Source organism: Silene latifolia, chromosome 9 (assembly GCF_048544455.1).
Source record: "Silene latifolia isolate original U9 population chromosome 9, ASM4854445v1, whole genome shotgun sequence".
In the NCBI taxonomy this organism is placed as follows: domain Eukaryota; kingdom Viridiplantae; phylum Streptophyta; class Magnoliopsida; order Caryophyllales; family Caryophyllaceae; genus Silene; species Silene latifolia.
The window spans coordinates 219612403-219684491 of record NC_133534.1 but is presented as its reverse complement, the minus strand read 5'-3'; the positions used below and the strand labels follow the sequence as shown (position 1 = coordinate 219684491).

General features: G+C 40.0%; 2 protein-coding genes and 1 long non-coding RNA gene across 3 annotated transcripts; all 3 read right to left on the bottom strand.

The window, feature by feature from the left end:
* Window positions 1–15479: 15479 nt before the first annotated feature.
* Window positions 15480–15927, bottom strand: LOC141598511 (uncharacterized). Its single transcript, XR_012523570.1, has 2 exons — window positions 15840–15927; window positions 15480–15695 (listed from the first exon to the last, which is right to left on the bottom strand). It is a non-coding gene; the product is annotated as an uncharacterized LOC141598511 (long non-coding RNA).
* A 24808-nt stretch (window positions 15928–40735) lies between these two features.
* On the bottom strand, window positions 40736–41557 carry LOC141602243 (uncharacterized). The gene has a single exon (XM_074422547.1). The coding sequence runs from the start codon at window positions 41555–41557 to the stop codon at window positions 40736–40738; it is 822 nt and encodes a 273-aa protein (XP_074278648.1).
* Window positions 41558–45480: 3923 nt separating this feature from the next.
* On the bottom strand, window positions 45481–46044 carry LOC141602242 (uncharacterized). The gene has a single exon (XM_074422546.1). It carries the CDS (start codon window positions 46042–46044, stop codon window positions 45481–45483), a length of 564 nt encoding a protein of 187 aa, XP_074278647.1.
* Window positions 46045–72089: the final 26045 nt, after the last annotated feature.

Below are 72089 nucleotides of genomic sequence, written 5' to 3'. Positions count from 1 at the left end.
TCATATCACTCTTGTTTAGCTTTTTCACATTTCCAAGTCCCACTTGGAGTAACAAGCCCAGCTTTGATATCTTCCAAATACTTGGGGCAATTTCGCCTCCAATGGTCCATGACATTACAAAAATGACATTCCTCATAGGATTTGGCACCCTTCTTGGTCTTTGTCTTGGTCTTGGTAGTCCCACTATTCATTTCCAATTTATAATCAGGTTTGGGTTTCTCGCCCATTATTGCCTTCCCTTTATTGATGCGTATACGGAGTGGAAGACTTAGTTGTTTTGTTTTTGGGTTTATGTTGTGCAAAAGATAAAGGATATTTGTTTCGATTTCTTGTGGAGATCGAAAACAATGGGATATTTGGTATCACTAGACCTATAGTGATAACAATGGGGAATTACTCGAAACGCGTCAAGCAATTCCACTTAAACTGCGGAGCACGTCCTTAGTTCAAGGCAAGATTCGAAAGCATCGACTCTTTGGAAAAGATTGAAACTCAAGTTTCTCTCTCTAAAAGGGTTTTCTTAATTCTTTGATGGATAACAAATGAGGAGGCTAGGTCTTTATATAGGATAAAAAACCTTGGCCCCCAAGCAAGCATTTAATGCTAGTTTGTAAGTTTTAGGATGAATGAACACATAAAACTTACAACCTAGACCCTTTTGTCAACTTTTATTCAAACTAGGTAGAAAATGCAAAAAACATGAAATGGAATTCTTCCCCCTTGGTGCCGCCACATTTCGGCCTTCTCCGTTGTTCCCATTCGGTATTCCCCTTGTTCCCACACGGCATTAAGATTTTTGCGGGTCTTGAGCTTTGATCGCACATATTTTCTTTCTTTTACGCGAGCCCATCCAATCTTCGTGCATAAAAAATGTATTACTCGGGCTTGGCTTTGCTTGGTGTTCTAAGTCGATCACAACTTCTTCTATTGGGTCCATATCCGCGTCAACGAGTCACACGGACTAATGAAAAAGGACAAATGGTTCACACAACGAGTCACATGCACTAATGAACAAGTACAATTGTTTAACACAACGAGCCACAAGGACTAATGAACAAGGACAAATGGTTCACACAACAAGTCACATAGACTAAGAGACAAGTAAAATTATTTAACACAACGAGTCACAAGGGCTAATGCAAAGACTTGGGAGACGTCCTAAAGTCGCGAACTTGCCCTACAATTTTGAACCGGTCACCTTGGGATACGAGTCGGGATCGCTATGTGTTTACCTTGTGTATTGTGTATCTATATAGTAATGTGTGGTATGAACCAGTGGATGTATGATTGTGGAGAATGGGGAATGTGTAGACAAAGATGGTGACGATGTGATTTTGTATATGGTTTGTTGAAAGCATGTTGCATGATAGTTGGTTTACATGTTGGTTGGAATCGTTGGAAAAGTATATGAGAATGATGAATGATATGGTAGAAAAAGAAAGTAGTTCGTATATGATGATGCGTGATGAATAATGATGTTGCAGGACGAATGGTTTATAGTGAGGCAATCCTAATAACATGTGGTTAGGGGGTGTGATAAGATTTGTTTTCGTAGTTTTGTTTGCGTAAAGCTATATATTAAGTTCGTATAATTGTCTACTATCGTATCATATGCACTTGTTAGATGAAGTATATGATTGAACTAGATGAATTGATTGGAAAGGATGAAGTGGCAATTTCGTAAGGATATGAATTTCTTGATTATGGAAGTGTTTATGTGATGAAGTGGATTTGTAATGTTGTTGTGTTATAAAAAGTTATGAAAGTTTAAAACATGCGGGTAATACATGATTGAAAGTTGAATGTTATATGAGCATGATAGATGGTAATGTTTGGATTTTGGTAAGTAGTAACATGAAGAATAGAGGTTCAATGATATGTGTTTTGTATAACGAATTGGATGAAAAGCATGATGGTTGTTTATAACGTGGCACTTGATAACACGAAGTAGTATCATTATTTTGTTGATTGTATGAGGAGTCGCGCAGATTTGAATGCGTAGTTGTAATCATAATGTTGAAATAATAATGAATGCATAGTACGTTGGGGTATGTGAGATAACATGCGGGTAGTATTCACGAAGTGCATGACTCGATCGAGTGGGTTTGATTCGATCAGTGGGTATTTGTCGTTATTTTGACCAGAATCGTGTTTTTGGGCACTCGATCGAGTACCTCGGGCACTCGATCGAGTAGGGGTCACTCGATCGAGTAGCCTGGCTACTCGGTCGAGTAAGTCGAAGATCAAAAGGTCTGTTTGGGTTTGGAGTCGGGGCACTCGATCGAGCATGATTGGGCACTCGATCGAGTAGCCTCAACTCGATCGAGTAGGTTGCAGTACTCGATCGAGTGGGGTCCGTATCGGAGTCATATCGTGTTTGGTCATATGTTTATCTTTTGACATTCGTTGCATATTATGTTTAATTCAAAGGTGTTGTATTACTTCTTTATGCATTGTTTTACGTATGTGTTGGTCTGGCGTAAGTTACCCAATCTTATGATGTAAAGAGTGACACTTATGATGAGTATGAGTTCGGTGGGGAGGACATGAGTTATATGTGATTATGATAGAGGGTGGAAAAAGAAAAGGAAGATTGGTATAGTTTATTGAGGCATGGCGCACGTTTTGCGAGACGGGATGAGTGATATGATTGTGTGTTGAGTAATGTAAAAGTAAGTGAATATGGGCAAGGGATGATGTGAGCATAATGAACGTGAGAATAAAAGATTGAAAGTAAGGATGTGGATAGTGGCAGCTTGAGATGTGTAAAGAATTATGGAGGGAAATGGTTAGGAGTCGTGTGGGTTATGGATATATGTAGTGAAAGTTCGTTTAAAGGGGTTGAGAAGAGTAATATATAGTGAACTTTGTGGAGACATGTCACGAGGTGTATTTGTAGACAGTGAGTGAGTTTGGGAGGTTTGGTTTATTAAAAGATGAAAACTATTTGTGTGATTTCCTTGGGTAATTAACGGTATTAAATGAATTCCGATTTCTAGAGATGTAAAAAGGAGATGCAATTGTTTGAACATTAAACGTTGATTCTATGGATAGATTAGTGGCAAGTGTTAGTGATAGCATAATAAGAGAAGATCCATGGTAAGAAAGAGTGAGATGATGTCGGTAGAAAATAATGGAATTTGAGTTTTGGAGCAACGAAGGGGTAACTGGATTTCTAAAGAGTTAGCTAGAAGGAATAAGGAGTTGGACTATTAATTGGTATTATTGAGTGTAAAGAGGAAAGAAGGATAAAAAGTAAGGTGAGGAAAATGTTCACGGAGTTATGTGATATAAAGGTAAGGAATCATCGAAATGTGTGATAGTATCACGAGGATGTTAGCTAAAGGTTATATAGGAGTTTCAGGACAACATGATTGATAATGAGTTTCGAGGAATTAAAGGAGTAAGAAGTTGGTGGAGTATTGGCACGATACGAGATATTTGGTGGAGAGTTGGATGACAATACAAATAAGATGGTATTGGGAATAATGTTGAGATAATTTTGTGGATGGGTTTGATGTTCGTTATTTGGAATGTTAACCAAAAATAGGAGAAAAACCATGTTATGTTGATATGAGTGTAAGAGGTTGATATCTGAGCGGTGGTGGCATTGTGGTGTTGTCACTAGTGGTTAAGAGTGATGGTATATTAGAAAGGTAGCAATTCTAAAGAGGTTGATTTGGTAGGGACCTGATTGTTGTGTATGATTGGGAGAGGGTATAAGATGTGGTTAGATGAGGCGGATGCTAATAGTTGAATAGTAAAGGTATGGTTATATTTGGCAGGAAGTGATGGTTGTGCGAATGGGGAATATGTTATGAGGGGCATATGAGTTAAACTCGGGCGACAGGTAACCTTTATCGAGTGGTAACTTACGTGGTCAGGATTGACTAGTTGGTTGTGATTACGAGTCTATGTTATGTGTAAATGTTAGTGTGAGGTTCTGACCTCACAAGAAGTGGTATGGTGTGATAATTATAAAGTTGTTTTATGAATGTTCGGTAATATATATGTTGGACACGGTAATTTAATTGAATGATATCCAAAAAGGTAATAATTTGATTGATTTGACATGGCTAGTTATAATTTTATGTGTATTGATAACACATGTGTATTCCGTGAAATGGTAGAAATGATGTTCATGAGATGCTTATCTGTTTATCCATATAATATGTTGCGTGGTGATTTAATAAAGTCGATTTGAGTAAGTTTTTCTTGTCCGAGAAGTTATCTTTGAGTCGTATTTATGGGAATTGTATGCGGTTGTGATGTCTATCGGTGTGGTTGTGGTGCCTCGGGTGGTAATCCGGGCACGGTACATAGTCTTTGTGATGCGGGTATTTTCGCACTACGGTGTGGCTGTTGGTGGCGGTGTTGTGATGCCGTCACCGGTTGTGGTGGAGTAGGCGGGATGATTATGATTCGAGTTTCGAAAGTACATACCAGTTACACATAAATTGTTGTTTTGTTTAATGTTGCTTCCTGTGAGTTTCAGTATGTACGGATAGACAGTTGTTTTGTTTATTGATGTTTCTTACCAGTTAAGTTTTGGAATGAGGGTAGAGTATGATATGAAAGAGAGTTGTACATGTTTTCGTTGTGGTCATGGTATAGTGACATTCTGTTGATGGGACACGGTTGTGAGAGGTTGTTACAGTAATTTTGATCTTGTTTTCAGATGAGACATCGGTAGACATGGTAATGGAAAATGATTCGTGGAACATGTGTTGTAATGATCTGAAAGCGGCAGGTAGTTCATAATCTTTCGTTGAGACAGTGAGTGTAGGGTGTTTGGGGAATTAGTGTCATGTTAAATTGTGTATGAGTTTTACGGTAATGAAAGAAAGAACTTGAGGATCTAGTGTGCGTGTACGTAACGAGTACGGATCGTGAGTTATGCTTCTGGGAGATAAGTGCCTTACATAGAGAGGTATGTTGTTTGGCAGTAATAATGAAGAGTGGGTATGGTGATTTGCTACGAGTTTATGGTATAGGTTAGGTGCTATGCCGAATGAGTTGAGGAATGAGAAATGTTTATGTATGGGAGCCTTGGATACAAGAATGGTGAGTGTTTGGTTTATAGACGGTTATCTTTGACATGTGGTGGTACAGAGGGTAATGAGATATAGATATGGTTTGGGTATTAGTGAGTTACGAGGACGTAACATTTGTCTTAAGAGGAGTAGGATGCGATAAAACAGATTTTGATGGTTGTACATATGATAATATATTCGGAAGTTGAGTCTTGATGTAGAATATAAGATCGATTCGTGTTGTGGGTGATTTTATTAAAGGTCATGTGAGTGCTTGTAGTAGCGTGATGTTTAGGAGTGTGAGAATATTTCACTAGTGTTAGTTGGATGATGAGGTTACGAGTGTGAGTAAACTTCGAGGACGAAGTTCCTTTTAAGGGTGGTAGAATGTAACATTCCGTTTGATGTCTATGAGTGTCTTGGTATTGGATTTGATAGTTGATGATATTATGGAGCTAGCGGCATTAGAGGATGGTAGTTGGTTATGCATGGAGTTGGTGTCGTGAGAGATATATATGTGGTAGATACGATATAGTGAGTCATGTTGTGGAAGTAAACATATTTGGTGGAGTGGGTGTCAAGAGTTCATGTTCTATGTTCGGTCGAGTTCTTGAGTCCTTAGCTAAGTTGTTGTGTCTTGGTCGAGTCGGTATGGTTGTTTTTATGTATGGGTTGAACTTCGGGGACGAAGTTCTTTTTAGGAGGGAAGACCGCAATACTCCGTATTTATAAGTCTTTGGGTACTCTATCGAGTAGGCCTTACTCTGTCGAGTAAGGGTGAGTTGCGTTTTAAAATAGTTTCGACTGTTGGGTACTCGATCGAGTAACGTGGGTACTCGATCGAGTAAGGGGCACTCGATCGAGTACCTTAGCTACTCGATCGAGTAGCCGGTTTCCGGGGAGTTATTTCTCGGGTTTTGTTAATTATGCGATTAAGGTATATAAGCTTTGTCGTCATTGTTCTAAATCACTTTTGCAAAACCTAAATTACTGTTTAAGAGAGAAAGCAAGCAAGTTCTTCATTCTAATCGCATAATTAGCAATCCCCGGAGTTTGGAAGGTCAGTTCGCGTCGTTGGTTATACCGTTGAGTTCCTTGCGTCGAGGGTAAGATCTATGTACCCTTTTTATTGTCTTTCCTTTGATTTGGTTAAACCCTAATTTAGAGATTTGGGGGTTTATGTGTAGTATGTGATTTGGTAGCCTCTATATGTTGTATGATAGGAGGAGGGTTCATAGAGGAAGCTTTTTGACTCAAAGAGAGAGACCGTCGATTGTGTGCTTACGGGTAGGATTTCCTACTCGTATTAGTCCCATAATGGGATGATTGTTGATGTGTTGAGATTGATTGTTTGTTATAGTAATTGTATTGTGACTTTTTGTGATTGTGATTGTACATTGTTGATAGATTCAGGCGGTTGTTGATATTGTGATTGTGACTGGTTGCCTATGGTTCTCGAGATGCGTTCTCGGCTGAGTGGAGTCACTTGCGGGAGTGGCTTCACGCCCTGGTTTCGCCCTTCGTGGAACCCGCCACGGAAGGGGATGTGCACATTAATGAACATGGGTTTATCGCTCGGTATGAAGAGCGGGGATTTGGTGGGTACGGCTGCGGTCCCCCACTGGCAGGGCTGGTCCAGTGGACAGTCGGTGATTGAGATTGTTGGGATTGGTGTGATTGTATGTGTGACGGTGTGAGCTGTCTGTTTATCGGATTGTTGATATGTATATAAATTGTGTGATTAGTACTGACCCCGTTTAAATGTTTTAAAAACTGTGGTGATCCATTCGGGGGTGGTGAGCAGTTGCTTGGCAGGTATATCTTGGATACGCGTGGGATCTAGCTGGGGATGGAGTCATCACATATCAGAGTCTTTAGTCTTCCGTTGTGTTTGTTAGGACAGTTCCTTTCTGTTGGTTTATAGTTTGAGAGCGATTTGTATTTTGCTTCTGAGTTGGTTTTGTTATGTAATCACTTAACTTGTTTAATAAAGTATGTTTCTTCATTGTCTTATGATTATCATGCCTCGGGTAACCGAGATGGTAGCATCTTTATACCTGAGTGGTCCTGGTAACGCACTTGGAGTATGGGGGTGTTACAATAAAAACACATAAAAATTACTAAGTTCTCGTTCTGAATCAGACAGTTCAATAAACCGTTCAAATCGTATGAAATCGACAATCGGCAGCCAAAGCCTTTGTCGGTTTTATTAATTCACGCAACTCTAACGAATTTTATTCTTTGAGTAATTTTCGTATCAGCAAATGGTTCACACAACGAGTCACATGGACTAATGAATAAGTACAATTGTTTAACACAACGACTCACAAGGACTAATGAACAAGGATAAATTGTTTACACAATGAGTCACAAGGGCTAATGAACAAGGACAAATGGTTCACACAACGAGTCACATGGACTAATGAACAAGTACAATGGTTTTAACACAAGGATTAATGAAGAAGGACAAATGGTTTACACAACGTGTCACAAGGACTAACGAACAAGGGCAAATGGTTCACACAACGAGTGACATGGACTAATGAACAAGTACAATTGTTTTACACAATGAGTCACAAGGACTAATGAACAAGGACAAATGGTTCACACAACAAGTCACATAGACTAAGGAACAAGTACAAATATTTAACACAACGAGTCACAAGGGCTAATGAACAAGAACAAAAGGTTCACACAACGAGTCACATGCACTAATGAACAAGTACAATTGTTTAACACAACGAGCCACAAGGACTAATGAACAAGGACAAATGGTTCACACAACAAGTCACATAGACTAAGGAACAAGTACAATTATTTAACACAACAAGTCACAAGGGCTAATGAACAAGAACAAATGGTTCACACAACGAGTCACATGGACTAATGAACAAGTACAATTGTTTAATAGAACGACTCACAAGGAATAATGAACAAGGATAAATGGTTTACACAACGAGTCACAAGGTCTAATGAATAAGGACAAATGTTTCACACAACGAGTCACATTTATTAATAAACAAGAACAAATGGTTCACACAACGAGTCACATTGACTAATGAACAAGTACAATTGTTTAAAAGAACGACTCACAAGGAATAATGAATAAGGATAAATGGTTTACACAACGAGTCACAACGACTAATGAACAAGGACAAATGTTTCACACAACGAGTCATATGGACTAAGGAACAAGTACAATTGTTTAACACAACGAGTCACAAGGGCTAATGACCAAGAACAAATGGTTCACACAACGCCTCACATGGACTATTGAACAAGTACAATTGTTTTAACACAACGACTAACAAGGACTAATAAACAAGGACAAATGGTTCACACAATGAGTCACATTTATTAATAAACAAGGACAAATGGTTCACACAATGAGTCACATTTATTGATAAACAAGGACAAATGGTTCACACAATGAGTCACAAGGGCTAATGAACAAGGACAAATGGTTCATACAACGAGTCACATGGACTAATGAACAAGTACAATTGTTTTAACACAAGGATTAATGAACAAGGACAAATGGTTTACACGTGTCAGAAGGACTAACGAACAAGGGCAAATGGTTCACACAACGAGTCACATGGACTAATGAACAAGTACAATTGTTTTAACACAACGATTAATGAAGAAGGACAAATGGTTTACACAACGTGTCACAAGGACTAACAAACTAGGGCAAATGGTTCACACAACGAGTCACATGGACTAATGAACAAGTACAATTGTTTTACACAATGAGTCACAAGGACTAATGAACAAAGGACAAATGGTTCACACAACGAGTCACATGGACAAATGAACAAGTACAATTGTTTTAACACAACAAGTCACAAGGACTAATGAACAAGGACAAATGGTTTACACAACGAGTCACAAGGACTAATGAAAAAGGACAAATGGTTCACACCACGAGTCACATGCACTAATGAACAAGTACAATTGTTTAACACAACGAGCCACAAGGACTAATGAACAAGGACAAATGGTTCACACAACGAGTCACATAGACTGAGGAACAAGTACAATTGTTTAACACAACGAGTCACAAGGGCTAATGAACAAGAACAAATGGTTCACACAACGAGTCACATGGACTAATGAACAAGTACAATTGTTTTAACACAACGACTCACAAGGACTAATAAACAAGGACAAATGGTTCACACAACGAGTCACGTGGACTAATAAATAAGTACAATTGTTTAACACAATGAGTTACAAGGAATAATGAACAAGGAGAAATGGTTCACACAACGAGTCACATTTATTAATAAACAAGGACAAATTGTTCACACAACGAGTCACATGGACTAATGAACAAGTACAATTGTTTGACACAACGAGTCACAAGGACTAATGAACAAGGACAAATGGTTCACACAATGAGTCACATGCACTAATGAACAAGGACAATTGTTTTAACACAACGAGTCACATGCACTAATGAACAAGGATAAAGCGTTCACACAACGAGTCACATGGAATAAGGAACAAGTACAATTGTTTAACACAACGAGTCACAAGGGCTAATGACCAAGAACAAATGGTTCACACAACGCCTCACATGGACTAATGAACAAGTACAATTGTTTTAACACAACGACTCACAAGGACTAATAAACAAGGACAAATGGTTCACACAATGAGTCATATTTATTAATAAACAAGGATAAATGGTTCACACAATGAGTCACAAGGGCTAATGTACAAGGACAAATGGTTCACACAACGAGTCACATGGACTAATGAACAAGTACAATTGTTTTAATACAAGGATTAATGAACAAGGACAAATGATCTACACGTGTCAGAAGGACTAACGAACAAGGGCAAATGGTTCACACAACGAGTCACATGGACTAATGAACAAGTACAATTGTTTTAACACAACGATTATTGAAGAAGGACAAATGGTTTACACAACGTGTCACAAGGACTAACAAACTAAGGCAAATGGTTCACACAACGAGTCACATGGACTAATGAACAAGTACAATTGTTTTACACAATGAGCCACAAGGACTAATGAACAAAGACAAATGGTTCACACAACGAGTCACATGGACAAATGAACAAGTACAATTGTTTTAACACAACAAGTCACAAGGACTAATGAACAAGGATAAATGGTTTACACAACGAGTCACAAGGACTAATGAAAAAGGACAAATGGTTCACACCACGAGTCACATGCACTAATGAACAAGTACAATTGTTTAACACAACGAGCCACAAGGACTAATGAACAAGGACAAATGGTTCACACAACGAGTCACATAGACTAAGGAACAAGTACAATTGTTTAACACAACGAGTCACAAGGGCTAATGAACAAGAACAAATGGTTCACACAACGAATCACATGGACTAATGAACAAGTACAATTGTTTTATCACAACGACTCACAAGGACTAATAAACAAGGACAAATGGTTCACACAACGAGTCACGTGGACTAATAAATAAGTACAATTGTTTAACACAATGAGTTACAAGGAATAATGAACAAGGAGAAATGGTTCACACAACGAGTCACATTTATTAATAAACAAGGACAAATTGTTCACACAACGAGTCACATGGACTAATGAACAAGTACAATTGTTTAACACAACGAGTCACAAGGACTAATGAACAAGGACAAATGGTTCACACAACGAGTCACATGCACTAATGAACAAGGACAATTGTTTTAACACAACGAGTCACATGCACTAATGAACAAGGATAAAGCGTTCACACAACGAGTCACATGGAATAAGGAACAAGTACAATTGTTTAACACAACGAGTCACAAGGGCTAATGAAGAAGAATAAATGGTTCACACAACGAGTCACATGGACTAATGAACAAGTACAATTGTTTAACACAACGACTCACAAGGAATAATGAACAAGGATAAATGGTTTACACAACGAGTCACAAGGACTAATGAACAAGGACAAATGTTTCACACAACGTGTCACATTTATTAATAAACAAGGACAAATGGTTCACACAACGAGTCACAAGGGCTAATGATCAAGGACAGATGGTTCACACAACGAGTCACATGGACTAATGAACAAGTACAATTGTTTTAACACAAGGATTAATGAGCAAGGATAAATGGTTTACACAACGTGTCAGAAGGACTAACGAACAAGGGCAAATGGTTCACACAACGAGTCACATGGACTAATGAACAAGTACAATTGTTTTAACACAAGGATTAATGAAGAAGGACAAATGGTTAACACAACGTGTCACAAGGACTAACGAACAAGGGAAAATGGTTCACACAACGAGTCATATGGACTAATGAACAAGTACAATTGTTTTACACAATGAGTCACAAGGACTAATGAACAAGGACAAATGGTTCACACAACGAGCCACATGGACAAATGAACAAGTACAATTGCTTTAACACAACAAGTCACAAGGACTAATGAACAAGGACAAATGGTTTACACAACGAGTCACAAGGACTAATGAAAAAGGACAAATGGTTCAGACAACGAGTCACATGCACTAATGAACAAGTACCATTGTTTAACACAACGAGCCACAAGGACTATAGAACAAGGACAAATGGTTCACACAACAAGTCACATAGACTAAGGAACAGGTACAATTATTTAACACAACGAGTCACAAGGGCTAATGAACAAGAACAAATGGTTCACACAACGAGTCACACGGATTAATGAACAAGTACAATTGTTTAACACAACGACTCACAAGGAATAATGAACAAGGATAAATAGTTTACACAACGAGTCACAAGGACTAATGAACAAGGACAAATGTTTCAGACAACGTGTCACATTTATTAATAAACAAGGACAAATGGTTCACAAAACGAGTCACAAGGGCTAATGAACAAGGACAGATGGTTCACACAACGAGTCACATGGACTAATGAACAAGTACAATTGTTTTAACACCTTAATGAACAAGGATAAATGGTTTACACAACGTGTCAGAAGGACTAACGAACAAGGGCAAATGGTTCACACAACGAGTCACATGGACTAATTAACAAGTACAATTGTTTTAACACAACGACTCACAAGGACTAATAAACAAGGACAAATGGTTCACACAACGAGTCACGTGGACTAATAAATAAGTACAATTGTTTAACACAATGAGTTACAAGGAATAATGAACAAGGAGAAATGGTTCACACAACGAGTCACATTTATTAATAAACAAGGACAAATTGTTCACACAACGAGTCACATGGACTAATGAACAAGTACAATTGTTTAACACAACGAGTCACAAGGACTAATGAACAAGGACAAATGGTTCACACAATGAGTCACATGCACTAATGAACAAGGACAATTGTTTTAACACAACGAGTCACATGCACTAATGAACAAGGATAAAGCGTTCACACAACGAGTCACATGGAATAAGGAACAAGTACAATTGTTTAACACAACGAGTCACAAGGGCTAATGACCAAGAACAAATGGTTCACACAACGCCTCACATGGACTAATGAACAAGTACAATTGTTTTAACACAACGACTCACAAGGACTAATAAACAAGGACAAATGGTTCACACAATGAGTCATATTTATTAATAAACAAGGACAAATGGTTCACACAATGAGTCACAAGGGCTAATGTACAAGGACAAATGGTTCACACAACGAGTCACATGGACTAATGAACAAGTACAATTGTTTTAATACAAGGATTAATGAACAAGGACAAATGGTTTACACGTGTCAGAAGGACTAACGAACAAGGGCAAATGGTTCACACAACGAGTCACATGGACTAATGAACAAGTACAATTGTTTTAACACAACGATTATTGAAGAAGGACAAATGGTTTACACAACGTGTCACAAGGACTAACAAACTAAGGCAAATGGTTCACACAACGAGTCACTTGGACTAATGAACAAGTACAATTGTTTTACACAATGAGTCACAAGGACTAATGAACAAAGACAAATGGTTCACACAACGAGTCACATGGACAAATGAACAAGTACAATTGTTTTAACACAACAAGTCACAAGGACTAATGAACAAGGACAAATGGTTTACACAACGAGTCACAAGGACTAATGAAAAAGGACAAATGGTTCACACCACGAGTCACATGCAGTAATGAACAAGTACAATTGTTTAACACAACGAGCCACAAGGACTAATGAACAAGGACAAATGGTTCACACAACGAGTCATATAGACTAAGGAACAAGTACAATTGTTTAACATAGCGAGTCACAAGGGCTAATGAACAAGAACAAATGGTTCACACAACGAATCACATGGACTAATGAACAAGTACAATTGTTTTAACACAACGACTCACAAGGACTAATAAACAAGGACAAATGGTTCACACAACGAGTCACGTGGACTAATAAATAAGTACAATTGTTTAACACAATGAGTTACAAGGAATAATGAACAAGGAGAAATGGTTCACACAACGAGTCACATTTATTAATAAACAAGGACAAATTGTTCACACAACGAGTCACATGGACTAATGAACAAGTACAATTGTTTAACACAACGAGTCACAAGGACTAATGAACAAGGACAAATGGTTCACACAACGAGTCACATGCACTAATGAACAAGGACAATTGTTTTAACACAACGAGTCACATGCACTAATGAACAAGGATAAAGCGTTCACACAATGAGTCACATGGAATAAGGAACAAGTACAATTGTTTAACACAACGAGTCACAAGGGCTAATGAAGAAGAATAAATGGTTCACACAACGAGTCACATGGACTAATGAACAAGTACAATTGTTTAACACAACGACTCACAAGGAATAATGAACAAGGATAAATGGTTTACACAACGAGTCACAAGGACTAATGAACAAGGACAAATGTTTCACACAACGTGTCACATTTATTAATAAACAAGGACAAATGGTTCACACAACGAGTCACAAGGGCTAATGATCAAGGACAGATGGTTCACACAACGAGTCACATGGACTAATGAACAAGTACAATTGTTTTAACACAAGGATTAATGAGCAAGGATAAATGGTTTACACAACGTGTCAGAAGGACTAACGAACAAGGGCAAATGGTTCACACAACGAGTCACATGGACTAATGAACAAGTACAATTGTTTTAACACAAGGATTAATGAAGAAGGACAAATGGTTAACACAACGTGTCACAAGGACTAACGAACAAGGGCAAATGGTTCACACAACGAGTCATATGGACTAATGAACAAGTACAATTGTTTTACCCAATGAGTCACAAGGACTAATGAACAAGGACAAATGGTTCACACAACGAGCCACATGGACAAATGAACAAGTACAATTGCTTTAACACAACAAGTCACAAGGACTAATGAACAAGGACAAATGGTTTACACAACGAGTCACAAGGACTAATGAAAAAGGACAAATGGTTCACACAATGAGTCACATGCACTAATGAACAAGTACCATTGTTTAACACAACGAGCCACAAGGACTATAGAACAAGGACAAATGGTTCACACAACAAGTCACATAGACTAAGGAACAGGTACAATTATTTAACACAACGAGTCACAAGGGCTAATGAACAAGAACAAATGGTTCACACAACGAGTCACACGGATTAATGAACAAGTACAATTGTTTAACACAACGACTCACAAGGAATAATGAACAAGGATAAATGGTTTACACAACGAGTCACAAGGACTAATGAACAAGGACAAATGTTTCAGACAACGTGTCACATTTATTAATAAACAAGGACAAATGGTTCACAAAACGAGTCACAAGGGCTAATGAACAAGGACAGATGGTTCGCACAACGAGTCACATGGACTAATGAACAAGTACAATTGTTTTAACACCTTAATGAACAAGGATAAATCGTTTACACAACGTGTCAGAAGGACTAACGAACAAGGGCAAATGGCTCACACAACGAGTCACATGGACTAATGAACAAGTACAATTGTTTAACACAACGACTCACAAGGACTAATGAACAAGTATAAATTGTTTACACAATGAGTCACAAGGGCTAATGAACAAGGTGTCACAAGGACTAACGAACAAGGGGAAATGGTTCACACAACGAGTCACATGGACTAATGAACAAGTACAATTGTTTTACACAATGAGTCACAAGGACTAATGAACAAGGACAAATGGTTCACACAACTAGGGTTGAGCAAAACCGGGTACCCGGCCCGGTTTTGCAAACCGGTTCGGTCCCCGTTTTAAAAAACCTTAAATTTCTTAAACCTCACCCGCACCTCATTTAATCCGGGTAACCGGTTTTTCTGGATTTTACAAACCGCATCCTAAAACCGGTTAACCGCACCTGTTTTCTAACCCGGTTTTAATTGCATCCTTTAACTTTGCTGCTATTTTGGAGTTTTGATTTTTGAAGACACTGGTTAAACAAAACCAGAATCTGGGAAATGTTAATAAAATCCAAAGAGTCACATACATCTAAATAATGTTCAAAAACTACAATTCAAGAGCCCAAAAGTTCACAAATTACAATTCAAGTGCTTAAATTATATGTCCATAATAAAATCTCAAGCAAAATAAAAACTTGTATCCTTCAAGCACGATCTCATCCATCCGTCTCATCAATAACCATGAGGGGTTGTTGCAACACCAAATCTTTCATGTCTAAAATATTCAAAGGAAAACAAACAAAAAAGTTAGAATTGATGTCATATAAACACAAGCAAATTACTAAGTTAGCAGTAGTTAGCACAAGACATTTTTATAAACAAAACAAATAACCTTAATAAGTATTATAAAGAAAATCACCTTCTTCTAATTTCTCCATTTCAAGCAAGCTCTCTTCAATAATCATAGGGGAAGAAGAAGTCCGAAGCCAATCTTGAGAACATGCAAGAGTTTCTACCATTCTAGGTGTCAAACAAGTGCGAAATGAATCAAGAACCCGCCCCCCGTGCTAAAAGCGGACTCCGAAGCAACAGTAGAAACCGGAATGGCTAGCACATCTTTGGCCATTTTAGCAAGTATGGTGCAGTGTAATGTCCAAGGGTTTAGACAAATACAACAGTCAAACCAGCAAACCAAAAAACAGTTTCTCAGGAATGCAATAAACTTGTGCTAATTAATAAAATTATGAATTGACCTCCTAAAATCATGAAACTTGGCAGTAATTTACTTTGATATGAGAACTAATTCTGAGCAAAACTCCAGGATTTTTAGAGGACTCAAAGTAATTTTAAGACTCAACTGAACTGACTGACAGACACAAAAGACTGTAATTGAGACAGTTTTGGGATAGTGATTGAAAGGAGGGAACTTTGGATATAATTATCAACTGAAAAACCCACAGAATACTCACAGGGAATTAAGCTAATAATTTAGGGAACTTGAGTTAAGAAATTCCACAGATTGACACAGGAAAACTCAACTGAAGCAACAGCAAAGCTAAACTAACCACAGTCTCAGCACAGGAAAGTTTAGACTCTACTAACAGGTACTTAATCAATAACCACAGTCTAAGCACAGGTTATTATCAAGCCTGACTCTAATCTACAGACTAAGCACAAGATTAAGAGGTTTAATTTTGAGAGAAATCTCAGGTTTCATTCATAAATCAGCTGTGTTACAACAGTCTGAGCTAAGGTCCTTATATAGGCCTTTTTAGGTTACAAACTTGAAAAGAAAACTACATCCAAGGGTCAGGATCCCTCCTCACATGCTGGTAAGAGTCCAAGTACAATATTACAACGGTTTAAAAGCTCTTAATTGTAAACTGGAATGAAAACAAAAGAGAAATGCGGTGTGAGTGACAGGTTGTGGTCCTTTCTTTGCATTCTTTGGCTTTTCCGTTGAATGTAGGCACTTGAGGACGAAATGATTGAGTCCTTGGTATTAAAATTGGCTCTAGGTTGTATCTGGTATATGGGAAGACAAGCCAAAAGTTCTTTGAGTGCTTTTTCCTCATGGTTTAGCCAGAAATGGAAAGTTTGCTTTTGTTGTTTGTCATTTCTTTGCGATTCTGTCCGACTTAGATTTCTAGGACTTGCATTGTGATTCTTCCTTGGACCCCTAGGACTTTTCTGAGCCTAATTCTGTGGCCAACCAGCTGGCCATGGTGGCGGTGGTGGTTGGGCTTGTACTTATACTTATTGGCCACTAAACTTAGCTCGGCTTGATTTGGTTTCGAGATGGGTGTGGTGTTGCTTTGGCTTGTCTGCTGAAGTGAGGTGCCCTGGTCGGTGGCTCTGCTGCAACCTCCCTGGTTGGAGAGGGCTTGTCCTCAAGCCTGGTGACTCCTCCCCCTCAGCATCATCATAATATGGACTTAGGTCACCTACATTAAAAGTGCCATGCACCTCATACTCTCCTGGTAGGTCCACTTTGTAGGCATTTGGACCAATCCTCTCAACAATTTCAAAGGGGCCATCAGCTCTTGGCATTAATTTGTTCTTTCTTCTTCTTTGAAACCTCTCTTTTCTTAAATGAACCCGGACCAAATCCCCTGGAACAAATTCCTTTCTTTCCGAGGCACCTTGGACTGTTTCATGTACTTCTCATTGGTCTTCTCAATTTCCCTTTTCACAGTTTCATGGAGTTTCAGTAGTTGTTCTGCCTGGCCTTAGCATCATGATTTATCTCATTTCTTGGTACAGATGACAAGTCTACAGGCATTAGGGGATTAATCCCATAGACAACCTCAAAAGGACTATGACCGATGCAGATTGATGGTGATCTGTTGAAGGCAAATTCTCTGCTTTGCTAACTTGGTGTCCCAATCTTTTAGACTCTTTCTTACAAGACATCTCAGAATCCTACCCAAAGTCTTGTTGGTGACCTCAGTTTGGCCATCTGTTTGGGGGTGGTGAGAAATCTTGAACAATGATTTTGTCTTGAGCAGCTTCCATAGAGTTTTCCAAAAGTAACTCATGAACTTTGTATCTCTGTCTGAAACAATTGTCTTTGGAACTCCATGAAGCCTCACAATTTCCTTTAGGTATAGCTCAACAACACTGGCAGCATCTTTGTTTTTTCTTGCAAGCTATAAAATGGGCCATCTTCTGAACACTGTCAACAACAACCATGATTGAATCCTTTCCTCTCTGTGTCCTTGGCAATGCAACAATAAAATCCATGCTCACATCCTCCATGGTTTTGCTTGGCACTGGTAATGGGATATATGGACCAGTTTGGAAGGAACTCTTAGCCATTTGACATCTTTGAACATCTCTTGAGAACATTTTGGACATCCCCCATCATTTTTGGCCAATGGAACTGTTCTGTAGTATGTCCGGTGTTTTACGAACACCAAAATGCCCTCCTAAGCCTCCTGAATGGACTTCCCTGATTAGGAGGTCCCTGTAGGAACCCCTTGGAACACAGAGCTTGTTCCCTTGGAATAGAAACCCATCTTGCAGCAAGTATTTGTTCCCTGGAACCCTATGCCCTTCAAACTGTGTGATCCACTCCTCAGAGAAGTCAGGGTCTTCCTTGTACATCTCTTTCATGAACTCAAACCCAAGGACCCTGGTTCCCATAGCTGATAGTAAGGAGTGCCTCCTTGATAGTGCATCTGCCACCACATTTTGTTTCCCTTCCTTATACTTGCTGGAAAAAGTGAATGACTGCAAGTACTCCACCCACTTAGCATGTCTGTGACTCAATTTGTGTTGACCATTTATATACTTCAAAGCTTCATGATCAGAGTGTAACACAAATGGCTTTGGCTTCAAATAGTGACTCCAATGCATGACTGCCCTGATAATTGCATAAAATTCCTTGTCATAGGTAGAATACTTTAATTTAGCTCCATTCAATTTCTCTTTGAAGTAAGCTACGGGTTTCGAGCTTGGATCGGGACTGCACCAATGCCTACTCCACTTTGGCATCACACTCTACTTCAAAGAGTTGATCAAAGTCTGGCAATTTCAGAATAGGAGTCTCACACATTAATTTCTTAATCCTCTCAAAGGACTGCTGAGCACTCTCAGTCCAGTGGAATTCCCCTTTCTTCATACACTCAGTAATTGGAGCAACAACTGAACTGAAGTTCTTGATGAATCTCCTATAAAAGGAGGCCAATCCATGGAACCCCCTCACCTCAGTGATTGTTTTAGGAGTTGGCCATGATTGAATGGCTGCAACTTTGTCCTGATCAACTGTAATCCCCCTCCCAGAGACAATGTACCCTAGGAATGCCACTTCTTCAACCATAAAAGTACATTTTTCCAGCTTGCCAAATAGTTTTTGTTCCTTGAGGATCCCGAATACGAGCTTCAAGATGTTTTGGTGTTCTCTTTACTGCTGCTATAAACCAAGATATCATCAAAGTAGACCACTGCAAATTTGCCTAAACATGGCCTTAGCACCTCAGTCATCAGTCTCATAAAGGTGCTTGGTGCATTAGAAAGACCAAATGGCATCACAAGCCACTCATACTGATCCATGTTTAGTTTTGAAGGCGTCTTCCACTCATCTCCTTCCCTTATCGACTTGATGGTACCCTTGCCTCGAGATCAATTTTAGAAAATATCATGGCACCACTGAGCTCATCTAACATGTCATCCAACCTTTGTATTGGGAACCTGTACTTGACAGTGATGTTGTTAATGGCCCTGCTGTCAGTACACATCCTCCATGTTCCATCTTTCTTTGGAACAAGTAGAGCAGGGACTGCACAAGGACTGAGAGATTCTCTGACAAATCCCTTGCCCATAAGTTCCTCAATTTGGCTTTGTAATTCCTTGGTAGCAGCTGGATCACTTCTATAAGTGGCTTTGTTGGGAAGCATCGAGCCGGAACAAGGTCTATGTGGTGCTCAATGCCTCTCAATGGTGGCAACCCACTAGGCAGCTCTCTTGGAAACACTTCCTTGTACCTCTGAATTAATGGTCTAACTTCAGCAGGCATCTCAGGACTCCCTTCCTTGCTTACTTCTTTGGATAGTAATACCCAGACAGGTTTTTCTTGCTTCATTTCCTTGATCATGGTGCTTGAGAAAGAAATAGCACACCATTGCCCTCCTCTGGCATACTTGGACCTCCATAGTTTCTCTGGTTGGGTGGTAATGGGGTCAGAGTGACCTTCTTACCCTCATGCTTGAAACTATAGATGTTATCCTTTCCATGGTGAGTGGTATTCCTGTCATACTCCCATGGTCTCCCCAGGGAGTAGGCTGAGGCATCCATTGGGACAATATCACACAGGACTTCATCTTTATACACCTTCCCAATAGAAAATGGAACCAAGCATTGTTTGTCCACCCTTACTTCTGCTCCCTTGTTCAACCATCTCAACTTGTAAGGGTTTGGGTGTTCTTGAGTTGTCAGGTTGAGTTTACTAACCATGGCATTTGATGCCACATTTGTACAACTTCCCCCATCTATGATTAGGTTACAAACCCTCCCCTGGACTGTGCATCTGGTTCTGAATATCAGGGATCTTTGATCAGCTTCCAGAGGTGAGTGTTGGGAATGCATGACCCTCCACAAGACTAAGCTGTGACCTGTATCAGGGGGGGCCACAAGCGCATCTTGTTCTGGTTCTCCTTCGTCTCCACTTCCTCCATTATCGGGTCTCATCTTCTTCATACTGAACCAACCCTTCCCTCTCCCATTGTTCTACTTCCATTCTTTGTCAAGGTTCTCTTAGAAGGACAGTCCTTTCTAAAATGGCCATACCCTTGGCACTGGAAGCACTTAATCTTCCCATCAGTCACAGGTGTGTTGGTTCTAGGATTCACATGACTCTTCCCCTTGTCTGGTGTTGGTTGGGTTGCAAGTTTTGGGATTTCTCCAATCCTAACCCTTGAGAAAAAGGTTTGAAAGTGGGTGCAGTAAGGGTTTGGAAGCGTGACCTTGGCTTTTCCCATCTTTTCAATCCTCAATGCCAGGTTGATTGCCTCATCAAAGGACCAAACTTGTTGCATTCTAACTCTTATAGCAATCTTAGGATCTAATCCTTCAACAAACCTAGCAATTTTCATTGGGCTTTTTGGTGATCTCACATTGCGGGGTAAGTTGTTCAAAGCTCCTAAGATAAGACTCAACAGATTGTTGGTCTTGTTTCAGCTGGGTTAACTTGATAAACATATCCTGTGTGTAATCTTTAGCTATAAACTTATCCTTCAATTTCTTTTTAAGTTTTAGCCAAGATTTGATGGGTTCCTTGCCTTCTCTCATTCTACGGCTTTTCGGGGTTTCATACCAAAGTGAGGCATAACCTTTGAATTTAAGGATAGAAACTTTGAAAGCTTTCTGTCGATATATCCCTTAAATTCAAAGACTCTCTCAATGAGTTCTAATCCAGTCTAACAAATCTTGTGGTTTAAACTACCATGGAAATCGGGAATTTCTACCTTTATATCTTTGTCTCTTTCCATGTAGATGCCCTCTGCCATAGATTCATCGATATCGACATGTCTTCTCCATGCTCCTGGTGGTATGGTTGTCCTCTTCCTGCTCCAACAAAGCCTCTACCCCCGCTTCCCGCCTCTCGTAGGGTGGCCTCCTTGGATCATGGTTAGGAACTCCTTCTGCAAGAGTGTTGACAATATTTACCAGTTCATTGATTCTTCCTTTATCCGATCCACCCTGGTCTCAATACCAGTAAATCTCTCTTCACTCATAGGTTATTTTTGTAGTTTTGTTGTAGTTAGGGTAAAAATGAACTCACTTTCCTTCCCAAGACTAACACAAGATGGAATCGTGTTAAAACCTTGCTCTGATATACCAATTTGCAGTGTAATGTCCAAGGGTTTAGACAAATACAACAGTCAAACCAGCAAACCAAAAAAGTTTTCTCAGAATGCAATAAACTTGTGCTAATTAATAAAATTATGAATTGACCTCCTAAAATCATGAAACTTGGCAGTAATTTACTTTGATATGAGAACTAATTCTGAGCAAAACTCCAGGATTTTTAGAGGACTCAAAGTAATTTTAAGACTCAACTGAACTGACTGACAGACACAAAAGACTGTAATTGAGACAGTTTTGGGATAGTGATTGAAAGGAGGGAACTTTGGATATAATTATCAACTGAAAAACCCACAGAATACTCACAGGGAATTAAGCTAATAATTTAGGGAACTTGAGTTAAGAAATTCCACAGATTGACACAGGAAAACTCAACTGAAGCAACAGCAAAGCTAAACTAACCACGAGTCTCAAAGATGGGGAAAGTTTAGACTCTACTAACAGGTACTTAATCAATAACCACAGTCTAAGCACAGGTTATTATCAAGCCTGACTCTAATCTACAGACTAAGCACAAGATTAAGAGGTTTAATTTTGAGAGAAATCTCAGGTTTCATTCATAAATCAGCTGTGTTACAACAGTCTGAGCTAAGGTCCTTATATAGGCCTTTTTAGGTTACAAACTTGAAAAGAAAACTACATCCAAGGGTCAGGATCCCTCCTCACATGCTGGTAAGAGTCCAAGTACAATATTACAACGGTTTAAAAGCTCTTAATTGTAAACTGGAATGAAAACAAAAGAGAAATGCGGTGTGTGTGATGAGTTGTGGTCCTTTCTTTGCATTCTTTGGCTTTTCATTGAATGTAGGCACTTGAGGACGAAATGATTGAGTCCTTGGTATTAAAATTGGCTCTAGGTTGTATCTGGTATATGGGAAGACAAGCCAAAAGTTCTTTGAGTGCTTTTTCCTCATGGTTTAGCCAGAAATGGAAAGTTTGCTTTTGTTGTTTGTCATTTCTTTGCGATTCTGTCCACTTAGATTTCTAGGACTTGCATTGTGATTCTTCCTTGGACCCCTAGGACTTTTCTGAGCCTAATTCAGTGGCCAACCAGCTGGCCATGGTGGCAGCTGGTGGTTGGGCTTGTACTTATACTTATTGGCCACTAAACTTAGCTCAGCTTGACTGGTTTCTGAGATGGGTGTGGTGTTGCTTTGGCTTGTCTGCTGAAGTGAGGTGCCCTGGTCAGTGGCTCCTGCTGCATATGGGGTATCGCTTTCGGTTATCCTTCCACCATTGCAAAATATTAAGAGGAGTTCGCCTACTTTCCCTATCATCTGCCAAATATTTCTCCCACTCCTTCTTTACCTCCTTTTCTCCATCACCCATTTCCAATTCAAAGTTATCCCCCAAAAGAGCTCCAAAATTAAACATGTCATCTTCCTTATTAGCCTGGGGCAGAATATGAGTTGTGGTAGAGGAACTACAAGCACTAGATGAAGTTTGAGGAATAGAAGAGGCATAAAAGTCAAAGAAAGTTTGAAAGAAATATTTTATGTTCAAGGCCAAAAGACCCCCTTTCTCATTACCAAATGCGTTTTTCACCATCCACTCCACGCAACTCATCTTCCATCTTGGATCAAGAATAAGAGAGACAAACAAAAGTAAATTGAGATTCTCAATCTTACCCCAATACTTGTCATACTTAACCTTCATTTGGGCAGCCATTTTCCTAACACCAGCATCTTGATGAAGAAGATGTTGGGAAAGAACCTCACCAACCCCAAATATCACTACCACATATGAGTTACTAGTAACATAAAGAGAAGCAGACATTCTCAATGTAGCATCATAAAAAATTTTCAAGAAAGGCAGAATGTGAGACACTTGTTTCCACTCTTCACTTGTAATATTGCCACCAACCTTTTTCATTTCTTTTTGAAGATTGGAATCATTTACAATCAAACACCCAAAAGCCTTTTTAAAGTTTACCGCAATCTCAAGCATCAAGTAAGTAGAGTTCCATCTAGTTTCAACATCCAAACATACAAACTTTTTACTCTCTAATTTCTCTTGCAAGATACAAGCTTTGAACTTTTCCATCCTAGCAGGTGAAGCCCTCACATACTTACAAAGGGTACGAACTTTAACAATAGCCATAGATAGATCATCCAAACCATCTTTAACCACCAAATTAAGAATGTGAGCAGCACACCTCATGTGTAAATATTTCCCTTCCATGACATCACATTCAGAATTGTTAAATTTTCTTCTCAAATAATCAACGGCAACATCATTAGAGCTAGCATTATCTACCGTGACTGTCAATATGTTTTTTAAGTTCCATTCCGACAAACATTTCTCAACTGTTTTACCAATTATCTTTCCCGAATGACCAGAAATTTGTGAAGTTAATGATTCTCTTATGTAAAGTCCAATTATCATCAATAAAATGAGCCGTGAGACACATGTATCCCAAATTTTGACCCGAAGTCCAAGCATCTGTGGTAAGACAAACCCTAGAAGAAAGCTTACCAAAGAAATCATACAACTTCTGCCTCCCTTCAATAAAGAGAGCATAACAATCTTTAGCGACGGTGAATCGCGAAGGAATACTAAATTGTGGATTCATGTTTCTACAAAAGGCTTTAAATCCCTCTTTTTCAACAAACCTAAACGGCAACTCATCAACAGTTATCATGAAAGCAAGTGATTTCCTAGTAGCGTCTTGATTAAAAGTCCACACTTTAGGAACATTAACAACTTCAGTCGAACCATCATCATTAACAATAGTGGTAGACTCGAAATTAAGCAATTTTTGTTTCTTATCCAAATTTGCAGGCAATTTCTTAAATCTAAGTGTGTGGCCGCCTAAACTACTTGTACCATTTCTAGATTTGCAACTAAACAAACCCTTACAATAATTGCACATAGCAACATCAGGATCCTCAGTTCTAGAAAAATGATTCCAAACATCAGAGGCGTTTTTTCTTTTCTTCTCACTCTCTTGGGCATTTTGACTATTGGGGGCTCTTGGCGGTTTAGCACTTGTTGGAGTATTGGAAACACGATGACTAGAGGTCCCAACATCCACATCCATCTCATTTTCTTCACTATCGTCATCTCCCAAATCAATCAATTTTTTGTTTGGAGCATTGTCATCAAAACTCGATCTCATCTACAAGAGTACAAAAATATTGAACATTAGTCATGACAGCAGCATCTTTAGTTGAAAGACGAGAAAGAATCGAAAACAACAAATCATCTGGTAAGCTACTAATTCTATTAACTGTAGATGACGATAATTGCAATTAAATAAGTAAAGCATACTGCAAAATTAAAGCTTAAACTAATCCAGAAACACAATTAATACGAGGATCATAGCAATTTCAAAAAGCCAGTATTAAATTGAATTGAAAAACAAATCTAATATAATACGATATAGAAAGGATCAAATATACAAACCTGAATAGACGGAATCTTGAAATTTGATGATCAAATATTGTAGATCTAGAATTTTAGGGTTTGTTTTTTGAGATGAAAGAGAGAGACGGAGAGGCAGGACGCAGGAGGCAAGGGGAAATGAAATAGGGTTTAGTTTACTGGTTTAGGGGGAGTTAAGTTATGGGCTTTTTTTCATTAGAAAATTTAAATTCGGTTTTAAAAGCAGGTTCTGGTTTGGTATTATCTGCACCCTCATCCGACCCGCTTTTGTGCTTAAATATTCGGTTCGGGCACCGGAACCGGAAAAAAACCCGAATATCCGGTCTCCGTTATTCGGGTTTCGGTTCGGTTTCGGTTTAAAAAAGCGGTTCGAATTTTTTTGCTCAGCCCTACACACAACGAGTCACATGGACAAATGAACAAGTACAATTGTTTTAACACAACAAGTCACAAGGACTAATGAACAAGGACAAATGGTTTACACAACATGTCAGAAGGACTAACGAACAAGGGCAAATGGTTCACACAACGAGTCACATGGACTAATAAATAAGTACAATTGTTTAACACAACGACTCACAAGGACTAATGGACAAGGATAAATTGTTTACACAATGAGTCACAAGGGCTAATGAACAAGGACAAATGGTTCACACAACGAGCCACATGGACTAATGAACAAGTACAATTGTTTTAACACAAGGATTAATGAAGAAGGACAAATGGTTAACACAACGTGTCACAAGGACTAACGAACAACGGCAAATGGTTCACACAACGAGTCATATGGACTAATGAACAAGTACAATTGTTTTACACAAATGAGTCACAAGGACTAATGAACAAGGACAAATGGTTCACACAACGAGCCACATGGACAAATGAACAAGCACAATTGCTTTAACACAACAAGTCACAAGGACTAATGAACAAGGACAAATGGTTTACACAACGAGTCACAAGAACTAATGAAAAAGGACAAATGGTTCACACAACGAGTCATATGCACTAATGAACAAGTACCATTGTTTAACACAACGAGCCACAAAGACTATAGAACAAGGACAAATGGTTCACACAACAAATCACATAGACTAAGGAACAGGTACAATTATTTAACACAACGACTCACAAGGGCTAATGAACAAGAACAAATGGTTCACACAACGAGTCACACGGATTAATGAAAAAGTACAATTGTTTAACACAACGACTCACGAGGAATAATGAACAAGGATAAATGGTTTACACAACGAGTCACAAGGACTAATGAACAAGGACAAATGTTTCACACAACGTGTCACATTTATTAATAAAAAAGGACAAATGGTTCACAGAACGAGTCACAAGGGCTAATGAACAAGGACAGATGGTTCACACAACGAGTCGCATGGACTAATGAACAAGTACAATTGTTTTAACACAAGGATTAATGAACAAGGATAAATGGTTTACACAACGTGTCAGAAGGACTAACGAACAAGGGCAAATGGTTCACACAACGAGTCACATGGACTAATGAACAAGTACAATTGTTTTAACACAAGGATTAATGAAGAAGGACAAATGGTTTACACAACGTGTCACAAGGACTAAGGAACAAGGGCAAATGGTTCACACAACGAGTCACATGGACTAATGAACAAGTACAATTGTTTTACACAATGATTCACAAGGACTAATGAACAAGGACAAATGGTTCACACAACAAGTCACATAGACTAAGGAACAAGTACAATTATTTAACACAACGAGTCATAAGGGCTAATGAACAAGAACAAATGGTTCACACAACGAGTCACATGCACTAATGAACAAGTACAATTGTTTTAACACAACAACTCACAAGGACTAATAAACAAGGACAAATGGTTCACGCAACGAGTCACATTTATTAATAAACAAGGACAAATGGTTCACACAATGAGTCACAAGGGCTAATGAACAAGGACAAATGGTTCACACAACGAGTCACATGGACTAATGAACAAGTACAATTGTTTTAACACAAGGATTAATGAACAAGGACAAATGGTTTACACAACGTGTCAGAAGGACTAACGAACAAGGGCAAATGGTTCACACAATGAGTCACATGGACTAATGAACAAGTACAATTGTTTTAACACAACGATTAATGAAGAAGGACAAATGGTTTACACACCATGTCACAAGGACTAACAAACAAGGGCAAATGGTTCACACAACGAGTCACATGGAGTAATGAACAAGTACAATTGTTTTACACAATGAGTCACAAGGACTAATGAACAAGGACAAATGGTTCACACAACGAGTCACATGGACAAATGAACAAGTTCAATTGTTTTAACACAACAAGTCACAAGGACTAATGAACAAGGACAAATGGTTTACACAACGAGTCACAAGGACTAATGAAAAAGGACAAATGGTTCACACCACGAGTCACATGCACTAATGAACAAGTACAATTGTTTAACATAACGAGCCACAAGGACTAATGAACAAGGACAAATGGTTCACACAACGAGTCACATAGACTAAGGAACAAGTACAATTGTTTAACACAACGAGTCACAAGGGCTAATGAACAAGACCAAATGGTTCACACAACGAGTCACATGGACGAATGAACAAGTACAATTGTTTAACACAACGAGTCACAAGGACTAATGAACAAGGACAAATGGTTCACACAACGAGTCACATGGACTAATGAACAAGGACAATTGTTTTAACACAACGAGTCACATGTACTAATGAACAAGGATAAATGGTTCACACAACGAGTCACATGGAATAAGGAACAAGTACAATTGTTTAACACAACAAGTCACAAGGGCTAATGAAGAAGAATAAATGGTTCACACAACGAGTCACATGGACTAATGAACAAGTACAATTGTTTAACACAACGAGTCACAAGGGCTAAAGAACAAGACCAAATGGTTCACACAACGAGTCACATGGACTAATGAACAAGTACAATTGTTTAACACAACGAGTCACAAGGACTAATGAACAAGGACAAATGGTTCACACAACGAGTCACATGGACTAATGAACAAGGACAATTGTTTTAACACAACGAGTCACATGCACTAATGAACAAGGATAAAGGGTTCATACAACGAGTCACATGGAATAAGGAACAAGTACAATTGTTTAACACAACGAGTCACAAGGGCTAATGAAGAAGAATAAATGGTTCACACAACGAGTCACATGGACTAATGAACAAGTACAATTGTTTAACACAACGACTCACAAGGAATAATGAACAAGGATAAATGGTTTACACAACGAGTCACAAGGACTAATGAACAAGGACAAATGTCTCACACAACGTGTCACATTTATTAATAAACAAGGACAAATGGTTCACACAACGAGTCACAAGGGCTAATGATCAAGGACAGATGGTTCACACAACGAGTCACATGGACTAATGAACAAGTACAATTGTTTTAACACAAGGATTAATGAACAAGGACAAATGGTTTACACAACGTGTCAGAAGGACTAATGAACAAGGGCAAATGGTTCACACAATGAGTCACATGGACTAATGAACAAGTACAATTGTTTTAACACAACGATTAATGAAGAAGGACAAATGGTTTACACACCATGTCACAAGGACTAACAAACAAGGGCAAATGGTTCACACAACGAGTCACATGGACAAATGAACAAGTACAATTGTTTTAACACAACAAGTCACAAGGACTAATGAACAAGGATAAATGGTTTACACAACGAGTCACAAGGACTAATGAAAAAGGACAAATGGTTCACACCACGAGTCACAAGGACTAATGAACAAGGATAAAGGGTTCACACAACGAGTCACATGGAATAAGGAACAAGTACAATTGTTTAACACAACAAGTCACAAGGGCTAATGAAGAAGAATAAATGGTTCACACAACGAGTCACATGGACTAATGAACAAGTACAATTGTTTAACACAACGACTCACAAGGAATAATGAACAAGGATAAATGGTTTACACAACGAGTCACAAGGACTAATGAACAAGGACAAATGTCTCACACAACGTGTCACATTTATTAATAAACAAGGACAAATGGTTCACACAACGAGTCACAAGGGCTAATGATCAAGGACAGATGGTTCACACAACGAGTCACATGGACTAATGAACAAGTACAATTGTTTTAACACAAGGATTAATGAAGAAGGACAAATGGTTTACACAACGTGTCACAAGGACTAAGGAACAAGGGCAAATGGTTCACACAACGAGTCACATGGACTAATGAACAAGTACAATTGTTTTACACAAGGATTAATGAAGAAGGACAAATGGTTTACACAACGTGTCACAAGGACTAAGGAACAAGGGCAAATGGTTCACACAACGAGTCACATGGACTAATGAACAAGTACAATTGTTTTACACAATGATTCACAAGGACTAATGAACAAGGACAAATGGTTCACACAACAAGTCACATAGACTAAGGAACAAGTACAATTATTTAACACAACGAGTCACAAGGGCTAATGAACAAGAACAAATGGTTCACACAACGAGTCACATGCACTAATGAACAAGTACAATTGTTTTAACACAACAACTCACAAGGACTAATAAACAAGGACAAATGGTTCGCACAACGAGTCACATTTATTAATAAACAAGGACAAATGGTTCACACAATGAGTCACAAGGGCTAATGAACAAGGACAAATGGTTCACACAACGAGTCACATGGACTAATGAACAAGTACAATTGTTTTAACACAAGGATTAATGAACAAGGACAAATGGTTTACACAACGTGTCAGAAGGACTAACGAACAAGGGCAAATGGTTCACACAATGAGTCACATGGACTAATGAACAAGTACAATTGTTTTAACACAACGATTAATGAAGAAGGACAAATGGTTTACACACCATGTCACAAGGACTAACAAACAAGGGCAAATGGTTCACACAACGAGTCACATGGAGTAATGAACAAGTACAATTGTTTTACACAATGAGTCACAAGGACTAATGAACAAGGACAAATGGTTCACACAACGAGTCACATGGACAAATGAACAAGTTCAATTGTTTTAACACAACAAGTCACAAGGACTAATGAACAAGGACAAATGGTTTACACAACGAGTCACAAGGACTAATGAAAAAGGACAAATGGTTCACACCACGAGTCACATGCACTAATGAACAAGTACAATTGTTTAACATAACGAGCCACAAGGACTAATGAACAAGGACAAATGGTTCACACAACGAGTCACATAGACTAAGGAACAAGTACAATTGTTTAACACAACGAGTCACAAGGGCTAATGAACAAGACCAAATGGTTCACACAACGAGTCACATGGACGAATGAACAAGTACAATTGTTTAACACAACGAGTCACAAGGACTAATGAACAAGGACAAATGGTTCACACAACGAGTCACATGGACTAATGAACAAGGACAATTGTTTTAACACAACGAGTCACATGTACTAATGAACAAGGATAAATGGTTCACACAACGAGTCACATGGAATAAGGAACAAGTACAATTGTTTAACACAACAAGTCACAAGGGCTAATGAAGAAGAATAAATGGTTCACACAACGAGTCACATGGACTAATGAACAAGTACAATTGTTTAACACAACGAGTCACAAGGGCTAAAGAACAAGACCAAATGGTTCACACAACGAGTCACATGGACTAATGAACAAGTACAATTGTTTAACACAACGAGTCACAAGGGCTAATGATCAAGGACAGATGGTTCACACAACGAGTCACATGGACTAATGAACAAGTACAATTGTTTTAACACAAGGATTAATGAACAAGGACAAATGGTTTACACAACGTGTCAGAAGGACTAACGAACAAGGGCAAATGGTTCACACAATGAGTCACATGGACTAATGAACAAGTACAATTGTTTTAACACAACGATTAATGAAGAAGGACAAATGGTTTACACACCATGTCACAAGGACTAACAAACAAGGGCAAATGGTTCACACAACGAGTCACATGGAGTAATGAACAAGTACAATTATTTTACACAATGAGTCACAAGGACTAATGAACAAGGACAAATGGTTCACACAACGAGTCACATGGACAAATGAACAAGTACAATTGTTTTAACACAGCAAGTCACAAGGACTAATGAACAAGGACAAATGGTTTACACAACGAGTCACAAGGACTAATGAAAAAGGACAAATGGTTCACACCACGAGTCACAAGGACTAATGAATAAGGATAAAGGGTTCAGACAACGAGTCACATGGAATAAGGAACAAGTACAATTGTTTAACACAACGAGTCACAAGGGCTAATGAAGAAGAATAAATGGTTCACACAACGAGTCACATGGACTAATGAACAAATACAATTGTTTAACACAATGACTCACTAGGAATAATGAACAAGGATAAATGGTTTACACAACGAGTCACAAGGACTAATGAACAAGGACAAATGTCTCACACAACGTGTCACATTTATTAATAAACAAGGACAAATGGTTCACACAACGAGTCACAAGGGCTAATGATCAAGGACAGATGGTTCACACAACGAGTCACATGGACTAATGAACAAGTACAATTGTTTTAACACAAGGATTAATGAACAAGGACAAATGGTTTACACAACGTGTCAGAAGGACTAACGAACAAGGGCAAATGGTTCACACAATGAGTCACATGGACTAATGAACAAGTACAATTGTTTTAACACAACGATTAATGAAGAAGGACAAATGGTTTACACACCATGTCACAAGGACTAACAAATAAGGGCAAATGGTTCACACAACGAGTCACATGGAGTAATGAACAAGTACAATTGTTTTACACAATGAGTCACAAGGACTAATGAACAAGGACAAATGGTTCACACAACGAGTCACATGGACAAATGAACAAGTACAATTGTTTTAACACAACAAGTCACAAGGACTAATGAACAAGGACAAATGGTTTACACAACGAGTCACAAGGACTAATGAAAAAGGACAAATGGTTCACACCACGAGTCACAAGGACTAATGAACAAGGATAAAGGGTTCACACAACGAGTCACATGGAATAAGGAACAAGTACAATTGTTTAACACAAAGAGTCACAAGGGCTAATGAAGAAGAATAAATGGTTCACACAACGAGTCACATGGACTAATGAACAAGTACAATTGTTTAACACAACGACTCACAAGGAATAATGAACAAGGATAAATGGTTTACACAACGAGTCACAAGGACTAATGAACAAGGACAAATGTCTCACACAACGTGTCACATTTATTAATAAACAAGGACAAATGGTTCACACAACGAGTCACAAGGGCTAATGAACAAGGACAGATGGTTCACACAACGAGTCACATGGACTAATGAACAAGTACAATTGTTTAACACAACGACTCACAAGGAATAATGAACAAGGATAAATGGTTTACACAACGAGTCACAAGGACTAATGAACAAGGACAAATGTCTCACACAACGTGTCACATTTATTAATAAACAAGGACAAATGGTTCACACAACGAGTCACAAGGGCTAATGAACAAGGACAGATGGTTCACACAACGAGTCGCATGGACTAATGAACAAGTACAATTGTTTTAACACAAGGATTAATGAACAAGGATAAATGGTTTACACAACGTGTCAGAAGGACTAACGAACAAGGGCAAATAGTTCACACAACGAATCACATGGACTAATGAACAAGTACAATTGTTTTAACACAAGGATTAATGAAGAAGGACAAATGGTTTACACAACGTGTCACAAGGACTAACGAACAAGGGCAAATGGTTCACACAACGAGTCACATGGACTAATGAACAAGTACAATTGTTTTACACAATGATTCACAAGGACTAATGAACAAGGACAAATGGTTCACACAACAAGTCACATAGACTAAGGAACAAGTACAATTATTTAACACAACGAGTCACAAGGGCTAATGAACAAGACCAAATGGTTCACACAACGAGTCACATGGACTAATGAACAAGTACAATTGTTTAACACAACGAGTCACAAGGACTAATGAACAAGGACAAATGGTTCACACAACGAGTCACATGGACTAATGAACAAGGACAATTGTTTTAACACAACGAGTCACATGCACTAATGAACAAGGATAAAGGGTTCACACAACGAGTCACATGGAATAAGGAACAAGTACAATTGTTTAACACAACGAGTCACAAGGGCTAATGAAGAAGAATAAATGGTTCACACAACGAGTCACATGGACTAATGAACAAGTACAATTGTTTAACACAACGACTCACAAGGAATAATGAACAAGGATAAATGGTTTACACAACGAGTCACAAGGACTAATGAACAAGGACAAATGTCTCACACAACGTGTCACATTTATTAATAAACAAGGACAAATGGTTCACACAACGAGTCACAAGGGCTAATGATCAAGGACAGATGGTTCACACAACGAGTCACATGGACTAATGAACAAGTACAATTGTTTTAACACAAGGATTAATGAACAAGGACAAATGGTTTACACAACGTGTCAGAAGGACTAACGAACAAGGGCAAATGGTTCACACAATGAGTCACATGGATTAATGAACAAGTACAATTGTTTTAACACAACGATTAATGAAGAAGGACAAATGGTTTACACACCATGTCACAAGGACTAACAAACAAGGGCAAATGGTTCACACAACGAGTCACATGGAGTAATGAACAAGTACAATTGTTTTACACAATGAGTCACAAGGACTAATGAACAAGGACAAATGGTTCACACAACGAGTCACATGGACAAATGAACAAGTACAATTGTTTTAACACAACAAGTCACAAGGACTAATGAACAAGGACAAATGTTTTACACAACGAGTCACAAGGACTAATGGAAAAGGACAAATGGTTCACACCACGAGTCACAAGGACTAATGAACAAGGATAAAGGGTTCACACAACGAGTCACATGGAATAAGGAACAAGTACAATTGTTTAACACAACGAGTCACAAGGGCTAATGAAGAAGAATAAATGGTTCACACAACGAGTCACATGGACTAATGAACAAGTACAATTGTTTAACACAACGACTCACAAGGAATAATGATCAAGGATAAATGGTTTACACAACGAGTCACAAGGACTAATGAACAAGGACAAATGTCTCACACAACGTGTCACATTTATTAATAAACAAGGACAAATGGTTCACACAACGAGTCACAAGGGCTAATGATCAAGGACAGATGGTTCACACAACGAGTCACATGGACTAATGAACAAGTACAATTGTTTTAACACAAGGATTAATGAAGAAGGACAAATGGTTTACACAACGTGTCAGAAGGACTAACAAACAAGGGCAAATGGTTCACACAACGAGTCACATGGACTAATGAACAAGTACAATTGTTTTAACACAAGGATTAATGAAGAAGGACAAATGGTTAACACAACGTGTCACAATAACTAACGAACAAGGGCAAATGGTTCACACAACGAGTCAGAAGGACTAACGAACAAGGGCAAATGGTTCACACAACGAGTCACATGGACTAATGAATACGTACAATTGTTTAACACAACGAGTCACAAGGACTAATGAACAAGGACAAATGTTTTAACACAACGAGTCACATGCACTAATGAACAAGGATAAAGGGTTCACACAACGAGTCACATGGAATAAGGAACAAGTACAATTGTTTAACACAACGAGTCACAAGGGCTAATGAAGAAGAATAAATGGTTCACACAACGAGTCACATGGACTAATGAACAAGTACAATTGTTTAACACAACGACTCACAAGGAATAATGAACAAGGATAAATGGTTTACACAACGAGTCACAAGGACTAATGAACAAGGACAAATGTCTCACACAACGTGTCACGTTTATTAATAAACAAGGACAAATGGTTCACACAACGAGTCACAAGGGCTAATGATCAAGGACAGATGGTTCACACAACGAGTCACATGGACTAATGAACAAGTACAATTGTTTTAACACAAGGATTAATGAACAAGGACAAATGGTTTACACAACGTGTCAGAAGGACTAACGAACAAGGGCAAATGGTTCACACAATGAGTCACATGGACTAATGAACAAGTACAATTGTTTTAACACAACGATTAATGAAGAAGGACAAATGGTTTACACACCATGTCACAAGGACTAACAAACAAGGGCAAATGGTTCACACAACGAGTCACATGGAGTAATGAACAAGTACAATTATTTTACACAATGAGTCACAAGGACTAATGAACAAGGACAAATGGTTCACACAACGAGTCACATGGACAAATGAACAAGTACAATTGTTTTAACACAACAAGTCACAAGGACTAATGAACAAGGACAAATGGTTTACACAACGAGTCACAAGGACTAATGAAAAAGGACAAATGGTTCACACCACGAGTCACAAGGACTAATGAACAAGGATAAAGGGTTCACACAACGAGTCACATGGAATAAGGAACAAGTACAATTGTTTAACACAAAGAGTCACAAGGGCTAATGAAGAAGAATAAATGGTTCACACAACGAGTCACATGGACTAATGAACAAGTACAATTGTTTAACACAACGACTCACAAGGAATAATGAACAAGGATAAATGGTTTACACAACGAGTCACAAGGACTAATGAACAATGACAAATGTCTCACACAACGTGTCACATTTATTAATAAACAAGGACAAATGGTTCACACAACGAGTCACAAGGGCTAATGAACAAGGACAGATGGTTCACACAACGAGTCGCATGGACTAATGAACAAGTACAATTGTTTTAACACAAGGATTAATGAACAAGGATAAATGGTTTACACAACGTGTCAGAAGGACTAACGAACAAGGGCAAATAGTTCACACAACGAGTCACATGGACTAATGAACAAGTACAATTGTTTTAACACAAGGATTAATGAAGAAGGACAAATGGTTTACACAACGTATCACAAGGACTAACGAACAAGGGCAAATGGTTCACACAACGAGTCACATGGACTAATGAACAAGTACAATTGTTTTACACAATGATTCACAAGGACTAATGAACAAGGACAAATGGTTCACACAACAAGTCACATAGACTAAGGAACAAGTACACTTATTTAACACAACGAGTCACAAGGGCTAATGAACAAGAACAAATGGTTCACACAACGAGTCACATGCACTAATGAATAAGTACAATTGTTTTAACACAACGACTCACAAGGACTAATAAACAAGGACAAATGGTTCACACAACGAGTCACATTTATTAATAAACAAGGACAAATGGTTCACACAATGAGTCACAAGGGCTAATGAACAAGGACAAATGGTTCACACAACGAGTCATATGGACTAATGAACAAGTACAATTGTTTTAACACAAGGATTAATGAACAAGGACAAGTGGTTTACACAACGTGTCAGAAGGACTAACGAACAAGGGCAAATGGTTCACACAACGAGTCACATGGACTAATGAACAAGTACAATTGTTTTAACACAACGATTAATGAAGAAGGACAAATGGTTTACACACCGTGTCACAAGGACTAACAAACAAGGGCAAATGGTTCACACAACGAGTCACATGGACTAATGAACAAGTACAATTGTTTTACACAATGAGTCACAAGGACTAATGAACAAGGACAAATGGTTCACACAACGAGTCACATGGACAAATGAACAAGTACAATTGTTTTAACACAACAAGTCACAAGGACTAATGAACAAGGACAAATGGTTTACACAACGAGTCACAAGGACTAATGAAAAAGGACAAATGGTTCACACCACGAGTCACATGCACTAATGAACAAGTTCAATTGTTTAACACAACGAGCCACAAGGACTAATGAACAAGGACAAATGATTCACACAACGAGTCACGTGGACTAATAAATAAGTACAATTGTTTAATACAATGAGTTACAAGGAATAATGAACAAGGACAAATGCAGTGTAAACTATGGGAACAAGCACAAATGGGATAAGTCCTGAAACAGGCAAAGGAGCAATTTTCAGGGAATGCAATAAACTTGGGGATTTTTATAAAAATAGTAAATGACCCTGAGAAATCATGAAACTTGGTGATAATTTAGTTAAGGGAATAAACTAAAACTGTGCCAATTCTCGGGATTTTACACACACTCCAAGTATTTTTAATAAATAGGGAACAGATGAAATAAGAGAAATCTCGACAGTTTCTTAAAAAGACTCTGTGATTGTTTTTGTGATAATTTTTGTAAATAAAAATGGGATATAATTAACAAACTAATTCCCAAGCAAGCACTGGAAATCAATTTGATAATTTAGGAAGATTAAGACTGAATTGTTCAAGCAAGCACAGAATCAATTCAAGCTTAACCAGACAATGTACTTAAAATAGCTCAAGCAAGCACAGACCTATTCCAAGTAGCACCACAGATCCTTAATCACCTTCTAAGCAAGCACAAGAAGATATTAAGTCTGACTTATAACTAAGACTCAGCAAATTTAAAAGATTTGCAAATTTTTGAGAGAAATCTCAAGGTTTTCATTAATCAAAGTCTGAGTACAACAGACTGAGAAAGGGTCCTTATATAGGCCTTTCTGTGAGAAGTTCAAAACAAGATAAACCCTAGACAACTCCATCTAAGGGCCAGGATTAAACTTAGGAAACAAACAAGAGTAGTGGACTTATATTACAACGGATACAAAAGAAATTAAGGCAAACTGAACAAGAACAAAAGAGCTGCAGGTTGATAGTGACATGTTGTCTTTGGTTGTTGAAAACTTTGGCTGGTTGTTGTGGGTCAAATGGCCTTGATGCAGGCATCTTATATGGCTCAAGGCTCTATAAAAATGAATGCTGAACAGGCCAAGTTCTTCTTTGTTGAGAGTTTTCTCTTGTTTGGCCAAAAATGGCAACTTTACTTTATCTGTTTTACCCCCCTGCAACTTATCTTTCAGTCTGATTTTTGGTGCAATGCTTTAGGAATTTGGCCTGGCTCCTTAGGATTAATTTGTGACTAGTTGAATAAGGATTCAGCTGGCCAAGGTGGCTGATGGTGGCTAGCTTGGCTGTTGTTCTTGTGGACTGGTGAAGTTGGGTGGCGATTGAGGTTGCCCGAGTGGATTCACTGGTTTGAATTGTACTGTCATAAAAAAGGTCTTGGCCTGTTTATCACTCCTGCCGCAACCCCCTGGTTGAACAGGGCTTGCCCTCAAGCCTGGATCCTCCTCTCCCTCAGAATCTTCATAGAATGGACTTAGATCACCCACATTGAATGTGCCATGAACCCCATATTCCCCTGGCAAGTCAATTTTATAAGCATTTGGACCAATTCTTTCCAAGACCTCAAATGGCCCATCTGCTCTAGGCATGAGCTTGTTCTTTCTTTTGGAGGGGAATCTTTCCTTCCTAAGGTGCAACCAAACCATATCTCCTGCCTCAAATTCCTTCTTTTTCCTAGGCTTCTTGGATTGTTTTTTATACAGCTCATTGGACTTTTCAATTTGTTTTCTTACGATTTCATGCAACTTGGCGATTGTTCATTTGTTCTCTTGGCATCAGGACTGATCTCTTCCTTTGGGACAGAAGATAAGTCCAAGGGCATAAGTGGATTAACCCCATAGACTATCTCAAAAGGACTGTAACCAGTTGTAGTAGATGGTGCTCTGTTGAATGCAAATTCAGCTGCAGCTAGCTTTAAATCCCAATCCTTCAAGGTTTTGCTAACTAGGCACCTTAAAATTCTCCCCAAAGTTTTGTTAGTGACCTCAGTTTGGCCATCTGTTTGTGGGTGATGAGAGGTCTTGAACAAAAGCTTTGTCTTTAGCAGCTTCCATAGGGTTTTCCAAAAGTAGCTCATAAATTTTGTATCCCTGTCAGATACAATTGTCTTAGGAACTCCATGAAGTCTCACAATCTCTTTAAGGTATAGCTCAGCAACACTAGCAGCATCCTCAGTCTTCTTGCAGGCTATGAAGTGAGCCATCTTACTGAACCTATCCACAACCACCATGATTGAATCTTTACCTCTCTGTGTCCTTGGTAATGCCACAATGAAATCAAGGCTCACACCTTCCCAAGGTTTATCAGGGATAGGCAGTGGGGTGTAGGGTCCTGCTTGGAAGGAACTCTTGGCTTTCTGACATGTTGAGCACCTTCTAAGGACTGCCTGAACATCACCCATCATCCTAGGCCAATAAAATTGGTCTTGTAAGATATCTAGGGTTTTTTGAACACCAAAATGTCCCCCTAACCCTCCTGAATGGACTTCCCTGATCAGTAAATCCCTGTAGGATCCCCTTGGTACACACAACCTATTACCATGAAACAAAAACCCTTCTTGTAGCATATATTTCTTACTCTGAGTTGAGCCTCCTTCTGTGAGAACAATCCACTCCTCAGAGAAGTCAGGGTCCTCTTTATACATCTCCTTCATGAATTCAAACCCAAGGACTTTGTTACTAATGACAGTCAACAAAGAATGCCTTCTAGATAGGGCATCAGCTACCACATTCTGCTTCCCCTCTTTATATTTGCTTGAAAAGTTAAAGGCTTGCAGGAATTCTACCCACTTAGCATGTCTATGGCTCAGCTTATGTTGGCCATTGATGTATTTCAGGGCCTCATGATCAGAATGCAACACAAATGGCTTAGGTTTCAAGTAGTGACTCCAATGTGTAAGAGCCCTTATGATTGCATAGAACTCTTTGTCATAAGTTGAATATTTCAGCTTGGCTCCATTCAACTCTCTGAAATGAAATAGGCCTTTGGTCTCGGCCTTGGATTAGGACAGCTCCTATTCCAACCCCACGGCATCACACTCCACCTCAAATAGTTGTTCAAAGTCAGGCAGCTTGAGAATGGGGGTCTCACACATTAACTTCTTGATCTTCTCAAAGGACTGCTGAGCAGTTTCGGTCCATTGGAAGTCTCCCTTTCTCATACATTCAGTAATTGGTGCAACAATTGAGCTGAAATTCTTAATGAACCTTCTGTAGAAAGATGCCAGGCCATGAAATCCCCTTACTTCTGTGATTGTTTGTGGGACTGGCCAAGTTTGCATAGCCTGAATCTTCTCCCGATCAACTGAAATCCCTCTTCCGATATAATATATCCTTAAATGCGACTTCATTGACCATGAAGGTACATTTCTCAAGCTTCCCATACAACCTCTGTTCTCGAGTATTTTAAAAATCACTTCCAAATGTAACACATGTTCGGATGGACTCTGTTGTAAATGAGTATGTCATCAAAGTATACTACAAAGCAAACTTTCCAAGGCGGGGCCTCAAGACTTGATCATGAGCCTCATGAAGGTGCTTGGAGCATTAGACAAGCCAAATGGCATGACAAGCCACTCATACAGGCCATGTTTGGTTTTGAAAGCTGTTTTCCATTCATCACCTTCTCTTATCCTCACCTGGTGATACCCTTGCACGAGATCTATTTTTGAAAAGACCGAGCCCCACCGAGCTCATCCAACATGTCATCTAGCCTTGGAATAGGGAATCTGTACTTATTTGTGATGTTGTTTATAGCTCGCTATCGTACACATTCTCCAACTCCCATCTTTTTGGCACTAGTAAGGCAGTGCAGTCTTGCACAGGGGCTCAATGATTCCCTTACAAATCCCTTTGTCATTAATTCTTCAATCTGATGTTGTAGCTCCTTAGTTGTTGTGGGATCACACCTGTAAGCTGGTCTGTTGGGAAGCACAGAACCAGGTACAAGGTCTATGTGATGCTCAATGCCTCTCAGGGGTGGCAATCCACTAGGCAACTCAGCTGGAAAAACCTCCTTGTACTTCTTAATTAGGGGTTGAACCTCTGCAGGTACATCTTTGTTCCATTCAGTGTTGGTTTCCCTTGATAGGAGAAACAACACAGGTTGTTCTTGCCTCAGCTCCTTGATCATAGCTGCCTCAGATAGAAATAGTACTCCATTAACCTCCTCAGGCATGTTAGGACTTCCATAACCCCTCTGGTTTGGTGGTAAGGGAGTCAGAGTGACTCTCTTTCCATTATGCTTGAAAACATAGACATTTTCCTTCCCCTGGTGAGTGGTATTCCTGTCAAACTCCCATGGTCTCCCTAGCAGTAGATGGCAGGCATCCATAGGAACCACATCACACAGCACTTCATCCTTGTATACCTTCCCAATTGAAAAGGGAACAATGCATTGCTTGTCAACTCTTACTTCAGATCCTTTGCTTAACCATCTCAATTTGTATGGATTGGGGTGCTCCTGAGTAGGCAAGCACAGTTTGCTAACCATGATGGTGGAAGCTACATTGGTACAGCTACCCCCATCAATGATCAAATTGCACACTCTCCCTTGGACAGTGCACCTACTCCTGAATATCATGGATCTCTGATCAGCTTCTAGGGGATGATGCAGGAGCATACTCGGAGGATAAATCAAATGGTAAAAGGATTCGGGTTTGTTCCAACGGGCAAGATTATGCTAAAATGTGGTTTGCATCAAGACATCAAGAAGCTCAAAACCGGCCACATAGCTGCTGGACACGGTTCCCTAGGATGATTAGGATACACGGTTTCCTAAATCGTGTAGAATAATAAGTTAGTTAATTACTATTTCTAATAAAGTTAGGAAAGCTAGATTTTCCTAATCCTAGTCAAATTAGAATACCCTAAATCTGATTGTATTCTAGTTTTTAGTATTTTAATTACTTTCCTAGTTAGTTTAGGAAAGGGGAATAATTTTCCTAGTTAGTTTAGGAAAGGGAAAGATAGCTTAATTTCCAAGCTAGGGTTTGGGTCGAATTGTGACCTCGTTTAGAAGTATATTAGGCCGTGTATGATCAGAGAAACACGATCGAATTTCCAGCAATAAAATTGTTTACATTTGTGAGCATTATTCTGATTAGGTTTGCGAGCTTAATCTTTAGATCTTCCTTGCGAGGTTGATTGTGAGTGTTTCGAGTTCGTACCTTGCGAGGCGGAGAGCGAGATTCACCATACTATCCAAGTTACATCCAAATTCATGAAATATACAGTACAACAAACACAATTCCGCTGCCAATTTACCCATTACATCTACAAACATACACGAATTTATCCGATCCTGAGAACGAACAGTCTGTCGCACTGTTTAATCACGTTTGTTCATACAGTTTTACATCAAATTGGTATCAGAGCTAAGTTCAGATTTATTCCTTAATAAATCTGTCTTGGGACGTTGCTAATCATGGTTAAAGACGGTGAAGAAGGTCCGAAAACATGGGAAGATGGTCATAACGAGCTGAAGTTGGAGATGGCTCAGATGGCTTATGTGTTGAAAAATATAGCAAGCATGTTGAAGGCTAAAGAGAAGAAAAAAAATTCGGACACTCCATCCGAATCTGAAGAAGAGGACGCGCAGCCAAAGAGAAAGTCAAAAAATAAGAACGATGATGATCGGGGTTTAAAACTCGATATTCCTGACTTTGATGGCGAGATGGATCCGGAAAACTTTCTGGATTGGGTAAGACAAGCTGAAAGGGTTTTCGAGTATAAAGAATACGATGACAAGAAGCAATTTAAAGTTGCAATCTTGAAACTTACAAAGTATGCATCTTTATGGTACGAAAATCTGAAAAAACAAAGAAGAAAAGAAGGTAAAGCAAAGATCGAATCTTGGCTGAAATTGAAGAAGCATCTCCTGAAACGGTTCGTGCCAAAGGACTATGAACAAGATAACTACTTAAAGCTCCAATCTTTAGAGCAAGAAAGCATGTCCGTGACTGATTATATCAAAGAATTCGAAAAGATGTCAATCGTGTGCGATCTTGAGGAGAAGGAAGAGCTAAGAGTGGCGAGATTTGTCAAGGGCCTAACACCCGCGCTTGCTAAAAGAGTCGAGATCCAGAATTATGAAGGTTTTAATGATGTGTGCCGATTAGCATTGAAGTTCGAAAAACATGATAAGGCACAAAAACCTCATGCTTATTCGAAAGGGACGAGCTCTTATTCAATGCCAGCAACTAGCGAGTCCAAGGATATCCAAGCAGAAGACGTGAAGGACAAGGGAAAGAGCGTGATCGTGGAATCTAAAAGTGCTAGTTCAAGACGGTGTTTCAAGTGCCAAGGATATGGACACATAGCAAGTGAATGTCCACAAAAGAGAGCCCTTACAATACACGAGTTAAGCGAGATGGTACCTTGTTTTTGTTCTACCGAAACAGTCAAAAGACTGTCCAATTCAAAGACAAAGAAGCAAAAGAGGACGGTGAGTCCGTCACATATGATGTTGAGCCAATGATGAGTGACGATGACCAACCAGAGACGGTGATTCGTAATCGCATATTCATCTTTGGTCCGTTCAAGGAGGAAAAGTTCGAGTCTTGCAATGATGCTATTGACGAGGATGAGCAACAGGTTGAAAGAGGCTTGGTTGACGAACTAATTGTCAGTGAGCACGAGGTATTTTCGAATCTGTCCAAGGCTGAAACAATTGATAATAAACTGATATTGGGTAAGGCATTGTCACATATTAATGATTGTTCAAGCTTTCAAGATAAAGAACTTTATCAATCACCACTTGATAAATCGATTAACAAGAAACTAGGTGTTGAAGATTATCGGTGCTGTTGGTTTTTTTAGTTCGGTACTAGTAGATGCTCACGGTGAACTTACTAGCCAAAGCAAGTGCTATTTCAATTTTTCATTACTTGTGCAAGGAGGGAGGCGGGGTGGAAGGCACAAGCAGGAGTGGTTCGAAGATCATAAAAGCCACAAGAAGATTGCTACTACAGAGGAAGTCGAAAGAATCTTAACTAAGACTGTCATTAGAATTATGATTCGGCTTGTGCGGTACGTTTTTGATCCCGGTGGCAGCATGCATGATCGAAATTTGAGGTCAAATTTAAAAACAAAAGAAGGAGAGTATGATGCAGGAGCATACTCGGAGGATAAATCAAATGGTAAAAGGATTCGGGTTTGTTCCAACGGGCAAGATTATGCTAAAATGTGGTTTGCATCAAGACATCAAGAAGCTCAAAACCGGCCACATAGCTGCTGGACACGGTTCCCTAGGATGATTAGGATACACGGTTTCCTAAATCGTGTAGAATAATAAGTTAGTTAATTACTATTTCTAATAAAGTTAGGAAAGCTAGATTTTCCTAATCCTAGTCAAATTAGAATACCCTAAATCTGATTGTATTCTAGTTTTTAGTATTTTAATTACTTTCCTAGTTAGTTTAGGAAAGGGGAATAATTTTCCTAGTTAGTTTAGGAAAGGGAAAGATAGCTTAATTTCCAAGCTAGGGTTTGGGTCGAATTGTGACCTCGTTTAGAAGTATATTAGGCCGTGTATGATCAGAGAAACACGATCGAATTTCCAGCAATAAAATTGTTTACATTTGTGAGCATTATTCTGATTAGGTTTGCGAGCTTAATCTTTAGATCTTCCTTGCGAGGTTGATTGTGAGTGTTTCGAGTTCGTACCTTGCGAGGCGGAGAGCGAGATTCACCATACTATCCAAGTTACATCCAAATTCATGAAATATACAGTACAACAAACACAATTCCGCTGCCAATTCCTATTCCAACCCCACTGGCATCACACTCCACCTCAAATAGTTGTTCAAAGTCAGGCAGCTTGAGAATGGGGGTCTCACACATTAACTTCTTGATCTTCTCAAAGGACTGCTGAGCAGTTTCGGTCCATTGGAAGTCTCCCTTTCTCATACATTCGAGTGGTGGTGCAACAATTGAGTGAAATTCTTAATGAACCTTCAGTAGAAAGATGCCAGGCCATGAAATCCCCTTACTTACGTGATTGTTTGTGGGGTGGCCAAGTTTGCATAGCTGAATCTTCTCGATCAACTGAAATCCCTCTTCCCGATATAATATATCCGAAATGCGACTTCATTGACCATGAAGGTACATTTCTCAAGCTTCCCATACAACTTCTGTTCCCTGAGTATTTTAAAAATCACTTCCAAATGTAACACATGTTCGAGGATGGACTCTGTTGTAAATGAGTATGTCATCAAAGTATACTACAAAGCAAACTTTCCAAGGCGGGGCCTCAAGACTTGATCATGAGCCTCATGAAGGTGCTTGGAGCATTAGACAAGCCAAATGGCATGACAAGCCACTCATACAGGCCATGTTTGGTTTTGAAAGCTGTTTTCCATTCATCACCTTCTCTTATCCTCACCTGGTGATACCCTTGCCCGAGATCTATTTTTGAAAAGACCGAGCCCCACCGAGCTCATCCAACATGTCATCTAGCCTTGGAATAGGGAATCTGTACTTGACTGTGATGTTGTTTATAGCTCGCTATCGTACACATTCTCCAACTCCCATCTTTTTGGCACTAGTAAGGCGGAGTGCACGGGGGCTCAATGATTCCCTTACAAATCCCTTTGTCATTAATTCTTCAATCTGATGTTGTAGCTCCTTAGTTGTTGTGGGATCACACCTGTAAGCTGGTCTGTTGGGAAGCACAGAACCAGGTACAAGGTCTATGTGATGCTCAATGCCTCTCAGGGGTGGCAATCCACTAGGCAACTCAGCTGGAAAAACCTCCTTGTACTTCTTAATTAGGGGTTGAACCTCTGCAGGTACATCTTTGTTCCATTCAGTGTTGGTTTCCCTTGATAGGAGAAACAACACAGGTTGTTCTTGCCTCAGCTCCTTGATCATAGCTGCCTCAGATAGAAATAGTACTCCATTAACCTCCTCAGGCATGTTAGGACTTCCATAACCCCTCTGGTTTGGTGGTAAGGGAGTCAGAGTGACTCTCTTTCCATTATGCTTGAAAACATAGACATTTTCCTTCCCCTGGTGAGTGGTATTCCTGTCAAACTCCCATGGTCTCCCTAGCAGATAGATGGCGGGCATCCATAGGAACCACATCACACAAAGACTTCATCCTTGTATACCTTCCCAATTGAAAAGGGAACAATGCATTGCTTGTCAACTCTTACTTCAGATCCTTTGCTTAACCATCTCAATTTGTATGGATTGGGGTGCTCCTGAGTAGGCAAGCACAGTTTGCTAACCATGATGGTGGAAGCTACATTGGTACAATGACTACCCCATCAATGATCAAATTGCACACTCTCCCTTGGGACAAAGTGCACCTACTCCCGAATATCATGGATCTCTGATCAGCTTCTAGGGGATGATGTAGGAGCATACTCGGAGGATAAATCAAATGGTAAAAGGATTCGGGTTTGTTCCAACGGGCAAGATTATGCTAAAATGTGGTTTGCATCAAGACATCAAGAAGCTCAAAACCGGCCACATAGCTGCTGGACACGGTTCCCTAGGATGATTAGGATACACGGTTTCCTAAATCGTGTAGAATAATAAGTTAGTTAATTACTATTTCTAATAAAGTTAGGAAAGCTAGATTTTCCTAATCCTAGTCAAATTAGAATACCCTAAATCTGATTGTATTCTAGTTTTTAGTATTTTAATTACTTTCCTAGTTAGTTTAGGAAAGGGGAATAATTTTCCTAGTTAGTTTAGGAAAGGGAAAGATAGCTTAATTTCCAAGCTAGGGTTTGGGTCGAATTGTGACCTCGTTTAGAAGTATATTAGGCCGTGTATGATCAGAGAAACACGATCGAATTTCCAGCAATAAAATTGTTTACATTTGTGAGCATTATTCTGATTAGGTTTGCGAGCTTAATCTTTAGATCTTCCTTGCGAGGTTGATTGTGAGTGTTTCGAGTTCGTACCTTGCGAGGCGGAGAGCGAAATTCACCATACTATCCAAGTTACATCCAAATTCATGAAATATACAGTACAACAAACACAATTCCGCTGCCAATTTACCCATTACATCTACAAACATACACGAATTTATCCGATCCTGAGAACGAACAGTCTGTCGCACTGTTTAATCACGTTTGTTCATACAGTTTTACATCAGGGGAGCTGGTTGAGAGTGCATAACCCTCCATAGGACCAAATTGTGCCCTGTATCAGGGTGAGCCACAACTTGTCCTTGATCAGTTTCCCTCTCAGTTTCCATCCCTGTTGGAATCAGTGTCTCTTCTTCTTCATACTCAACTAGACCTTCCCTTTCCCATTCCTCAATCTCCATAGCTGTGAGAGCTCTGTTAGAAGGACAGTCCTTCTTAAAATGGCCAAAGCCCTGGCATTGGAAGCACTTGATCTTATCCCTGGATAAAGGTGGGTTGGTTCTGGGGTACATGGGTGCCTTCCTTTGTCTCTTGTTGGTTGGGTAGCTGGTTTAGGTACCTCAGTCATTTTGACACCAGTATAGGGTTTGAAAGTTGTTCTGGTGGGAAATTTGGGTGTTGCAGGCTTCACCTTCCCTAGCTTCTCAATTCTTAAGGCTAGGTTAACTGCCTCATCAAATGACCAGACTTGTTGCATTCTTACTTTGCCAGCTATCTTAGGGTCTAAACCCTCAATGAACCTAGCAATCTTTTGCTTAGGTTTTTCAGTGACCTCACATTGTAGGGTTAGTTGTTCAAAGCTCCTAAGGTAGGCCTCAACAGTTAACTGCTCTTGTCTCAACTGAGTCGACTTAATAAAAATATCCCGAGTATAGTCTTTAGCTTTGAATTTCTCCTTTAACTTCTTTCTTAACTTAAGCCAAGACCTAACTGGTTCCTTACCATCTCTAATCCTTTGGTGTTTCATATTCTCATACCAAAGAGATGCATAGCCCTTGAGTTTTAAAATAGCAACCTTAAAAGCTTTTCTGTCATCATAATTTTTAAACTCAAAGACTCTCTCAACAGATCTAAGCCAGTCTAACAAGTCCTCAGGATTTAAACTACCATGGAAATCAGGGATTTCTACCTTAACATCCTTATCTCTAGCCAAGTAGTTACCTTCTTCCATCATGGATTCTTCAATCGAGTTGAGTTCCTCTTCATGGTGTGGCTGGCCTCTTCCCCGCTCCAAGGATACCTCTCCCCTGCCCCTTCCTCTGTAGGGTGGTGGTCTTCCTCTCTCTGGAGTGGGAATGTTTGCCATCACAGTGTTCACAGCTTCCAGGGTCACATTAACCAGGTTGGTTAACTGATCCATCTTTGCTTCCATTCCTGCTAACCTCTCCTCACTCATTGGGTTATTTTGTAGTTTTGATGTAGCTGGGGAAATGAACTGACCTCTCTCTTACTCAGGACTAACACAAGATAGGATTGTGTTATGGACCTAAGCTCTGATAACCAGAATTTGCAGTGTAAACTATGGGAACAAGCACAAATGGGATAAGTCCTGAAACAGGCAAAGGAGCAATTTTCAGGGAATGCAATAAACTTGGGGATTTTTATAAAAATAGTAAATGACCCTGAGAAATCATGAAACTTGGTGATAATTTAGTTAAGGGAATAAACTAAAACTGTGCCAATTCTCGGGATTTTACACACACTCCAAGTATTTTTAATAAATAGGGAACCAGACTGAAATAAGAGAAATCTCAGACAGTTTCTTAAAAAGACTCCTGTGACTGTTTTTGTGATAATTTTTGTAAATAAAAATGGGATATAATTAACAAACTAATTCCCAAGCAAGCACAGGAAATCAATTTGATAATTTAGGAAGATTAAGACTGAATTGTTCAAGCAAGCACAGAATCAATTCAAGCTTAACCAGACAATGTACTTAAAATAGCTCAAGCAAGCACAGACCTATTCCAAGTAGCACCACAGATCCTTAATCACCTTCTAAGCAAGCACAAGAAGATATTAAGTCTGACTTATAACTAAGACTCAGCAAAGTTAAAAGATTTGCAAATTTTTGAGAGAAATCTCAAGGTTTTCATTAATCAAAGTCTGAGTACAACAGATCGAGAAAGGGTCCTTATATAGGCCTTTCGTGAGAAGTTCAAAACAAGATAAACCCTAGACAACTCCATCTAAGGGCCAGGATTAAACTTAGGAAACAAACAAGAGTAGTGGACTTATATTACAACGGATACAAAAGAAATTAAGGCAAACTGAACAAGAACAAAAGAGCTGCAGGTTGATAGTGACATGTTGTCTTTGGTTGTTGAAAACTTTGGCTGGTTGTTGTGGGTCAAATGGCCTTGATGCAGGCATCTTATATGGCTCAAGGCTCTATAAAAATGAATCTTTGAACAGGCCAAGTTCTTCTTTGTTGAGAGTTTTCTCTTGTTTGGCCAAAAATGGCAACTTTACTTTATCTGTTTTACCCCCCCTGCAACTTATCTTTCAGTCGATTTTTGGTGCAATGCTTTAGGAATTTGGCCTGGCTCCTTAGGATTAATTTGTGACTAGTTGAATAAGGATTCAGCTGGCCAAGGTGGCTGATGGTGGCTAGCTTGGCTGCTGTTCTTGTGGACTGGTGAAGTTGGACTGGCAGTTGAGGTTGCCTGAGTGGATTCACTGGTTTGAATTGTGCCTGTCATAAAAAAGACGCTGGCCTGTTTATCAGCTCCTGCTGCAACAAATGGTTCACACAACGAGTCACATTTATTAATAAACAAGGACAAATTGTTTACACAACGAGTCACATGGACTAATGAACAAGTACAATTGTTTAACACAACGAGTCACAAGGGCTAATGAACAAGAACAAATGGTTCACACAACGAGTCACATGGACTAATGAACAAGTACAATTGTTTTAACACAACGACTCACAAGGACTAATAAACAAGGACAAATGGTTCACACAACGAGTCACGTGGACTAATAAATAAGTACAATTGTTTAACACAATGAGTTACAAGGAATAATGAACAAGGACAAATGGTTCACACAACGAGTCACATTTATTAATAAACAAGGACAAATTGTTCACACAACGAGTCACATAGACTAATGAACAAGTACAATTGTTTAACACAACGAGTCACAAGGACTAATGAACAAGGACAAATGGTTCACACAACGAGTCACATGGACTAATGAACAAGGACAATTGTTTTAACACAACGAGTCACATGCACTAATGAACAAGGATAAAGGTTTCACACAACGAGTCACATGGAATAAGGAACAAGTACAATTGTTTAACACAACGAGTCACAAGGGCTAATGAAGAAGAATAAATGGTTCACACAACGAGTCACATGGACTAATGAACAAGTACAATTGTTTAACACATTGACTCACAAGGATTAATGAACAAGGATAAATGGTTTACACAACGAGTCACAAGGACTAATGAACAAGGACAAATGTCTCACACAACGTGTCACATTTATTAATAAACAAGGACAAATGGTTCACACAACGAGTCACAAGGGCTAAATTATCAAGGACAGATGGTTCACACAACGAGTCACATGGACTAATGAACAAGTACAATTGTTTTAACACAAGGATTAATGAGCAAGGATAAATGGTTTACACAACGTGTCAGAAGGACTAATGAACAAGGGCAAATGGTTCACACAACGAGTCACATGGACTAATGAACAAGTACAATTGTTGTAACAGAAGGATTAATGAAGAAGGACAAATGGTTAACACAACGTGTCACAATGACTAACGAACAAGGGCAAATGGTTCACACAACGAGTCATATGGACTAATGAACAAGTACAATTGTTTTACACAATGAGTCACAAGGACTAATGAACAAGGACAAATGGTTCACACAACGAGCCACATGGACAAATGAACAAGTACAATTGCTTTAACACAACAAGTCACAAGGACTAATGAACAAGGACAAATGGTTTACACAACGAGTCACAAGGACTAATGAAAAAGGACAAATGGTTCACACAACGAGTCACATGGACAAATGAACAAGTACAATTGTTTTAACACAACAAGTCACAAGGACTAATGAACAAGGACAAATGGTTCACACAACAAGTCACATGGACTAATGAAAAAGTACAATTGTTTAACAGAACGACTCACAAGGAATATTGAACAAGGATAAATGGTTCACACAACAAGTCACATAGACTAAGGAACAAGTACAATTATTTAACACAATGAGTCACAAGTGCTAATGAACAAGAACAAATGGTTCACACGAGTCACATGGACTAATGAACAAGTACAATTGTTTAACAGAATGACTCACAAGGAATAATGAACAAGGATAAATGGTTTACACAACGAGTCACAAGGACTAATGAACAAGGACAAATGTTTCACACAACGAGTCACATTTATTAATAAAGAAGAACAAATGGTTCACACAACGAGTCACATGGACTAATGAAAAAGTACAATTGTTTAACAGAACGACTCACAAGGAATAATGAACAAGGATAAATGGTTTACACAACGAGTCACAAGGACTAATGAACAAGGACAAATGTTTCACACAACGAGTCACATGGACTAAGGAACAAGTACAATTGTTTAACACAACGAGTCACAAGGGCTAATGAACAAGAACAAATGGTTCACACAACGACTCACATGGACTAATGAACAAGTACAATTGTTTTAACACAACGACTCACAAGGACTAATAAAATGGGACAAATGGTTCACACAACGAGTCACATTTATTAATAAACAAGGACAAATGGTTCACACAATGAGTCACAAGGGCTATGAACAAGGACAAATGGTTCACACAACGAGTCACATGGACTAATGAACAAGTACAATTGTTTTAACACAAGGATTAATGAACAAGGACAAATGGTTTACACAACGTGTCACAAGGACTTACGAATAAGGGCAAATGGTTCACACAACGAGTCACATGGACTAATAAACAAGTACAATTGTTTTTCACAACGAGTCAGAAGGACTAATGAACAAGAACAAATGGTTCACACAACGAGTCACATGGACTAATGAACAAGGGCAATTATTTTAACACAACGAGTCACATGCACTAATGAACAAGGATAAAGGGTTCACACAACGAGTCACATGGAATAAGGAACAAGTAAAATTGTTTAACACAACGAGTCACAAGGGCTAATGAACAAGAACAAATGGTTCACACAACGACTCACATGGACTAATGAACAAGTACAATTGTTTTAACACAACGACTCACAAGGACTAATAAACAAGGACAAATAGTTCACACAATGAGTCACATTTATTAATAAACAAGGACAAATGGTTCACACAATGAGTCACAAGGGCTAATGAACAAGGACAAATGGTTCTCACAACGAGTCACATGGACTAATTGAACAAGTACAATTGTTTTAACAAAAGGATTAATGAACACGGACAAATGGTTTACACAACGTGTCACAAGGACTTACGAATAAGGGCAAATGGTTCACACAACGAGTCACATGGACTAATGAACAAGTACAATTGTTTTTCACAACGAGTCACAAGGACTAATGAACAAGGACAAATGGTTCACACAACGAGTCACATGGACTAATGAACAAGGGCAATTATTTTAACACAACGAGTCACATGCACTCATGAACAAGGATAAAGGGTTCACACAACGAGTCACATGGAATAAGGAACAAGTAAAATTGTTTAACACAACGAGTCACAAGGGCTAATGAAGAAAAACAAATGGTTCACACAACGAGTCACATGGACTAATGAACAAGTACAATTGTGTAACACAACGACTCACAAGGAATAATGAACCATAAATGGTTTACACAACGAGTCACAAGGACTAATGAACAAGGACAAATGTTTCACACAACGTGTCACAGTTATTAATAAACAAGGACAAATGGTTCACACAACGAGTCACAAGGGCTAATGATCAAGGACAGATGGTTCACACAACGAGTCACATGGACTAATGAACAAGTACAATTGTTTTAACACAAGGATTAATGAGCAAGGATAAATGGTTTACACAACGTGTCAGAAGGACTAACGAACAAGGGCAAATGGTTCACACAACGACTCACATGGACGAATGAACAAGTACAATTGTTTTAACACAAGGATTAATGAAGAAGGACAAATGGTTTACACAACGTGTCACAAGGACTAACGAACAAGGGCAAATGGTTCACACAACGAGTCACATGGACTAATTAACAAGTACAATTGTTTTACACAATGAGTCACAAGGACTAATGAACAAGGACAAATGGTTCACACAACAAGTCACATAGACTAAGGAACAAGTACAATTATTTAACACAACTAGTCACAAGGGCTAATGAACAAGAACAAATGGTTCACACAACGAGTCACATGAACTAATGAACAAGTACAATTGTTTAACACAATGAGCCACAAGAACTAATGAACAAGGACAAATGGTTCACACAACAAGTCACATAGACTAAGGAACAAGTACAATTATTTAACACAACGAGTCACAAGGGCTAATGAACAAGAACAAATGGTTCACACCGTCACATGGACTAATGAACAAGTACAATTGTTTAACAGAACGACTCACAAGGAATAATGAACAAGGATAAATGGTTTACACAACGAGTCACAAGGACTAATGAACAAGGACAAATGTTTCACACAACGACTCACATTTATTAATAAACAAGAACAAATGGTTCACACAACGAGTCACATGGACTAATGAACAAGTACAATTGTTTAACAGAACGACTCACAAGGAATAATGAACAAGGATAAATGTAACACCCCCATTTATTTAAGGGCCTGGACTAGGACTCCTCAGATAAAGAGGGGCGTTACCATCCCGGAAATCCGAGGCAGTAGATAACAAAGGGAAAGATAACAGTACTTTAAATTAAAAAGGTTATAATGTTTACAACGGAAATAACACATGTCTTAAATAAAAATAAAGTCTGACAACTAAACAAAATAAAGGTGAGCTAGCTCTAAGTCAGGTGATCCATGCTCTCTCCCTGCCAGCTCCCAATGTCTCAACAACCTGTCAATCTGCTCCCCACAAAGGATCATCACAGGCATACACGAATACACAGGGTCAACCGCGAGGTTGAGTAGGTAATACGATATAATAAAGAATGCAAATGCTATGCTCCTCCAATCAACTCCATCACACACATCCCCGGCACGCCCAGCCATACCGATCCCCGGTAGACTATATATATATCGACCATAGTCGATCTGCCCGCTCGCAGCGGAGGACACCAGGGCAAGTCCTGCAGAACCCGCCTGGGCCTTAATCACAACAATCTCATCTCCTCCAACTCCAACTCCAATGCAAATGCAATGTATGAAATATATGAAACAAAATGCTCAACAGGATAAATGAGATAGTCAGGTATGTCATATAATTCCAAACATGTCAACTCTTTATAATCATAAAATCCAATCGGTGTATTCCCTACCTCAAATAGCGGTGATAAGCTAAGCTGCAGATCGAAGTATTCCACCCGAAACTCGCCACCTAAACATATATATATAACATAATTAATTCTCTTACTAATCCCGTTCCCATACTCAAAAGTTACTATAAGTAGAAACTTTCCCAATTTAGAAATTACTAAAAATATAAGTTACTCAAAATAGAAAGTTTCCTAAAATGGGAAGTTTCCCAAAATAGCAATTACCAAAAGAATAGCAAGTTACTAAAATAGTAATTTTCCCGAAATAGAATCCCGACTCAAAAGCTTAATTATATTATTCCGTCACCGCTACTTAAAATTAATTTAATAATCAAACTAACAATGTAAATGTTAGAAGTATACACATTCCCGACTCATTAAAATAAAACCCGTAACAAAACAATTTCAAAAACAACGCACGACACAACACACGCACACTCCCTTTACAACCCGTCACAACCGCCCCTCAACCACCAATCCTCGCCGACCACGGGCTCGACACCGAGTGTCCGGCCTGGTCACCTCCCACCACCACCAACGTGGTCGACCCACGCCGGCGGTCCTAGCCACCACCACAAAACCCCCTGCCTGCGTTCCTGCCGCCACAAAACGCCATGAACAGCCCCCCCTTTTAACCCGACAGCCACCACGACACTCCCCTGCCACCCTACCAACCACCACCATTGCCAACACCGTCGCACGGCGACTCTGACACACGTGGCACCACCGATTCGACCTCCCCCGAGTCCACGGTGGTGCCACCCCTTTTCCTATGTCTGAAATGCTACCCAAAAACACCCCACCGACCCCGACACCTAAACACCACCACTGCAACTACCACCAGCAACGACCACCACTCTAACCACCACCACCCGACTCGACTCTACACCCACAACACATCTCACCACCCCACGACCACCACAACAGTCCCTAAAAGACGCATAACACAAAACAAAACAGTGGGACAGAAATGAAAACGAGAACCCATACCTATGACGGCCGTCGACCTGTGCTTTTCTGGCCAGTACAACCACCCTCGACCACTAGCAAAGACTCCCCTGGACTCCTGGCAGACCCTACTACCTCCACACTCACCGGCGTGCTCTCTTTGGCCGTGTATAATGCTTAAACGAGAGAGGAAAGAGGGGTTGTTGTTTTGTGTTGTCAATATGACGGTAGGGAAAGGGATAGGGTTTTAAAGGTGTATTAGGGTTTGTTTTTAGGGTTTGGTGAGGTAAAATGGTAGGTGGGTAAATGGGTAGTAAGTGGGTAAATGGGTTAAGACCCCTCGACCCAAAATGCCACTTAATTATAAACCCGACTCATCATACGATATGATACGATATGAATTAATCACTTACTTTTACGCTACTATTAAATAATAAAACTCGCCCAAACGATAATAAAATACGGGGTATTACAGTCTTCCCCCCTTAAAAAGAACTTCGTCCCGAAGTTCGCCCCCATACCAAACATGTCATACGAAAATATAAAAGACATCTCGTATAACTAACACGGTCAAACACACTACTAGACTACATAAACACGAAATGTTACATTCTACCCTCCTAAAAAGAAAGTTACGTCCCGTAACTTACCTCAAGTGAACAGATGTGGGTAACTCTCTCTCATCGCGGCCTCGGTTTCCCGGGTAGCCTCCTCGCTTTATGGTTAGACCACAATACTTTCACTAAAGCAGTCTCTCCGTGCCTGGTCTTCCTAACCTTCCTGTCCAAGATCTCCTTAGGCGTCTCGATGTAAGTCAACTGCTCGTCCACCTCGACCACATCATGGCTCAAAATGTGCGAAGGATCACTCATATATCTCCGCAACTGAGAAACATGGAAGACATTATGTACCCTAGCTAAAGCTGGTGGTAAAGCTAGCCGATATGCCACTTCCCCAATTCTATCCAGGATCTCGTATGGCCCAATAAACTTCTGACTCAACTTTCCCCGCTTCCCGAACCTCATCACTCCCTTCATCGGAGATACTCTAAGAAGTACTTTCTCCCCCACCTGGAAAGAAATGTCGCTTCTCCTAGCATCGCGTAGCTCTTCGCCGGCCCTGGGCAGCCCTCATCTTCTCGTCGAATGATCGCACTGTTCAACCATCTCCGAATCATCTCTGGTCCCAAAACTACCGCATCGCTCGATCATCCCAAAGACACTGGGGACTCCTACACTTCCCGCCATACAGAGCCTCAAATGGAGCCATCCCAATACTAGCGTGGTAGCTGTTGTTGTATGAAAACTCAATCAACCCCAGTCTATCCTCCCAAGACCCGCCGAACTCCAAAACACAAGCCCTCAACATGTCCTCGAGAGTCTGAATAGTCCTCTCCGTCTGCCCATCGGTAGCTGGATGAAAAGCTGTGCTCATCTTTAACTGAGTACCCATTAGTGACTGTAACTCCTGCCAGAATTTAGATAGAAACCTGGAGTCTCTATCGGAAATGATGTCCTTGGGTACCCCATGCAGCTTCACCACATACTGAACATAAGCCTTGGCCAACTCAGCTTTACTCCAAGTATCCTTCATGGGAATAAAGTGAGCCGACTTGGTTAGCCTATCCACGATCACCCAAATCATATTGTTACCTTTCTGAGTTCGAGGCAACCCAACGATGAAATCCATGGAAATGCTTTCCCACTTCCACTCTGGCACATCTAGTGGTTGAACCTTCCCTTGCGGTCTCTTATGTTCGCCCTTCACTCTCTGGCATGTCAAGCATCGAGCTACGAACTTAGGAACTTCCCTCTTCATATTCGGCCACCAAAAGGTCTTCTTGAGGTCCTTGTATAACTTATCTCCCCCAGGATGAACCGAGTATGGCGTGGCATGTGCCTCAGTAAGAATCTTCCTTTTCAGCTCATCATTATCCGGAACACACCACCGTCCTCCAAACCTCAGACTACCATCATCGTGGATAACAAACCTGGAATCATCCCCGGATTCTCGCTTTTTGTTCTCTTGTCTTTGCGCCACTTCGAATTCTAGCATCGGCTTTCAGCGTAGCTCTCGATCTCCTCATATAACTCCGGCTCAACGGTCAAGTCCCCAAGAATCTCTCCTCTCCGGATCATGTGGATTCCCATCTCCCATGACTCATTATGCAACCTCACCCTAGATCCGCACTTTGCTCAAAGCATGGATGGATTTCGCTTAACGCGTGCCGCTACGACATTCGCTTTCCCCTCATGATAAAGTATCTCCATGTCATAGTCGCCGATCAATTCGATCCATCGCCTCTGTCTCATGTTCAACTCCTTTTGTGTGTAAATGTACTTTAAGCTCTTGTGGTCGGAAAACACTTTGAAGGTAGCCCCATAAAGATAATGTCGCCATAGTTTGAGCGCAAACACCACTGCCCCCAACTCCAGATCATGAGTAGGGTAATTCTCCTTATAAGTCTTCAACGTCGAGAAGCGTAAGCGATTACCTTCCGTTTTGCATCAATACGCACCCTGGACCCTTCTTGGAAGCATCGGTATACACCTCGAAATTATCATTCCCATCTGGTAGTGCAAGGATAGGAGCCGTAGTGAGACGTTCTTTGAGGGTTAGAAACGCCTCCTCACAACTCTCATCCCAAACAAACCGGTTCTCCTTCCGCATTAATGACGTCAATGGCTTTGCGATCTTTGAGAAGTCCTTGACAAATCTTCGATAATAAACGTTGCTAGCCCCAAGAAGCTTCGGATCTCACCCACATTCTTAGGACTCTGCCATCTCGTCACTGCCTCTATTTTACTAGGATCAACCGACACCCCTTCCTTGGAAATCACGTGTCCCTTAAAAGCAACTTTCTTCAACGAACTCGCACTTGCTCACTTGGCATATACCTGGTTCTCCTCCAAAGTTTTCAAGACTAACCTTAGATGTTCCTCATGTTCTTCCTCATTCTTGGAGTAAACCAGGATATCATCGATGAACACAACCACGAACTTGTCCGGATAAGGACCGAACACTCGATTCATCAAGTCCATGAACATCGCTGGCGCATTAGTTAACCCAAATGGCATGACCACGAACTCATAGTGCCCATACCTTGTTCTGAAAGCGGTCTTAGGTATATCCTAGTTCTTAATTCTCAACTGGTGATAACTCGACCTCGATCGATCTTAGAGAAAACTCCGGCTCCACTCAATTGATCAAACAAATCATCGATCCTTGGCAAAGGATAACGGTTCTTGATGGTCACATTGTTCAACTCACGGTAATCCACGCAAAGTCTCAAGCTTCCATCTTTCTTCTTGACAAACAACACTGGTGCTCCCCAAGGTGAAACACTAGGCCGTATGTAACCTTTCTCTGCCACTCATCCAATCGCTTCTTTAGTTCCTTCATCTCCTTTGGTCCCATACGGTACGGTGGTTTAGAAATCGGCCCTGTTCCGGCTTCGGATCAATGGAAAAGTCCACTTCTCTTTTCGGTGGTAACCCCGGAATGTCCTCTCAGGAAATACATTCTCGAACTCCCTCACCTTTGGAATCTCGGACACCTTAGGGGTCTCCGACTCACTATCCCACATCTGACACAAGATTAACTGATCCCCTTTCCTCGGACTCGACTTTAGGGTGTTAATGAGATATGAATTTGACTCTTGGCTTGACCACATACCCCTTATAAGACACTCTAGTTCCCTTAGGTCCCCTCAAAGAGATTTTCTTCGGTAGCGATCGATAAAAGCCTTGTACTTCCCTAACCGGTCCATCCCCGAATCACCTCAAAACCCCCCAAGGGAAACTCTATAAGGTCACCGTGAAACACAACCTCTCCGATCCGAATTGGTACCCAGTGTAGACTCTATCACAAGGCACCGACTCCCCAGAAGGTACCACTACCGAATCAACAATTCTATCATACGACTTAAGGTTTAAGACTACGGCATGTTCATGAGATATAAAGGAATGTGTAGCTCAGGAATCAAACAACACAAAGGTGGGTTTAGAGTTAACGGGGAAAAGTACCGGTCACAACATGTGCATCCTCCTTTCTTGCTTCCTTCCCCATGGCAAAGAGCTTGCCACTGGACTTATTAGCTCCAGGCCCGACTCGATGAAGCGGTATTGGATTGCTTGTTCCCCTCGTTCTGGTTCCTCTGGAAATTACCACCCCCCGGCCTGGTTTTTTGCGACTACGATTTCGATAGTTGTTGTAGCTTCCTTGATAATCGTTACTTGCCCCAGTTGGGCACCTCCTCCATAGCCTTGAGTGTTAGGAGTACGGTAGGCTGCTGAATCCTCGAACCCCTTTGTCCGAGACCCATGAACCCGGATGTAGGTGTCCAGGAAGCCCCAGATTGGTTCCCTCGAACCCGGCACTCAAACTTCCTGTGTCCCAGACTTCCCACACCCAAAACAAGTGATCCTGGACGCATTACCCCCAAGACTAGCACCTCGAAAGCGCCTCCGCTTTGATTCCTCATCCCCCCAGGAGCACTATTGGTGGAGTACCCACCATATCGCCGAACTCGCTTCTTTGCCCCCCAGTATTATCGCTTGTGGTCTCCACTTCCTTTTCTCGGCCTTGCCTTTCTTATCGGCCTTGATCTGTTCCGAAAGTCTTTCAGCAAAGACCCTCAAGTAAATGTCTGAACTGTAGTGGGTGGAGCCGCTGTGAGCCTCTTCTTGATGTCCATAGTGAGCCCCCGCTCAAACCTCATAGCCAACATAGCTTCATTACGCCCAAAGTCATCGGTGTATGAGGATAAGCGTCGAAACTTTCGATGATAAGTCTCCCTTTGTCATATCTTCTGTCATCTTGAAGGTGTCAAACTCCTCCCGTAGTTTGGCTTTTTGGAACTCGGGCATAAACTCATTCTTCAGAAGCTCTTGAAAGTCCAACCAAGACACATGTCCCTTCTCAGGATCCTCAGCAACCTCCCTAGCAAACTCTCGTATATCCACCTTGTTCCTGGTCCACCAGCCACCGGCTGTGGCCCTAAGATAGTGGGCAGCTTGATCCACTTGCAGCTCTTCCGGACATGCTACCAATTCAAACAGATTGGTGAATTCTCTACACCATTCCCCCAGCAACTGTGGTTCCCCTTCTCCAGTGAATTTTGTGGGGTTATGCCTTGCCACAATGGTACTCATTTTTGCAGGGTCCATTCTTTTGGCTTTTAGGGCCTCATTCTCAGCCAGTAGCCGGTCTAACTCTTCCTGGGTGATGTTTACAGCCGTGTTCCTTCTTGGAGGCATGACTACAAGAGAATTTTAGGAATTAGCTGCAACACAAAACACTTTGGTTTACTCTTATCTTACTTGTCTATCTAGCATGGCTTAGGGATCACATAACCGCATATCACTAGACATAGCCTTCTGACACAACTTAATAGGTGTATAAGTATAAATCAACCTTAAAACATGCAAAGTATTATGCCACAACCTCCTATCAACTCTTTATGCAACAATTATCATATCAATCAGTTAATACTTAGGCAATAATATATGGAGTTATGCTCAATATCATGCAACTTCTCTACCCTTCCTCTCATATGCACTCGGGGTTCCGGGTCAAACCGAGAGGGCCAATGGTTCGGTGTGAGGGGGCCCCTAACTCATCCCTTACCTTTAGTGTGCTCTAACAGATTTTGTCCGGGGTTCATTTTATTTAGACTCTTCCTATATTCATTGGATTCATTGGTTTAGGCCTGAAGATCGTTCGCTCTGATACCACTTTGTAACACCCCCATTTATTTAAGGGCCTGGACTAGGACTCCTCAGATAAAGAGGGGCGTTACCATCCCGGAAATCCGAGGCAGTAGATAACAAAGGGAAAGATAACAGTACTTTAAATTAAAAAGGTTATAATGTTTACAACGGAAATAACACATGTCTTAAATAAAAATAAAGTCTGACAACTAAACAAAATAAAGGTGAGCTAGCTCTAAGTTAGGTGATCCATGCTCTCTCCCCGCCGGCTCCCAATGTCTCAACAACTGTCAATCTGCTCCCCACAAAGGATCATCACAGGCATACACGAATACACAGGGTCAACCGCGAGGTTGAGTAGGTAATACGATATAATAAAGAATGCAAATGCTATGCTCCTCCAATCAACTCCATCACACACATCCCCAAGACGCTTGACCATACCGATCCCCGGTAGACTATATATATATCGACCATAGTCGATCTGCCCTTCCTTCATGACGGAGGACACAGGGCAAGTCCCGAGAACCCGCTTTGGGCCTTAATCACAACAATCTCATCTCCTCCAACTCCAACTCCAATGCAAATGCAATGTATGAAATATATGAAACAAAATGCTCAACAGGATAAATGAGATAGTCAGGTATGTCATATAATTCCAAACATGTCAACTCTTTATAATCATAAAATCCAATCAGTGTATTCCCCTACCTCAAATAGCGGTGATAAGCTAACTGCAGATCAGAAGTATTCCACCCGAAACTCGCCACCTAAACATATATATATATAACATAATTAATTCTCTTACTAATCCCGTTCCCATACTCAAAAGTTACTATAAGTAGAAACTTTCCCAATTTAGAAATTACTAAAAATATAAGTTACTCAAAATAGAAAGTTTCCTAAAATGGGAAGTTTCCCAAAATAGCAATTACCAAAAGAATAGCAAGTTACTAAAATAGTAATTTTCCCGAAATAGAATCCCGACTCAAAAGCTTAATTATATTATTCCGTCACCGCTACTTAAAATTAATTTAATAATCAAACTAACAATGTAAATGTTAGAAGTATACACATTCCCGACTCATTAAAATAAAACCCGTAACAAAACAATTTCAAAAACAACGCACGACACAACACACGCACACTCCCTTTACAACCCGTCACAACCGCCCCTCAACCACCAATCCTCACCGCGACCACCAGGCCGACACAGTGTCTGGCCTGGTCACCTCCCACCACCACCAACGTGGTCGACCCACGCCGGCGGTCCTAGCCACCACCACAAAACCCCCGCCTGCGTTCGCGCCACAAAACGCCATGAAACAGCCCCCTTTTAACCCGACAGCCACCACGACACTCCCCTCGCCACCCTACCAACCACCACCATTGCCAACACGTCGCACGGCGCTTCGACACACGTGGCACCACCGATTCGACCTCCCGAGTCCACGGTGGTGCCACCCCTTTTCCTATGTCCGAAATGCTACCCAAAAACACCCCACCGACCCCGACACCTAAACACCACCACTGCAACTACCACCAAAGAACGACCACCACTCTAACCACCACCACCCGACTCGACTCTACACCCACAACACATCTCACCACCCCACGACCACCACAACAGTCCCTAAAAGACGCATAACACAAAACAAAACAGTGGGACAGAAATGAAAACGAGAACCCATACCTATGGCCGCCGTCGACTGTGCTTTTCCGGCCAAGACAACCACCCTCGACCACTAGCAAAGACTCCCCTGGACTCTGGAGACCCTACTACCTCCACACTCACCGGCGTGCTCTCTTTGGCCGTGTATAATGCTTAAACGAGAGAGGAAAGAGGGGTTGTTGTTTTGTGTTGTCAAAATGACGGTAGGGAAAGGGATAGGGTTTTAAAGGTGTATTAGGGTTTGTTTTTAGGGTTTGGTGAGGTAAAATGGTAGGTGGGTAAATGGGTAGTAAGTGGGTAAATGGGTTAAGACCCCTCGACCCAAAATGCCACTTAATTATAAACCCGACTCATCATACGATATGATACGATATGAATTAATCACTTACTTTTACGCTACTATTAAATAATAAAACTCGCCCAAACGATAATAAAATACGGGGTATTACAATAAATGGTTTACACAACGAGTCACAAGGACTAATGAACAAGGACAAATGTTTCACACAACGAGTCACATGGACTAAGGAACAAGTACAATTGTTTAACACAACGAGTCACAAGGGCTAATGAACAAGAACAAATGGTTCACACAACGACTCACATGGACTAATGAACAAGTACAATTGTTTTAACACAACGACTCACAAGGACTAATAAACAAGGACAAATGGTTCACACAACGAGTCACATTTATTAATAAACAAGGACAAATGGTTCACACAATGAGTCACAAGGGCTAATGAACAAGGACAAATGGTTCACACAACGAGTCACATGGACTAATGAACAAGTACAATTGTTTTATCACAAGGATTAATGAACAAGGACAAATGGTTTACACAACGTGTCACAAGGACTTACGAATAAGGGCAAATATTTCACACAACGAGTCACATGGACTAATGAACAAGTACAATTGTTTTTCACAACGAGTCACAAGAACTAATGAACAGGGACAAATGGTTCACACAACGAGTCACATGGACAAATGAACAAGGGCAATTATTTTAACACAACGAGTCACATGCACTAATGAACAAGGATAAAGGGTTCACACAACGAGTTACATGGAATAAGGAACAAGTAAAATTGTTTAACACAACGAGTCACAAGGGCTAATGAAGAAGAACAAATGGTTCACACAACGAGTCACATGGACTAATGAACAAGTACAATTGTGTAACACAACGACTCACAAGGAATAATGAACAAGGATGAATGGTTTACACAACGAGTCACAAGGACTAATGAACAAGGACAAATGTTTCACACAACGTGTCACATTTATTAATAAACAAGGACAAATGGTTCACACAACGAGTCACAAGAGATAATGATCTAGGACAGATGGTTCACACAACGAGTCACATGGACTAATGAACAAGTACAATTGTTTTAACACAAGGATTAATGAGCAAGGATAAATGGTTTACACAACGTGTCAGAAGGACTAACGAACAAGGGCAAATAGTTCACACAACGAGTCACATGGACTAATGAACAAGTATAATTGTTTTAACACAAGGATTAATGAAGAAGAACAAATGGTTTACACAACGTGTCACAAGGACTAACGAACAAGGGCAAATGGTTCACACAACGAGTCACATGGACTAATGAACAAGTACAACTATTTTACACAATGAGTCACAAGGACTAATGAACAAGGACAAATGGTTCACACAACAAGTCACATAGACTAAGGAACAAGTACAATTATTTAACACATTGAGTCACAAGGGCTAATGAACAAGAACAAATGGTTCACACAACGAGTCACATGCACTAATGAACAAGTACAATTGTTTAACACAACGAGCCACAAGGACTAATGAACAAGGACAAATGGTTCACACAACAAGTCACATAGACTAAGGAACAAGTACAATTATTTAACACAACGAGTCACAAGGGCTAATGAACAAGAACAAATGGTTCACACAACGAGTCACATGAACTAATGAACAAGTACAATTGTTTAACACAATGAGCCACAAGGACTAATGAACAAGGACAAATGGTTCACACAACAAGTCACATAGACTAAGGAACAAGTACAATTATTTAACACAACGAGTCACAAGGGCTAATGAACAAGAACAAATGGTTCACACCGTCACATGGACTAATGAACAAGTACAATTGTTTAACAGAACGACTCACAAGGAATAATGAACAAGGATAAATGGTTTACACAACGAGTCACAAGGACTAATGAACAAGGACAAAAGTTTCACACAACGACTCACATTTATTAATAAACAAGAACAAATGGTTCACACAACGAGTCACATGGACTAATGAACAAGTACAATTGTTTAACAGAACGACTCACAAGGAATAATGAACAAGGATAAATGGTTTACACAATGAGTCACAAGGACTAATGAACAAGGACAAATGTTTCACACAACGAGTCACATGGACTAAGGAACAAGTACAATTGTTTAACACAACGAGTCACAAGGGCTAATGAACAAGAACAAATGGTTCACACAACGACTCACATGGACTAATGAACAAGTACAATTGTTTTAACACAACGACTCACAAGGACTAATAAACAAGGACAAATGGTTCACACAACGAGTCACATTTATTAATAAACAAGGACAAATGGTTCACACAATGAGTCACAAGGGCTAATGAACAAGGACAAATGGTTCACACAACGAGTCACATGGACTAATGAAGAAGTACAATTGTTTTATCACAAGGATTAATGAACAAGGACAAATGGTTTACACAACGTGTCACAAGGACTTACGAATAAGGGCAAATATTTCACACAACGAGTCACATGGACTAATGAACAAGTACAATTGTTTTTCACAACGAGTCACAAGAACTAATGAACAAGGACAAATGGTTCACACAACGAGTCACATGGACAAATGAACAAGGGCAATTATTTTAACACAACGAGTCACATGCACTAATGAACAAGGATAAAGGGTTCACACAACGAGTTACATGGAATAAGGAACAAGTAAAATTGTTTAACACAACGAGTCACAAGGGCTAATGAAGAAGAACAAATGGTTCACACAACGAGTCACATGGACTAATGAACAAGTACAATTGTGTAACACAACGACTCACAAGGAATAATGAACAAGGATGAATGGTTTACACAACGAGTCACAAGGACTAATGAACAAGGACAAATGTTTCACACAACGTGTCACATTTATTAATAAACAAGGACAAATGGTTCACATAACGAGTCACAAGAGATAATGATCTAGGACAGATGGTTCACACAACGAGTCACATGGACTAATGAACAAGTACAATTGTTTTAACACAAGGATTAATGAGCAAGGATAAATGGTTTACACAACGTGTCAGAAGGACTAACGAACAAGGGCAAATAGTTCACACAACCAGTCACATGGACTAATGAACAAGTATAATTGTTTTAACACAAGGATTAATGAAGAAGGACAAATGGTTTACACAACGTGTCACAAGGACTAACGAACAAGGGCAAATGGTTCACACAACGAGTCACATGGACTAATGAACAAGTACAACTGTTTTACACAATGAGTCACAAGGACTAATGAACAAGGACAAATGGTTCACACAACAAGTCACATAGACTAAGGAACAAGTACAATTATTTAACACATTGAGTCACAAGGGCTAATGAACAAGAACAAATGGTTCACACAACGAGTCACATGCACTAATGAACAAGTACAATTGTTTAACACAACGAGCCACAAGGACTAATGAACAAGGACAAATGGTTCACACAACAAGTCACATAGACTAAGGAACAAATACAATTATTTAACACAACGAGTCACAAGGGCTAATGAACAAGAACAAATGGTTCACACAACGAGTCACATGGACTAATGAACAAGTACAATTGTTTTGAACGACTCACAAGGAATAATGAACAAGGATAAATGGTTTACACAACGAGTCACAAGGACTAAAGAACAAGGACAAATGTTTCACACAACGAGTCACATTTATTAATAAACAAGAACAAATGGTTCACACAACGAGTCACATGGACTAATGAACAAGTACAATTGTTTAACAGAACGACTCACAAGGAATAATGAACAAGGATAAATGGTTTACACAACGAGTCACAAGGACTAATGAACAAGGACAAATGTTTCACACAACGAGTCACATAGACTAAGGAACAAGTACAATTGTTTAACACAACGAGTCACAAGGGCTAATGAACAAGAACAAATGGTTCACACAACGACTCACATGGACTAATGAACAAGTACAATTGTTTTAACACAACGACTCACAAGGACTAATAAACAAGGACAAATGGTTCACACAACGAGTCACATTTATTAATAAACAAGGACAAATGGTTCACACAATGAGTCACAAGGGCTAATGAACAAGGACAAATGGTTCACACAACGAGTCACATGGACTAATGAACAAGTACAATTGTTTTATCACAAGGATTAATGAACAAGGACAAATGGTTTACACAACGTGTCACAAGGACTTACGAATAAGGGAAAATATTTCACACAACGAGTCACATAGACTAATGAATAAGTACAATTGTTTTTCACAACGAGTCACAAGGACTAATGAACAGGGACAAATGGTTCACACAACGATTCACATGGACAAATGAACAAGGGTAATTATTTTAACACAACGAGTCACATGCACTAATGAACAAGGATAAAGGGTTCACACAACGAGTCACATAGAATAAAGAACAAGTAAAATTGTTTAACACAACGAGTCACAAGGGCTAATGAAGAAGAACAAATGGTTCACACAACGAGTCACATGGACTAATGAACAAGTACAATTGTGTAACACAACGACTCACAAGGAATAATGAACAAGGATAAATGGTTTACACAACGAGTCACAAGGACTAATGAACAAGGACAAATGTTTCACACAACGTGTCACATTTATTAATAAACAAGGACAAATGGTTCACACAACGAGTCACAAGGGCTAATGATCAAGGACAGATGGTTCACACAACGAGTCACATGGACTAATGAACAAGTACAATTGTTTTAACACAAGGATTAATGAGCAAGGATAAATGGTTTACACAACGAGTCACATGGACTAATGAACAAGTACAATTGAACTAAAACTATCAGATTTGAGTTGATATAAGACACGAAATTCACAAATGACAAACAAAGAAAACTCAGCTTGTTTAGGACTCAAGGTATGACTTAATTCGAACACAAAGCAATGAATTAAGCCTAGGACTTGTCCAAGCACTTAGCAAAGGACTTATCCAACCTCCTAGCACTAAGCAAGGGAGTTTTATCAAGCACAAAGCAAAGATAAAGAAGAAAGAAAGCAGGTTGCTTCTTAGGGTTTTTTCATTCAAAATAATCTGATTTTGTCTAAGGGTTGTGCTTGCTTTTATAGGACAAGCAAGACAATCTCCTCCCTTCATCTAAGATAGCATCCTATGGCCACAAAAAGAGCTGCCAATACCACCAAACACGGCAGCCAAGGACCTTACAAGAAATCAGAAAAGAAAAGGACATAAAGCATAAAAGATAGAAAGTAAACTAATAGTACAACAATCCCTTATTTACTAGCTCAAGTCTTGTTTATGCACACTTGGACTCACTTGGAAGACTTTGGCAATGCTGCAAATACTCTTCTAAGGGCCCTTGAGCTATGTTTGATCAAAAGAGGAATGTTGATAGCGACATAATGCACAGAAAACGAAGCCTGCTCCAGCCATGTTCCTGATTGCGCGCTGTTTTAAAAGCTTGGCAAACTCAATGATAGGAAAAGCTTTGGGATACAAGTTCCGACACAAAAACGTCCCAAACTCACCAAAGATTAATCCCATGCTGGAAAAAGGCACGACTTCTTAGACGGAATTCATGTTAGACCTCAATCTTGTGCAAGGTCCAAAACCGGGTTCAAAAGAGGAATGCTCGGCTGAATTCTCTTCAATCTACCCTTCTTGAAAAGGATTTGCCCTCAAATCCTGGCCATTATCATCTTCAATCTCTTCATAATAAGGACTTAAATCCCCAACATTGAATGTGCCATGGACCTCATAATCTCCGGGCAAGTTAATCTTGTAGGCATTGGACCCAATCTTTTCGAGGACTTCGAATGGACCATCCGCTCTTGGCATGAGCTTGTTCTTCCTTTTGGCTGGAAATCTTTCTTTTCTTAGGTTAATCCAAACAAGATCCCCTACTTCAAAGTTTGTGGCTTGCTTAGGACCCTTGGCCCTTGCTTTGTATGCTTCATTTATTTTCTCAATTTGCTTCTTAACTTGAGCATGGATTTGTAGCATTTGCTCAACTCTTTTCTTAGCATCGAAATCAATCTTTTTCCTTTGGATGGGTGCCAAATCAGTGGGCATGAGGGGGTTGGCGCCATAAACAACTTCAAATGGAGACTTGCCCGTGCTTGAAGAAGGAGCCCTATTGAAGGCAAACTCGGCTTGAGCTAGTTTGAGATCCCAATCCTTCAATGATTTAGAAACCGTGCACCTTAGGATTCTCCCTAGAGTCTTGTTAGTCACCTCCGTTTGTCCATCAGTTTGGGGGTGATGGGAGGTGCTAAATAAGAGCCTAGTCTTGAGTAGCTTCCACAAGGACCTCCAAAAATGGCTCATGAACTTTGAATCCCTATCCGAGACAATAGACTTGGGAACTCCATGGAGCTTAACCACCTCTTTGAAGTATAAATCAGCCACACTAGATGCATCCTCCGTTTTCTTACAAGCAATGAAGTGAGCCATCTTGCTAAACCTATCCACAACAACCATGATGGAGTCCTTGCCTCTTTGAGTTCTTGGCAAAGCAACTATGAAATCCATGCTAATGTCTTCCCATGGCTGGTTTGGGATGGGTAAAGGGGTATAGGGGCCTGTTTTGAAGTAGGACTTGGATTGTTGACATGGAGCACACCTCTTGATAACATCTTGGACATCCCCAAGCATCTTAGGCCAATAGAAATGCTCTTGGAGTATGTCATAGGTCTTTTGAATGCCAAAGTGCCCGGCAAGACCATTGGAGTGTGCTTCTCGTACCAACAAGCTTCTATAGGGACTCCTTGGCACACACAAACGGTTTCCACGAAACAAGAACCCCTCTTGGACCAAGTAATGACCCCCTTTAGCTCGTCCATTTTGCAATGACCCCCACTCCTCCTTGAAATCTGGATCCTCTTGGTAAAACTCTTTCATGTGCTCAAACCCAAGCACTCTTTGTTCCATGTAACTCAACATAATGAACCTCCTTGATAGAGCATCCGCAACCACGTTATCCTTCCCTTCTATGTACTTGCTTGCAAAGTTGAATGATTGTAAGAACTCAACCCATTTGGCATGTCTATGGTTGAGCTTATGCTGCCCATTGATGTACTTAAGAGCCTCATGATCCGAATGAAGAACAAAGGGCCTTGGCTTGAGGTAATGGCCCCAATGAGTTAAGGCTCTTACAATGGCATAGAACTCTTTGTCATAAGTTGAGTAATTTAGCTTGGCACCACTCAATTTCTCACTAAAGTAAGCAATTGGCTTGTGCTCTTGAACAAGGACAGCCCCAATGCCAATGCCACTAGCATCACACTCAACTTCAAATAACTTATCAAAATTTGGCAAAGCAAGAATAGGAGACTCACATAGCTTTTCCTTGATGGTGTTGAAGGAAGTTTCAGCCTTATCTCCCCATTTGAACTCCCCCTTCTTCATACATTCAGTTATAGGAGCCATGAGAGTGCTAAAATCCTTGATAAACCTCCTATAGAATGATGCTAACCCATGAAAGCTCCTCACATCCGTGATATTCCTAGGAATAGGCCATGACTTGATTGCTTTAACCTTCTCTTGATCAACTAATATGCCACGGTCAGAAATGATGAAACCCAAGAATTGGACTTCACTTTGCATAAAAGAACACTTCTCAAGCTTCCCATACAACTTGTGCTCCCTAAGAGTGTCAAACAATATTTGTAAATGATTGAGGTGCTCTTCTTTGTTAGGACTATACACCAAGATGTCATCAAAGTATACAACAACAAAGCTGCCCAAGTGAGGCCTAAGCACTTCATTCATAAGCCTCATGAAAGTGCTTGGTGCATTAGAAAGACCAAATGGCATGACAAGCCATTCATACAACCCATGCTTTGTTTTGAATGCGGTTTTCCACTCATCTCCTTCTTTGATTCTTACTTGATGATAACCTTGCCTTAAATCAATCTTTGAAAACAGTTTGGCTCCACTAAGCTCATCTAGGATGTCATCAAGCCTTGGTATAGGAAACCTATACTTGATGGTTATGTTGTTGATGGATCTACTATCGGTGCACATCCTCCATGACCCATCTTTCTTGGGCACAAGCAAGGCTGGAACGGCACAAGGGCTAAGGCTCTCCCTCACAAAACCCTTGCTCATGAGCTCTCCAATTTGTTGTTGCAATTCTTGGCTAGCTTTAGGATCACTTCTATAGGCTGCCTTGTTGGGTAGAGTAGCTCCCGGAATGAAATCAATTTGATGTTCAATTCCTCTAAGAGGAGGCAAACCACTAGGAAGCTCATTTGGAAACACATCACCATAGGTTTTGAGTAGGCGTTGGACCTCACTAGGCAGCCCCTTCTCTTGCTCTCCCACCACTTCCTTGGCTATAAGCACATACACGTCCCTATCCTCCTTTAACTCTTGCAACATTTCTGCCCCATTGATTAGCAACACTTCCTTAGATGGTTCAAGCATGGAGGGTGTTGGAATATGCTTGAGAACAGGTGGTAAAGGTGCTAGGATGACCTTTCTTGAGCCAAATTTGAAGGTGTAGGTGTTGTCTTTACCATGATGAACCGAGTCCCTATCAAACTCCCACGGTCTCCCAAGTAGCAAGTGACAAGCATCCATTGGAAGAACATCACAAAGAGCTTCATCTACATAGTTTTTGCCAATGGAAAAAGGAACCAAGCATTGCTTATCAACCCTCACTTCAGCCCCTTTGTTGAGCCACCTTAGCTTATAAGGACTAGGATGGTCTTGTGTAGGTAATGATAGTTTGTCAATGAGAGTACTAGAGGCAACATTGGTACAACTCCCTCCATCAATGATAAGATTACAAACCCTTCCTTTAATGGTGCACCTAGACCTGAAAATTTGTTGTCTTTGGTCCATTTCCAAGGGTTGGGGTTGGGTATGCATCACTCTCCAAGTAACCAAGCTAAGACCCGCATCCGGCATAACCACATCATCCTCCTCATGGTCCGTTCCCTCCCTTTCCTCATCACACACAAGAATCTCATCATCTCCCCAATGAACCACTTCAAAGCTACTAAGGGCTCTCTTGGTTGGGCATTCTTTGGCAAAGTGACCATAACCTTGGCATTGGTAACATTTTTTGAGAGGCATGGTCTTTTTTGTGAGGTTTCGGCT

Excerpts from the sequence above, each read along its gene's own strand:
- LOC141602243 (XM_074422547.1), bottom strand. The coding sequence starts at position 41,557 with ATGATATTCAGGAGTAGGTGCACTGTCCAAGGGAGAGTGTGCAATTTG.
- LOC141602242 (XM_074422546.1), bottom strand. The coding sequence starts at position 46,044 with ATGCCCGCCATCTATCTGCTAGGGAGACCATGGGAGTTTGACAGGAAT.